The sequence below is a fragment of the Eschrichtius robustus genome, chromosome 9 (assembly GCF_028021215.1).
Source record: "Eschrichtius robustus isolate mEscRob2 chromosome 9, mEscRob2.pri, whole genome shotgun sequence".
Lineage (NCBI taxonomy): Eukaryota > Metazoa > Chordata > Mammalia > Artiodactyla > Eschrichtiidae > Eschrichtius > Eschrichtius robustus.
The window spans coordinates 24,853,420-24,925,508 of NC_090832.1; positions in this window are offsets into that span (position 1 = coordinate 24,853,420).

Genomic DNA, 72,089 nt, shown 5'->3' on the forward strand with positions numbered 1-72,089 from the left:
TACAGAAATGGCTCCTACACCCAAATTCGCCTTATGAATCAGCCTTGTCTACTTAGAATAGAGTCAAGAGCCCAAATAGTTGCCCCTAGACTACAAATTACATAAGCTCAGGGGTTTGGTCTTATTATCTACTGCTGTATTTCTAGAACCCAGAATAGAGTCTGGCATGTGGTAGGAAATTGCTAAATGGTTGTTAAATAAATGAATGTTACATGGCCTATGCACAAAAGGTCATACAGTCTGCTTAGAGGAGAGTGCCCTAGGCTCAAATCTGGAGACTGTGTGTCTTATACAAGATTCTACTGAGCTTAGTTTTCTGGTTTTCCAGGCCACCAAAAATTAAAAAGCAGCAAATTACAAGGGCATGGGGGAGTACCACTAGAAGCATTCTCAACATAATGAAAAATGAAAGCTGGCTTCCAATATTCAGAGAAAGGGATAGAAAAACTATGAAACTTAGCTACAAGTTCTCAAAACAAACAAACAAACAAACAAAAAACCCCCCAAAAAGGTATGCTTATTTAACTTTTGAGCACTTCAATGTTCCAGCATGCATAAGATTTATATGTATATACAAACACAGTGTATGTTTTTGGTATGATTCTGAATATTATATAGATGGAATCATATTACATGAAGTCTTCCAAGACTGGCTTTTTAGTATTCAAAATTATTTTTGAGATTCATCTATGTGTCTAGTTTGTCCATTTTCACTATATATGAGTAGACCACAAATTTTCTATTCTAATACAGATATATACTTAACTATTTCCAGTTCTTTGTTTTTACAACCAGTTTGGATGAGCATTCCTTACAGATGCAAGTACAAGAGGTTCTCTGAAGTTTATACGTAGAAGTGGAAGAGCTGGATTGTAGGGAGTGTACATTTTCAGCTTTCCTAAGTACTACCAAATTGATTTTCTAAATGCTGGTACCACTTTACACTTACACTAGCAGTTGAGAGTTCCCATAACTCCACATTCTTGTCAACATTTTGCATTTATTGTATCTCCCTTTCTCCCACCCCAGTACTGCCCCTTCCCCTCCCCAATGGCCACCCCTAGTTTGTTCTCTGTATCTGTGAGTCTGCTTCTTTTTTGTTATATTCACTAGTTTGTTGTATTTTTCAGATTCTACGTATAAGTGATATCATACAGTGTTTGTCTTTCTCTGATTTATTTCACTTAGCATAATGCCCTCCAAGTCTATCCATGTTGCTGCAAATGGCAAAATTCTGTTCTTTTTAATGGCTGAGTAGTATTCCCTTGTGTATATACATATATATATATATATATATATGTGTATATATATATATATATATATATATATATATATATATACACACACACACTTCTTCCTTATCCGTTCACCTGTTGATGGACCCTTAGATTGCTTCCATATCTTGGCAATTGTAAATAATGCTGTTAGGAACATTGGGGTACATGAATCTTTTCAAATTAGTGTTTTTGTTTTTTTCAGATATATATCCAGGAGTGGAATTGCTGGGTCATGTGGTAGTTCTAGTTTTAGTTTTCTGAGAAACCTCCATACTATTTTCCACAATGGTTGCACCAACTTACATTCCTACCAACAGTGTACAAGGGTTCCCTTTTCTCCACATCCTTGCCAACATTTGTTATTTGTGTTCTCTTTGATGATAGCCATTCTGACAGGTATGAGGTGATAATCTCATTGTGGTTTTGATTTGCACTTCCCTGATGATTAGCGATGTTGAGCATCTTTTCATATGCCTGTTGGCCATCTGCATTTCCTCTTTGGAAAAATGTCTATTCAGTTCTTCTGCTCATTTTTCAATCAAGTTGTTTGTTTTTTTGATGTTGAGTTGTAAGAGCTGTTTATATATGTTAGATATTAATCCCTTATTGGTCATTCCATCTGAAAATTTTCTCCTATTCAGTAGGTTGTCTTCTCGTTTTGTTGATGGTTTCCTTTGCCGTGCAAAGCTTTTAAGTTTAATTAGGTTCCACTTGTTTATTTTTGCTTGTATTTCCTTTGTTTTAGGAGATGGATTAAAAAAATACTGCTACAATTTATGTCAAAGAGTGTTCTGCCTATGTTTTCCTCTAGGAGATTTCTAGTATCCAGTGTTACATTTAGGTCTTTAATTCATTTTGAGTTTATTTTTGTGTATGGTGTTAGAGAATGTTCTAATTTCATTCTTTTACATGTGGCTGTCCAGTTTTCCCAGCACCACTTATTGAAGAGACTGTCTTTTCTCCACTGTATTTCTTGCCTCTTTTGTCTTAGATTAACTTATCATAAGTGCATGAGTTTTTTTCTCAGCTCTCTATTCTGTTCCATTGATCTATGTATCTGTTTTTGTGCCCATATCAGACTGTAGTTTTGTAGTATAGTCTTAAGTCAGGGATCCTGACTCCTCCAGCTCTGTTCTTTTTTCTTTATATATGTTTCTTTATAATATGTTTCAAAATCAGGAAGCATAAGGCCTCCAGCTTTGTTTTTCCTTCTCAATATTGTTTTGGCTATTTGGGGTCCTTTGAAATTCCAAATGAATTTTAGGATGGCTTTTGTATGTCTCTCAAAAAAATGCCATTGGCATTTTGATAGGGATTACACTGAAAATGTGGGTCATGTTAGGTAGTATGAGCATTTTAACAATATTAAGTGTTCCAACCCATGAACATGGGACGTTTTTCCATTTATTTATGTCTTCTTTAATTTCTTTCAGCAATGTTTTGTAATTTTCAATGCATAAGTCTTTCACTTTCTTAGTTAAGTTTATTCCTAAATATTTTATTCTTTTTTAATGCTATTATCAACGGGATTGTTTTAATTTTCTTTTGGGGTTGTTAATTGTTAGTATACAGAAACACAACTGATTTTAATGTGTTGGTTTTTATCCTGCAATTTTGCTGAATTCATTTATTAGTTCTAACACTTTTTTGTGTGGGGGGAGTATTTGGGGTTTTCTACATATACAATTATGTTGTCTGCAAACAGATCATTTTAATTCTTCCGTTCCAATTTGGATGCCTTCTAATTTCTTTCTCCTGCCTTATTGCTCTGGCTCAGACTCCAGTACTATGCTAACTAGAAGTGATAGACTGGGCATCTTTGCCTTGTCCCTGATCTTAAAGGGAGCACTTTCAGTTTTTTACCATTGAGTGTGATGTTAGTTGTGGGCTTTTCACATGTGGCCTTTGTTGTATTGAGGTCATTCTCTTCTATTCTTAGTTTGTTGAGTTTTGGGGGGATTTTTTGTTTTTTAAATCATGAAAGGGTGTTGGATTTTGTCAGATGCCTTTTCTGCATCGAATGAGATGATCATGTGGTTTGCGTCCTTCTTTCTGTTAATGTGGTGTTATTACACTGATTGAGTTTTGTATGTTGAAGCATCTTTGTATTCTCAGAATAAATCCTGCTTGGTCATGGTGTACCATCTGTTGAATTTGATTTGCTAGTATTCTGTTGAGGATTTTTACATCAGTATTCATCAGGGATATTTGTCTGTAGTTTTCTTGTAATATCTTCTCTGATTTTGGTATCAGGATAATACTGGTCTCATAGAATGAATCTGGAAGTGTTTCCTCCTCTTCAATTGTTTGCAAGGTTCAAAAAGGATTGTTGTTAGTTCTTCTTTAAATGTTAAGTAGACTTCTTCAGTGAACCCATCTGGTACTGGGCTTTCCTCTGCTAGGAGATTTTTTTTTTATTACTTATTTAATCTCCTTATAGGTCTGATCAGATATTGTATTTCTTCATGATTCAATCTTGATAGGTTGTATGTCTATAAAAATTTATCCATTTCTTATAGTTATCCTATTTGTTGGCATACCTCCATAGGTTTTAAAATTAATATTCTCCTACGGGCAATATATGAAACTATTTGTATCATGGCCTTCTCATCAGTAGTTTTAAAAATATTTTTTTACAATTAATTAAACTTTAATAAGTGAAAAAATTATAATTTGTGGCACTACTTTGAGTAAATGTGAACATTTTTTTCCTCTGTATTTGCTTCAAACGTCCTAAATGTAATCCATCACTTTGAACAGAAGTGAGAAAAGGTGGTAATGGTGGTGTGACATATCAGGTGATAACTTTTGAACAGTGCTTGGAAAACATTTTCTGTAGATATCATATATTTCCTAAAGTATCATTACCAAGTGTACTTTCCCAAGTCAGAAATGAAGCAGAAAAACAAGTTGCCTTTTGATAGGAAAAAAAAAAAAAAAGAATGATAGCATAAGTATGACAGATAACAAAAACCAAATTGTATTTGCCTTTAAATTATAGACAGATATAAATTAAAATACATTAAACTCAGTGTCTCTAATTGTGCTACACCTTGTTAAGAGTTAAGAACCTTGATTAGGTAATAATACCAGAAAAGGAGTCACTGTGGGCCATGCACAAGGTAGATAATCCACAGATGATCTTTAAAAGTCTAGGTTTATACACATAATAAACATGCATATGCATATATAGAAAGAGAAGAAAAAACATAAAAGGCACACTTTAAAATGCAGATATTTTATAAATTAAAAATATAGCTTCAGACCTAGGGGAAATTTCTAGCTACAATGGCATGAAGAAGTCAGAGAATTCTCTTTTCATAAAGAAAGTGTAAACTGGACAAAACAACCATAATCAACCACATCAGAGGTCTGGAAATTGTCCCAAAGCAGACAACAATCTGAGAAGAATTTATTCTTGAAAAACTGGTAGAACTTTGGGTAAATGCAACTGGAGACTACTTCCTTCTTGTCTGAGGATATTCTCACTTATGTCCCCCTTGCTCATTTGGTGACCAAAGCAAGACTGGGTAGAAAATCAGCAGCACTGCTGCCAGAGGGAGAAAACTTGCTTGGGAATGGGGCAAAACTCATGACTTTGACAAACACCATAAAGAATAAATGAGAAAAACCCACAGCTCTACTATCTTGAGGTTGTGGTCCTGTTTGGGGCAAGAAGTAAACAAACAGAAATTTTATGGGGAGATTCTAGGAAAGAGAGCTCTATTTAGAGGCTAGATAAGCTCTCTACACAACCATGGTTGACTGAGGAACTACTGGCATACACAGGGGAAACCTGAGGGAAGCCAGTTAGAAGCTAAAACCAAGAATGACTTGAGAACCAGCTGAATTTTTAACATACTCCCCAAACCACATGCACATTGATTTTCAGAGGTGAATATCTTATGGGCTGGCAGTGTTTGAGTGCAACCTCTAGCGAAATCATTGGCTGACCCCTAGGTTATACAGAAACAAGAGTGACCTCTATTAAACCAGGCTAAAAAATCAAAATAAGAATAAAAAACTAAGCCAGGGACTGCCTATGGGGGGAAATATTTTGCATTTTAAGCTCAGACAAGGTACAAAAAGAAAAAAAGCAGAAAAATAAATCAGAACCCAGAGTTGCTACCATATATTATCAATTACAATATATAAACTGTCCAGTTTTCAGCCAAAAATTATAAGACAGTCAAAAAAAATGTAACCCATGCACAGAGGGGAAAGATATAGTCAATAGAGCCCAACTCTGAGTGGGCACAGATGTTGAGTTTAATTCATATGCACAAAGTATCACAATAATGACCCAACAAATAGGGAACCTTAGTAGAGAAAAATGCACTAGAAAAGAAAAATGGAAATTTGAGAATTGAAAATATAATAATCAAAACGAAAGAATGCCTAGGATATTAGGGCTCAACAGGAGATTCAAGATGGCAGAAGAAAGAATCAATGAACGTGAAGACAGAGTAAGAGATACTATTCAATCTAAAGAATAGATGGGAAAAAAAACACTGGAGAAAAATGAATAGAGCCTCAGAAACTGGATGATAATGCCAAGCATCACAGTATTCATGTAATGGAATTCTTAGATGCAAAGGAGAGAAAGGAAAAGGCAGAAATCCCTATCAAAACTACAGCTGGTTTATTGAAGCAATTGACAAGCTGATCATAAAAATTATAGGGAAATGCAAAGAAGATAGAATAACCAAATCAATTTTTAAAAAGAACAAATTTGGAGAACTTATACTAAATTATTTTAAAACTTTCAATAAAGCTACAGTAATCAAGACAGTGTAGTATCAGCCTAAGGATAGACATATCAATCAATGCAACTGAATACACAATCCAGAAATAAGCCCTTACATTTTTAGTCAGTTGATTGCAACAAAGATACCAAGACAATTCAGTGGGTAGGGGGCAGTGTTTTCAACAAATGGTGTTGGAACACTTGGATGTCCACACATTCAAAGATGAACTTAGACCCTTTAGTCACCCCATACATAAAACTAACTCAAAACGTAAGAGCTAAAACAATAACTCTCCTAGAATAAAACAAAGAAGATAATCTTTGTGATCTTTTATTAAGCAAAGATATCTTAGATATGATACCAAAGCATGATCCATAAAAGAAAAACGTAATAAATAGTGACATTAACAATAAAAACTTTTTCAAAATGCACTATTAAGAAAATGAAAAAACAAGCCACACAGACTGAGAGAAACTATTTGTAAATCATACATTTTATAAAAGATTTGTACACAGAACACACAGAGAACTCTTCCAACTCAATGATACAAAGAGAAAAAAAAATTCCAAAAAGAAATTTGAAAAAAGATTTGAATAGATATTTTAACAAAGAAGACATTCAAATGGCTAATTAGCTCATGAAAAGATGCTCGATATCATTAGTCATTAGAGAAATGCAAATTAAAACCACAATGGATTACACTACACATTTACTAGAATGGCTATAATCCAGCAGACTGATAATACCAAGCAATGAAGAGATGTGAAAAAAAACCCAGCAGGATCCCACATATATTGCGGATGGAAATGTAAAAAGGCACAGACACTTCAGAAAATAGATATGTAGTTTCTTAAATAGCTGAACACAGTTATCGTATGATCTACCAATTCTACTCCTAGATATCTATCCAAGAGTATTGAAAACATATGTCCATACAAATGCTTGCCTGTGAATGCTCATGGCAGTGCTATTGATAATAGCCCCACACTGGAAACAATCCAAATGTTCATCATCCGGTGAATGGATAAACAAAATGTGGGATATCTAGATGTTGGAATACTATTCAGCAATAAAAACGAATAAACACTGATACAAATGATACATCTACAATATGAATAAACCTAAAAACCATTATGCTAATTGAAAGGAGTCACACAGAAGACCATCTATTATTGTAAGATTCTTTTTACATGAACTTTCTCAAAAAGGCAAAACCATAGACACAGAAAGCAGATAGTGGTTGCCCAGGGCTAAATTTTGGAGTGACGATTAAACTACTACAGCGTCCAAGGGAACTTTTCATTTGTGATGATAGAAGTGTTTTGAAAGTGGATCGTTGTTGCACAATTGTGTGGTTGCACAATCTATAAGGTAGAAGGTATCCAATTATACCTCAGGAACACTACATGTATATATATGTGTGTGTTCATGTATGTATTCATATTTTACTATCGGCTTTTCTGCTATCACATTATCTTAAAGTCACAGAAATTCTCTCTCAGCTCCTCCAGTTTTCAATGTTTCCCACAGTGCTACACTTCAAGTCCCTTGAAAGAATCAAGACAATATCCCTCTATCTCTTTATTTCTTTACTGGCTGATCCACTTCATCCACTTTAAAGTTGACGCATTTCTCTTTGCAGAAGAAAAAGGAGATTCCTCTACTAGCTGAGTGCCAATCTGAGTATTAATATTTTTCATGTATGTCTGATATTAGTAGACAGGTATCATGTTATCTCAGATTTGATACATCTCTTTAGAAGCATCATCTGATAGAATTTACAAACAATAACATCTTAGTACCAGAGATTATATTAAATCCCAAGTATGGCTGACTACATACCTCTTGCGCTTAACTACTATCCTATACATTTCATTCTGCTTCCTTCTTCCTGTACTTTGCTATAGTCCCACTTGTATTCTTCCACCTCACAAGGCAGATGAGAGGAAACTTTTACCCAGAAACCCACAACTACATAGCCTCAGGAACTGCAAGTAGTAGAAAATACCTCTGAGTTCTTATCTTTTTTTTAACACAACTGAATTTAAGTATCAAATATTGCTTTGCTCAAGGGCAAATTTCATCCTGAGTGAAGGAATTAATGATTCAAGGTACTTCCAAAACACGAATTGATCACAACTTCAGTGAGATTTAAGAAAGACTAAGACAGTATTTCCCTAATTTACACATTTATAATATTGTGTTATTTACAAAGCAATTTTATATAATTTAATTTTTCATAAAAGTACTTGAAGTGGGTATCATTAGCCCTATTTTACAGATGGCAGAAATAATAAGTTTAACATATCGTCCAAGATGCAAGGAAGCAGATGCTAGATTTGCCCTCTAACTCCAAATTCACTCTTCTTAAAATTAAACCACTAGACTGACGCAATGTTTCTCACTAAGAAAAAAAAAGTGTAAATCATAATGGTTCTCTTCTCTACTGGAAGTATGAAGAGGGTTGACAGCAGAGAGGCTGTTTATGCTGGAACATTCGGTGAAATCAGTGTTTGTGATCCCACATGCACACCAGCACAATCAACAGAGACCCAGGAGTATCTGGTCACTCCAAGTAGATTGTGTTCACCAAGTGTTATCATCTTGATGGATCTGTGAACATTTCTTTCCTAACATGCAGATATAGCACTGTTTTTAGCCCAAGAATTCTTCTGGGAATGCAATTTATCTGCAAACCAATGAATTTTAAAGGTGAAATTTAGCATGCACTGTACCTTCTTATTAAAAAACAAATACAAGTTAACTTTTCCAACTGAGAAGAGTAATTAGCAAATTTAATCATCACAACCTGCTATGGGGCTAATTGTTTGCACTAATATTCTAGTCTTCTTTGGAGACACTGCCAGTCAGTCAATAAATATGTGAACAATTGATAAGTGTGTTTAATTTTATACCTCTTCTCCAGTTGTTTGACCAATTTGTGCTTCACGAGGACCTGTAAAATCCATTATTTGATTTCATCCTTTCAATAGGAATGGCCAGGCCCGAATGAAATCAGAGAGGTAGATTGTTTTCTTGGATTAGGAAACTCTGGGTCAGAAGTTAGGTATTTGCTTAAATGCTTACATTTCTCATAAGAGGCATGGATTACTAAAGTTTTCATATGACAGTTATAATTAAGGAATGCTGTATTTACTTAAGCTAGCAAACGATTATTCTATAAAATAAAAATCAAAGCAAGACATTGAATAATGAAGCTGAAAACCAGTTTTCTTTGCTCTGGATATTATTTTAATTACTTGTTTCATTCATTTATTTATTTATTTATTTATTTATTTATTTATTTATTTATTATTAGCTCAAGAGATTGATATTTGTCAAATATTTTACTCTGCATTTTACATACATTATTTCACATGAATTAATCCTTCCTATGAAAGATTATAAAGGTAAAGTTATGTTTATTCCCATTTTAAATATGTTACCTAAAATTTAGTGGTGGTGGCTTGTCCAAAATCACATGACTGGTAAAATAGTAAAGTGAAGATTGGAATTCAAGTGTTTCAGATTTGGAAGAATTTACTACTAGCCAATCAGGTACAAGATAGCGAACACCAGAATTTAAAACACCACACATATCTATGTGCACATGTATATATGCATGTCTCATCCACAAACATTTGTGCACATGTATGCACAAATATCTAAACAATTTATAAATGTCAGTCGTTATGTATGTGAAATGCCTTTTCTTCTTGATGTTTTATTCCCCAAACAGGCATAGCTGTTTTAGAATTAAAATGGTTCTGCTCTCTGAGAGCCATGATACAAGAGACTGCAAAGGCTCTGAAGGAGTTATTTCATTCCATAGAGACCATATTACGCATGTTATGAATGTTTAAGATAGTCTGTCATGTCAACTCACATCTACTTCAATGACAGATTATTTTTCTTGCATCACTAGTGGTATGAATATATCAGCCACCAAAAGTGGGGGCATTTTTCTTGGAGTTCAAACACAGACAAAAAATCATGATGGGACCACAAAACAGAATTCAAGGAGCATTAAAACTCTAACTTAAATCCACAAGAGCAAAGAAATGTAGCATTTCGCCAAATGATTCAGGAAGTATCAGAGTCCTTAATTCGCCCTAGATAATGTCAGCTACATACAGCACACACAAACTCACATTTACTGAGTACACCATGTGCCAGATACTATGGTAAATGCTACGCATGAATTATCTAATTTACTCTTCACCATAACCCTATGAAATAGAAATGATTATTATATCCCTTTTCAATATGAGAAAACTGAAGCTAAGAAAGGTCAAGTTAACTTGTTCAAAGACACTCAGCTAGAAAGAGACAGAGATGGGATTCCAACACTGGCTTCAGAAGCTGAGTTCATAACCTCTACATATACGCACACGTATAATATATTTGTACTAGAATGAAAAAAAAAACAACCAAATTTTAGCACCAGGGATATTCAAATTTGCAAAGAGCAAACGTCAGAATGTCCAGAAGTCAATTTGTTTGACAAAATATTCAAAGGATGATATCCATTCATGAGACATATTCGGGCTTCTAAAAAATCTTTTCTAGGCTCTCAATGCACTAGACTATAACTTCAAATAACATTTGCCTATTTCTGCACGAGGCTCTTGCTGAAATCAAAGCAGCAAGGGGAAAATGTTTGAAGGGGGTAAAGGAGGGCATTTTCCAATATACTTTAACCATTTTTTTTAATAGAAAGCCATATCTGACCTACTTTGTCCGAGATTTGTTTTGGCAAATAGGTCTCATCACTTGTGCCAAGTTTAAGCAACCCATGCACCTTGAAATGAATCCTGAGATCGTGCCCAGAGAGCAGTGATTGATCAACATTGTCTGTTATGGCAGGGGTGTGGCAGTGTGCATGACTTGTATTTGACAACCTTCCCTGCCTAAGACAAATAAATCCACCCCTCTTAAAATACACTCCAAAGTAGTCTGTCTAAAACAGGCAAGGTGGAAAGAAGAAAGGAAGGAGGGAGGAAGGGAGGGAGGAAGGAAGAAAATTTTAGTACAATTATTTCGATAATTGATTAAAAGGTAAAGGAGTAGATTTTAACCTGAAATGTCCAGAATGACTAACTATATGGATAAAATTGATTTAATAATTATTGAACTTTCCACACATTTTGTTTTTGTATCTACCTGTCTCCTTCCTGTCCCATATAAGCAGCATATTGGTCCTGGCCACCAGAACTTTGCTCAAGCTATTTTTCCCTGTCAGTATTTCCGTCCTACTTTTCCTCCACTGAGCTGTAGTCTCCCCATTCACATCCTGCCTCCTTGGTGAGTCCTGGTTCAGGTGCCCTTGGGGAATATCTTAGAGGCTCTCTCTCAAGTGGCCTCAGAGGGACTTCATCTCTGATGATATTACCACAATCCCAAATAGGGCCTTATAGCTCTACAGATGAGAACTCCAAAGGTCACCTAGCTGGTTAGAGACAGAACAGGGTATTTACACTCAACTTTTCCACATTCCAATTATACCAGATTATCACTTCCTGATCAGCCATTTATAATCCTTTACTAACAACTAGAATAAACTGGTCCTTAGTCTCTAAACAAATTCCCTTAATTTCTCTTTCTCATTATTCACCAGCTCTTTAACGTGAATAGATTGTCTTCCCAGTGAGACTCTACAGTTCTGTGGGCTGAATTCTTTGAGGAACAGTGTGAAGTTGGGGAAGGAAAACGGGTTTAGCCATCAGAAGATCGAGCTTCTGGTTCCAGCTGTGCCACATTCTTGCCTCTGCCACATATTAGCCATGTAACCTTGATTAAGTCATTTCTCTGAGCCTGAGTTTCCACATCCATATAATGGGTGAATAATTACCTTCTCTGTGGCCCAGGGTTGTTAGAAGGACCAGTAAGGTGTTACACTGGCAAAAGATTTATAATGCATTAAATAGTACGCACACTGAAGCCATCTCATATTTCCTGTATGCCTTCCTCAGCCTTAGTTTCACTGACAGGGCAGATCACAGCATCCTGGACTTTTGTCATTTAGCTTCCTAAAGACTCTTTCCACACGTTAGCCGTGACCAGCCTGGGCGTTCCTTCTGGGCCCAGTCCCAGGGTCTTCAACCAGCAAAACTCTTCACAGTATAAATATAACCTTTGATACCATATCTGTGAGGGATTTGTTTTATTTCCTAGTCTTTGTCAATGTTTACATTCATAAAGAAAAAGGATTGTTTTAATACTTAACTTGATACCATGTGGCATATGATGAAACGGCATCACTGCCATTTACAAGTTTATTCTGAAGAAAATGCAGTTTTCTACCTGCCAACATCTGAAAACTATAAATAGTGAGAAAAATAGAGAAGCCTTAAAAGTCCATTGAAACGTATTGGATTTGGAGAGTTTCTTGGATGGCCAGAGTGGAAAAATATTTTGCTAAAAAATAGGGAGTGTTGCTCCTATTGGCATACAGGCAGACAGTTTAGTTAGTATTTACCCAGCCTGTGGCGAGGGAACACTTGGCTGTTTATTTCAGTGGAGGGGATGCTGGGAGATGCTGTTTGTCTAGTCAGAAATGCCCTTTGAGACTGCAAGGCTACCTGTGACCAATTTTCAACTAAATTTATCTTTGGACTTTGTGTAAGTAATCCAGCTTTAACCAAATCCATTTGGTCTTCTGTATAACCATGTCACAGAATCGTTACCAAAAATTTCCCTGCTTTGGTCCACAATGATGGCTTCTCATTATTCAGTCAAAGCTGAATTTGAGACTTAAATGTGAGTTCTGGGTGAGTAGACTGAATTTTATTTAATGTAGGAAATAACGATCACTTATTAAATAAAACAGACTGATATTTAACTAGTCATTTTCAAACATCTCTGCCCTTGCTTTGTGGTAGAATCAATAACACATACTATTGACTATCAATCGTTGTAGCTAGCTTTTTTTCTTTTTTTCTCCTATCGAATAAAAAGCTTGGTTTTTATTTTAATTTTTTCATCTTGACACAAACCCTTGTTGAAAAGACATTCTATGCACAAAGAAAAACAAAAATTCCAAACAGTACACAAAGGTATACAGTAAAAAGAAAGTCTCCCTTTATGACCCTCCTACGCCATCCAACCCAGATACCCTGTGAAAGGCTGTTGTACAAAAATAAAAATTTCTGTGCATAGAGAATGAATATTTTCCCCACTAGTGTTTTTTAGTGTAAGGTACGTGCTTTTTTTAGAAAAGACTTCAGGTACTAAGAACTGGATTAATTAAAATTCTTAATAACACATTGTTATTATCTGTTTATAGCCCTCTTGTATTTCTTTATCCACTTGTTTTGTGTTTTTATTTGTTTATTCATCTATTTATATATTTACTTATTAATATTACAATAATACTGACAATAATTCACATCTTTTTTTTTGAACCAAATACTCATATATCTATCACCCAGTTTAAGAAACAGAATATTAGCAATACATTATATTCCCCATGTGCCTTTCCCCAATTCAGTTCACCTCCCTCCATCCCCCAAGTAACCATGACAAAACATTGTATTTATTATTCCCTTGACTTTTTATAAAACCAGTTTTTGCAACATTTGTATTTTTCCCTAACTGTTGAATTTTTTCATTTTTGAAACGTATACAAATGGAATAATTTCTCCTGCTACTTACTTTTAACATAGTAAAAGTAACATTGATGACATTCACCCATGTTGATGTATACAGATGTAGTTCATTAATTTTCACTTCCATACAATATCTCATTATATGACTATTCCACAATTTAGTTATCTATTTGTCTCTTGACGGACTTTTGGGTCACTGATAGTTTTTTGGTTAGTATAAACACTGACTTCTTCTTTTTTTTTTTTGAATTTTATTTTATTTATTTTTTATATAGCAGGTTCTTATTAGTTATCCATTTTATACATATTACTGTATACATGTCAATCCCAATCTCCAAATTCATCATACACACCCCCCACCACTTTCCCTTCTTGGTGTCCATACATTTGTTCTCTACATCTGTGTCTCTATTTTTGCCCTGTAAACAGGTTCATCTGTACTATTTTTCTAGGTTCCACATATACGCATTAATATACGATACTTGTTTTTCTCTTTCTGACTTACTTCACTCTGTATGACAGTCCCTAGATCCATCCACATCTCTACAAATGACCCAGTTTCGTTCCTTTTTATGGCTGAGTAATATTCCAGTGTATATATGTACCACATCTTCTTTATCCATTCGTCTGTCGATGGGCATTTAGGTTGCTTCCATGACTTGGCTATTGTAAATAGTGCTGCAATGAACATTAGGGTGCATGTGTCTTTTTGAATTATGGTTTTCTCTGGGTATATGCCCAGTAGTGGGATGGCTGGGTCATATGGTACTTCTATTTTTAGTTTTTTAAGGAACCTCCATACTGTTTGCCATAGTGGCTGTATCAATTTACGTTCCCACCAACAGTGCAAGAGGGTTCCCTTTTCTCCACACCCTCTCCAGCATTTGTTGTTTGTAGATTTTCTGATGATGCCCATTCTAACTGGTGTGAGGTGATACCTCATTGTAGTTTTGATTTGCACTTCTCTAATAATTAGTGATGTTGAGTAGCTTTTCATGTGATTCGTGGCCATCTGTATGTCTTCTTTGGAGAAATGTCTATTTAGGTCTTCTGCCCATTTTTAGATTGGGTTGTTTGTTTTTTTAATATTGAGTTGCATGAGCTGCTTATATATTTTGGAGATTAATCCTTTGTCCATTGATTCGTTTGCAAATATTTTCTCCCATTCTGAAGGTTGTCTTTTCATCTTGTTTGTAGTTTCCTTTGCTTTGTAAAAGCTTTTAAATTTCATTAGGTCCCATTTGTTTATTTTTGCTTTTATTTCCATTACTCTAGGAGGTGGATCAAAAAAGATCTTGCTGTGATTTATGTCAAAGAGTGTTCTTCCTATGTTTTCCTCTAAGAGGTTTAGAGTGTCCAGTCTTACATTTAGGTCTGTAACCCATTTTGAGTTTATTTTTGTGTATTGTGTTAGGGAGTGTTCTAATTTCATTCTTTTACATGTAGCTGTCCAGTTTTCCCAGCATCACTTATTGAAGAGACTGTCTTCTCTCCATTGTATATCCTTGCCTCCATTGTCATAGATTAGTTGACCATAGGTGCGTGGGTTTATCTCTGGGCTTTCTATCTTGTTCCATTGATCTATAATTCTGTTTTCGTGCCAGTACCATATTGTCTTGATTACTGTAGCTTTGTAGTATAGTCTGAAGTCAGGGAGTCTGATTTCTCCAGCTCTGCTTTTTTCCCTCAAGGCTGCTTTGGCTATTTGGGGTCTTTTGTGTCTCCATACAAATTTTAAGATTTTTTGTTCTAGTTCTGTAAAAAATGCCACTGGTAATTTGATAGGGATTGCACTGAATCTGTAGATTGCTTTCAGTAGTATAGTCATTTTCACAATATTGATTCTTCCAATCCAAGAACATGGTATATCTCTCCATCTGTTTGTGTCATCTTTGATTTCTTTCATCAGTGTCTTATAGTTTTCTGAGTACAGGTCTTTTACTTCCTTATGTAGGTTTATTCCTAGGTATTTTATTCTTTTTATTGCAGTGGTGAATGGGATTGTTTCATTAATTTCTCTTTCTGATCTTTCATTGTTAGTGTATAGGAATGCAAGAGATTTCTGTGCATTAATTTTGTATCTTGCAACTTTACCAAATTCATTGATTAGCTCTAGTAGTTTTCTGGTGGCATCTCTAGGATTCGCTATGTATAGTATCATGTCATCTGCAAACAGTGACAGTTTTACTTCTTCTTTTCCAATTTGTATTCCTTTTATTTCTTTTTCTTCTCTGATTGCCGTGCTACGACTTCCAAAACTATGTTGAATAATAGTGGAGGGAGTGGACATCTTTGTCTTGTTCCTGATCTTAGAGGAAATGTTTTCAGTGTTGCACCATTGAGAATGACGTTTGCTGTGGGTTTGTCGTATATGGCCTTTATTATGTTGAGATAGGTTCCCTCTATGCCCACTTTCTGGAGAGTTTTTATCATAAATCGGTGTTTAATTTTGTCAAAAGCTTTTTCTGCATCTATTGGGATGATCATATGGTTTTTATTCTTCAGTTTGTTTGTTTTTTTGTTGTTGTTCTTGTTTTAATAAATTTATTTATTTATTTTTTAGCTGTGTTGGGTCTTCGTTTCTGTGCGAGGGCTTTCTCTAGTTGCGGCGAGCGGGGGCACTCTTCATCGCGGTGCGCGGGCCTCTCACTATCGCGGCCTCTCTTGTTGTGGAGCACAGGCTCCAGATGTGCAGGCTCAGTAGTTGTGGCTCACGGGCCCAGTTGCTCTGCGGCATGTGGGATCTTCCCAGACCAGCGCTCGAACCCGTGTCCCCTGCATTGGCAGGCAGATTCTCAACCACTGCACCACCAGGGAAGCCCTTCAGTTTGTTGTATGGTGTATCACATTGATTGATTTGCGTATATTGAAGAATCCTTGCATCCCTGGGATAAATTCCACTTGATCATGGTGTATGATCCTTTTAATGTGTTGTTGGATTCTGTTTGCTAGTATTTTGTTGAGGCTTTTTGCATCTATATTCATCAGTGATATTGATCTGTAATTTTCTATTTTTGTAGTATCTTTGTCTGGTTTTGGTATCAGGGTGATGGTGGCCTTATAGAATGAGTTTGGGAGTGTTCCTTCCTTGCAATTTTTGGAACAGTTTGAGAAGGATGGGTGTTAGCTCTTCTCTAAATGTTTGATAGAATTCACCTGTGAAGCCATCTGGTCCTGCACTCTTGTTTGTTGCAAGATTTTTAATCACAGTTTCAATTTCATTACTTGTGATTGGTCTGTTCATATTTTCTATTTCTTCCTAGTTCGGTCTTGGAAGGTTATACCTTTCTAAAAATTTGTCCATTTCTTCCAGGTTGTCCATTTTACTGGCACAGAGTTTCTTGTAGTAGTCTCTTAGGATGCTTTGTATTTCTGCAGTGTCGGTTGTAACTTCTCCTTTTTCATTTCTAATTTTATTGATTTGAGTCCCCTCCCTGTTTTTCTTGATGAGTCTGGCCAAAGGTTTATCAATTTTGTTTATCTTCTCAAAGAATCAGGTTTTAGTTTTATTGATCTTAGCTATTGTTTTCTTTGTTTCTATTTCATTTATCGCTGCTCTGATCTTTATGATTTCTTTCCTTCTACTAACTTTGGGTTTTGTTTGTTCTTCTTTCTCTAGTTCCTTTAGGTATAAGGTTAGATTGTTTATTTGAGATTTTTCATGTTTCTCGAGGTAGGCTTGTATTGCTATAAACTTCCCTCTTAGAACTGCTTTTGCTGCATCCCATAGGTTTTGGATAATCATGTTTTCATTGCAATTTGTCTCTAGGTATTTTTTGATTTCCTCTTTGATTTCTTCAGTGATCTCTTGGTTATTTAGTAATGTATTGTTTAGCCTCCATGTGTTTGTGTTTTTTATGTTTTTTTCCCTGTAATTGATTTCTAATCTCATAGCGTTGTGGTCGGAAAAGATGCTTGATATGATTTCAATTGTCTTAAAGTTACCGAGGCTTGATTTGTGACCCAAGATGTGATCTATCCTGGAGAAAGTTCCATGAGCACTTGAGAAGAACGTGTAATCTGCTGTTTTTGGATGGAGTGTCCTATAAATATCAATTAAATCTATCTGGTCTATTGTGTCATTTAAAGCTTGTGTTTCCTTATTAATTTCCTGTCTGGATGATCCATCCACTGGTGTAAGTGAGGTGTTAAAGTCCCCCACTATTATTGTGTTACTGTCGATTTCCTCTTTTATAGCTGTTAGCATTTGCCTTATGTATTGAGGTGTTCCTATGTTGGGTGCATATATATGTATAATTGTTATATCTTCTTCTTGGATTGATCCCTTGATCATTATGCAGTGTCCTTCCTTGTTTCTTGTAGCATATTTTATTTTAAAGTCTATTTTATCTGATATGAGTATTGCTACTCCAGCTTTTTTTTGATTTCCACTTGCATGGAATATCTGTAGCTAGCTTTAGTTCATGAAGCAATTTATGTTTTACTTCATTTCTTATTTGAAAGCCCATTTTAGGTTTTCACTAGCTACTCTTATTGCCAATCTGACACTGACACGGTGAATACTTGAAGAATGTATTATTTTTCAAACAAAAGAATTTCAAGTTTTAGACTTTTGTAAGAGTTTAAAGGATAGAATGTCTACAAGAAATGCAAAAATATGTTTCCCGGATTGTGATTAAGTACCAATTACCATTTGTTTATCAGCTTAATTTCCACTGGCTTTCATTTTCATGTGTAACTTCACAGGGTTTTTTGTTTTGTTTTGTTTTGTTTGTTTGAGGTTTGGTCATTAGGCTGCTCAATTTGATAGTTCTTCTGAGCCTGGCAGGATACTGAGTGTGGACTGTATCTTCATAAGGGTTTATAAGTGTTTGACCAGCATAAAAGTCAAGCATAAAGATTTGTGGAGAACAGTCTCAATTTGGGAATTTTCATCTACTGTTTTTGCTTCTACTTCCCTATTTATTTCCATATTCCTATTTCTGTATCATTAACCCTTCAACCTTCTCAAAAATTCTGTGAATAATTATTATGACCCCATTCTATAGATGATAAAGTTGCAGTCAGGGGAAACAAGATCTTAGCATACTAAGTTGCATGGCCAGGAATCCTAGCATAGTAAGTTGCATGGCCAGGATTTGCCCCTCCCTGAGTTTGACTTCCACACCCAATCTCTTTCTGCAGGTCTCAGAGTCTCACAAGGGCAAGAATTTGCAGCCCAAGCTTCCTGTCAAATTGACAAATGTGTTACATCAAAGATAAAGGCCTCCATGTTAGGTTGTCAAGGGGTCAGTTCACCCAAGCCTTAACACCCTCCTTAGCTCTGTTCCCATACAGCAGCCTTTCTCGAGCTCGTTGCTGCAGCTACATAATTCAAACGTGGGGGGAGCCCTAACTTGGAGGATTTTGACAGTTGGGCTGGAGCCCATGTAGGATAGACTTTGCTTGTGCACGTCCCAGTGAGCTATGTTTAACTTACACCATACCAGAGGATCAAGGCATCCTAATTAAGAGCTACTGCCTGGTGAGTTATATACACAGAAACTACTTCTATCTATGCAGAAGAATTGAGAATTCCACACAAAAGGGGGAAGGTGTACACTGCAAATAAATGAAATCTGGAGAACCTAAAACTAGAACAGCACCAAATCACCTGCTTTTACTTCCAATTTGTGGTTCAATTATCTCCCATTAGTTTCTTACTGAAAGCACCATACTATACGTTTTAGTAATTAAAAGAATGATCTTTAAACACTTAAGATTTCTATAGACATTCATCACTGGAAGTTTTTAAATTATAACCTCTCAACTATGTCCAAAAATAATAATAATAATGTCATAATACTACTCTCCAGGAGTCAGCCATCTATTTCTTTGCTTTTGAATGTCAATATCAGGAATTAAATAAAAGCCAAATATATTACCGGTTGCCATTTTTACTTAAGTCATGGAAAGGAAAGAAGAAAGGAAATACACAGAAGGAAGAGGACAGAAAGTAAGGACATGAGTAAAGAATCACCAAGTTGGAAAGTAGCATGACATAATAGAAAGCTTTGGATTTGGGAGCCAAATAGATCTAAACTCAACAACCAGCTCAGAAACTTACAAGATCTGGGTTATTTGGCAAATTATTTAATTTCTCTGAGCATTAGTTTCTTCATGGATAAGAACTGATGCCCACATCATGGAGATATTGTGAATAATGAACAAGTAAAAGTGACAGGTTTGATAATTATAGCTTCTAGACACTAGACATCGTCTTGTCCAACTCCCTACCCTGTGTAGGAATTCTCTCTCTAGCACCTCCGTCAGAGAAAGGCCACCTGTGAGTGTGGAGCCTACAATCTAACAAAATAGCTATTTTTTACTTGGAGGGCATTATGCCAAGTGAAATAAGTCAGACAGAAAAAGACAAATACTGTATGATATCACTTATATGTGGAATCTAAAAAATACAACACACTAGTAAATACAACCAAAAATAAACAGGCTCACAGATCTAGAGAACAAACTAGTGATTACCAGTGGGGAGGGAGAGGGGCAATATAGGGGTGGGGGAGTGGGAGGTATAAACTATTGGGTAAGACAGGCTACAAGGATATATTGTACAACATGGGGCCTTCAGTCCCCATGAAGGCTAATTTGGGCCTTCAGTCTTCTGACTATAAATCGTCATTGTAATTTGTAACCTTAAGAATGGGTTTGGATCTTAGAAACTATTGGGATGGTTTAGGTTTATCTAATTAAATAGCCATTAATGTCAAAGAGGCATAATACCATATTTATCTACAATATTCACCAAAAACTACCGTAAAAGGCTGTCGTAGTCTCTGTTGAAATCCAGAGATACTAAGTCTCTATGAAACGCCTAGAAATACTTATTTAATAGCTCCATCCATAAAAGGGAATTAGGTTAGTTTTGTAATCTCAGGCATTGTCAGTGCATCTTGGCTGTTTATTCACAATAAGACAAGGTAATGTGGATAATCAGGCCCAAGAACCCGTCCCAACCAGTGGGTGTGACAGGCCCTGGGGAGAGTCTGGCTCTCAGAAGAGGTTCCGCAGGGCAGAGGAGGCGTGGTAGCCAAGACAGGCAACATCTCTAATCGTCATTCAGTCAAAGTGACTGGGCACTTTGGGAAAAAGGACTATGTTAGGAACATCTCTGTGTTCCCATGGCCTTTCTCAGAGACTAGCATATCATAATAACCTCATCTGGGAGTTACTGTGTGCCTTTTTCTGTTCCCCACTCTGCTGGAGACACCTTACCTATGTCATCTCATTCAACTCCCACAGAATCTTGAGGAGATGGGAATTGCTAAACACATTGTCAAAATAAGGGACTAAAGTCCATGTAAGCAGTTAGTCCATGGTCATGTAGCCGGTAAGTATGGAGCAAGGATTTATTTATTCATTCATTCAAAGATTTATTGAGCACCTACCATATACCAGAAACTGTCCAGGTGCTGGGGATAGGGTGCCTGCTCTCATGATGTCTGCATTCCGGGGGTCAAGGAAAAAGAAATAAACAAGGAAAGGAAACAAATACACAAGGGAATTCTAGAGATTATTAAGTGCCAAGAAAGCAAAAAAGCACTATATTGACAGAGACTGCTTGGCAGGTGAAAAGAGGGTTTGTTAAGATGTGTTAGTCAAGAAGACTTCTCCCAAGAAGTAAAATTTAAGCTGAAACATGCATGAAGAGAAAGATCCAGATCTGAAGGATCTGAGGGAAGAGAGCAAGCAAGTACAAAAGCCCTGAGGCAGGAACAAGCTTGGTATGTTCAAGAACAGAGGCGGGCAGTGGCCAGATTATGTTGATCTTTGCAGCCCAGGGGGGAAGAGTTGAGACTTTATTCTAAATATAATTTTAAAAACAAAAAACCCTTAGAAGGTTTGAAGCAAGAGGAGATATGATCTGATGTATAGTTTTTAGAGATGAAAATCTCAATCTTACTCTTAACCTTAGGGCAATAATGTGTTTCAAAGAGTTGGTGTCCAATTAGTATATAATAAAGGAATGACAGTGACATAATTCAAGAGGCAGGAATGATCCCGATAGGGGAGAGAGCATGAGACTCCAAAACAAGTGCAGTCCCTAAAGACAGTCTGCATCTGAGGGTGGACTGCTCAGTGGTTTCCTGGTCCTACCCACCAATCAAGGGTACAGACTCTAAGAGAAGTCACCCACAAAAGCAAGCCAGGAGCCAATTCTTGGATGGGCAAATGTACTAGGAAGACTCTCAGAACAGGAACAAAAGGAAGCGGCTCACTCAGAAGCCCAGGATTTATGGGCACTGAAAGGAGAGAAAGCAATGGCAGGAGGCGTTAGGATGAGGAACTTGGAGAGCTCAGGGACTGACAGGGAGCATCACAACCAACACTGCCGGTTCGCTAAGATTCACTTCCGGGGAGCAGTTCGCTAAGATTCACTTCCGGGGAGCAGCGTGTAGGACTTGGAAACCATCACATTCTGTTTGGTGTGGATGGTGCTGTGTCTTCGGGTAAAACGAGAGTGGATTCCACTCTGAGGAAATGAGAAAAGACAAGTCCAAGGAAACTGGGAAGGAAGGAAGCTCCAAGTTTAGCACGATATTTTCTTAATTAACTTTCTCTGGTTCTTATTCGTATCCTCCTTTATTTTGTCAAGACATACATCACGTTTACTGAATAGCTTGTTCTGAAATTTTGCAGGATTATTGGGGTCACAACTATAGGCAAATTGAGCTGTGTGTCCTCTGTAAACTTAAGGTAATTTTTATAAATCTAATAAACTCCTTATTCTCCCTTCTCTGCCCTTCCTGCTCTATTCTCTCTCCTTCTTTCTCTGTCTCTCAAACTCTCTCCTTCCTTCATTTTCTTTCTGCCCCTTCCTCCCTCCTTTTCACTTTACATGTTTGTATGTTCATAAGTCAAATAAAATAACAAAAAATGTTTGCAGGGAATCAATATGAACTTGTATCTTCTGTGAGTTTTTCTTTTATATTTTTTTCAATGTGAGAAAACATTCGCCCTTCTCCAGGCCTCAGGCACATTTTATATTAACCAGAATTTCTAAACAAACAAAACCTGAAAAGAATTTCTCCTCAGTGCTTCATTGGTTATTTCTGCGAGTTCTTTTTTTTTTTTTGAGCATTATTCCCTTGGATCTGAAGACCTGGAATCATTTAAATCAACCAGGGGTTCCCTGACTATCTCTTCCATTGACCTGTGCTTCAGTTTCTGCTTAATCATGTTTATTTGATGCTCTTTGGTTCGAAGAGCCTTGCTGGAGAAAGCAAGTGGAAGACAGGAGCTGAGGAGTTCTGCTTTCTGTGTGTCAGCTATTCACATTGCACCATCTGCCCCGGGCAACTGGTCTATTCCTTCCCTGTTCTCTTCTGGGCAGTAAACAGATTTACTCAGAGGGAAAAAAAAGGAGAGAACAAAGAGTATGCTACAAAGGGAAGGGGGATGGGAAGGGAATGACACCCATTGGTGCAAGATCACGGGCTGTTTACCCCTGCTACTGTCGGGACCCAAAGCCACCTGCTTGCTTCCACGTCTGCTCTGGCCTCTCTGCACAGCTCCCGCCAAAAATCATTAAGAGGAAATAGGGGTAATATTGCAAGGTAGTTGACTTTGTGTGTGACTGCTGTAACTGCCATAGACAGACATCCGTCTTCATCACCTCCAGCTTTCAAAACCCAGCTCAAGCAACTCCTCCATGACACAACCTTCCCTTGACCAGCACCTCCACCTGCCCACACCTCCCCAGAACTCCCAGCCGACCCTCCCTTCTCTGGGCTGCATCTGTATCTTGCACAGATCTCCACTACTAGTCTCATCACGTTTTCCCATGCTGTTTTTATGTCTGTCTCTTAGTTGATTGGGATTAGTGTATTAGTTTGCTAGGACTGTCATAACAAATTACTACAAATTGAGTGGCTTAAACCACAGAAACTTATTGTCTCACAGTTCTTGAAGCTACAAGTCTGAGATCAAGATGTCAGGGTCAATTCCTTCTGAAGGCTGTGAGAAAAAAATCTGTCCCGTGGCTCTCTCCTAGCTTCTGGTGGCTGGCTGGCAATCTTTGGTGTTCCTTGGCTTGTAAATGCTTCACCCCATCTCTGCCTTCGTGTCCACGTGGCACTCTCCCCTTGTGCACGTCTGTTTCTTCATATGGCATTCTTTTTATAAGGACTCCAGCCATATTGGATTAGGGGCTCACCCTACTCCAGTATGACCTCATCTTAACTTATTATATCTGCAATGAGTTTATTTCCAAATAAGGTCAAATTCTGAAGCAACTGAGGGTTAGGCTTCAACATATGAATATTGGAGGGAACACAATTCAACCCATAACAATCGGGTTTCATGTTTTATTCATCTTTGCATACCTGACACCTAGCTTAATGCCAGGTCTTTGCCTGAAGTCCAAGGTCTTCAATAATATATGTTTAATTGGCTTAACTATCTCTGCCATTTTCAGTGCAGATGCAAGCCAAACTGAACATGGGAGATATACTTTTTTTTTTCCTGAAAGGTAGAAACATCAGGAAGCCAGAAGATCTCTGAAAATAGAGCAGATCCCTTTGATGCTAAGAAACCTCAACATGATCATTGGTGGCTTCGATAATAACATGCACCTCAGTCCTACTGCAAGAGGACTCCACGGACCATGCATGTCAAGTTCATTACCTGGCACATGGAGGTGACCCACCCTTTGCCCAGCTCCCATGACCTAACACATAAAGAATGGGGCCCTTGAAACCCAGAGACCACATTCACCCTGCAGATGCCTGCAAAGACAGATGCTCATTCCTCCTCCATTTCACCTTATCTTCTAACAGAATGTGAGCATGATGAAAGGCAGCGATGAACAGAGCACAGGGTTTTCTGAAAGAGGCTCACAGTCTGGTGGGAAAAGAGAATGTGGCAAATATGACAACCAGGGAGCAGTGGGAAGCCAGAGGCCAGGAAGATTGGGGTAGATGTTCAAAGGCGAGTAACAGTGAGCCAGGCGAGGATGTGGGTGAATGTCTTTCCAGGCAGTGGGTATAGCTTTATACAATCTCAGAGGTCAGAGAGCAGGAAGTCACTTCACCAGACTGTTTGGTGCTGCCCTAGGAGTTTGGGGTCGGGGTCAGATCAAGAGCATCAGACAAACATGCTGAGGAGCTTAGACTTCACACGATAACTAAAGGGTTATAAGCACTGGACTAGCACCACCACATATGCAATTTAGAAAGATCACCGATCACAGCAAGATTTTACTGGAGGAGGCCTGCATGGGTCAGAGAATGTAGGTTAGGAACGCATTATATAATCCAGAAGAGAAATAATCATAGGGGCATGAATTAAAGATGGACAGTGGGGGGTAAAGAGAATGAGGAAGAGGCTGTGGACACTCCCTGGGCCCCTGCCAGACCTCCTGGCATCCTTGCCAACATTTTCTTTGCCCGTCCTCCCACTAGGCTTGGGCTTGAAAGTCCACATTTCCCCACACCTATGCTTCTTTTTTGGAGACACCTCTTGGCCACTGGAGGGCCCTGCCCGCAGGCATAAACAGCTCAAAGTGACTAGAAGTTCACTCTCCACACACCACCCTCACCACCACTAACCCCTCAAATCCCACAGTCCTTAACCAGTGATTATAACATATAAAATATAAAAGTCTGGTGGCTTTGATTCTGCTTGGACAAATTCCAAGGCATAAGTTATACTTCAAAATTTCTCCATGGGATCAGGTTGAAACCATACTCTTCCCTGTCTTACCTCCCTTCCTCCTTTACCTGCTTCTCTGGAAGCACTTCCTGAATAAATCACTTATACATGACTCCTCCCCCTGAGATGTCCTTCTGGTGAACTTGTCCAAAGAAGATTTGAGAGCTACTGAAAACATTTTTAGTGTACAGACCTTGGTAAATATTGGATGTGGGAAGATCTGATATTAACTAGAAGAAAAATATTCAGTGAAACTCAAACTATGTTTACAAAAAAGTATTTCAGAACCAAAAGAACAAATGCTATCCAAGTAAAATGTTAACTTTATGTCCAATTTTTATTCTTCCTTTGACTCCATGGGGGGAAAAAGTCTTTTGATCATTCAGTTGCTCAAGATTTGTTACTCCAAATTTAGGGCCAATAGGATGCCATGGTAATCTGACCCTCTTTACTAGGATTTTAATGTAATTACCTTTGTATGAAGAAGGTAAGAATGATTGGAGGTACCTGCCAGGCCTCGTGGTCCTCTCCCTCATTGCCCCCTTCTTCCTTCTCCTCTTCCACTTCCATGTTGTCACTGGGTTTCTCCAATGGTTTCAAATTCTGCACTTCCCAATAATGGGTACTGCACAGCATTCTGAACTGACTGTTCTAGTTCTGGCCACACTTGCCCTACCTTTAGTTCTGAGCAATATGTTTCCTTGTCTTCCTTTTTGTCTTTATAAATTGGTGAATGAACAACGGTGGGATATGTGTTACATTCTATGAAGTCTAAGCTCACCAGGTATGACTATAAAGCACTGAGAATGGTTTCCGTTGTCACTTGTGGATGAAGCCTCATATTCTATAAACGCAGCTTAAGCATACTTAGAGTTTGCTACTGCAATCAAATAAAATTTACAACCCAGAGAATCTGATACAGATGTAATGACAAGTATAATGAGTATCGTATTGTAGGTGTTAACAAACCATAAGCAGCTCACAGAAAGGTCACTTAATACCTAATTCTCACATAGGCAAAGTAAATATGTAGTTTTTAAGTTCCTTTTAGAGAATCTGTAATCAGTATTCGGGCAAATCAATAGTTCCCAAATCACACACAATCTAAACAAAAAAGTTCCTAGATTTTACCCCCTGCCCCCAGTAATTATGATTCAACCACCTCTGAGGGCCTACTTTATGTCAACCACCGTGCCAGGTGCTGTAGAAACAGGGAAAATGGCAGCATGGTTTTCGTCATCACGCAATTCTCACTCGCAGCCCCAGCATCTAAGGCTGACATTTCTTGGGTTGCAATCCTACTCGCTGTCTCCCCAGTTCTCTCATTGCCAGACTCTGCCCTTCATCAGAAGAGTCCCTGCCCAGTGCCTCCTGGGCTCCAGCCTAAGGCCTCCAGTCTGTGGAAACCCTGGTGCGTAACAGTATGAGTGGCAGAATATTAAGACCAAATAACTTTCCCTGGCAAACCAAGATTTCAATACTGGCAGAATATACCTATAATGTATCACTCATTTATTTACTCATTCTTTCATTCCATCAGCTTTTATTGAGAACCTGCCATTGGCTTGGCATATTCTAGACACAGGGAAACAGTAATGAACCTGATCCACAAGGTCATCACTTCCGTAGAACTTCAATTCAAGAGAGAGGCTGGCAGACAGACTGCCAACGAAACACAAAATAAAAGAGAAAAGGGCAGGCAGTGATAAAAATAAAACATGTCTTACAGGGTGACTGGGTAGGGTGGTCAGAAAAGTCCTCTCTGAGGTGATGACCTATAAACTAAGGCCTACATAATAAGAAGGAAATAGCCATATGTCAATCTTGGAGAATGGCATTCCACATAAAGGGTGTATCCAGTACAAGTCATACATCTATCTTTTATACTAAATATCTCTCACTTATGAGAATGTGCCAAAGATTTCTGTAGATGGCAATTGTGTTGTAGACGCTCTCTAGAACATTGAGGAGCTAGAAGCTAAATTTTAGATGCTCGTTGGTTCCAGGATACCATCCTTGGAATTTGTAACTGTCGAGACAGAATGATTTTCTCACTTTATTCACCCAACCATTATATTGGGTTGGCCAAAAAGTTCGTTCAGGTTTTTCTGTAAGATGTTACGGAAAAACCCGAATGAACTTTCTGGCCAATCCAATATACGTGGTAGATGATTAAGACACTAGAAGAGAACTGTGTAAGGTTTGGCTGTTTTCCTGCTGCTCAACTCCTCCCTCCCCCACCAATAACCTTAAAAGCTTGGCATCTTGCCAGCACAATCTCAATGCTTCTACTAATGTGGTGATATTGACCACTGATGCTTTCATATATGCATTCAATTTTCTGAGCAAGGAGAGATTTGCTTGGTCAGATTTGCATTCTTTCATTAACTCTTGCTCCTCATGACAGCTCCAAAAAGAGAGCAAAAGCTACCAGGTTTTGGTGCCATCCTCTAGTAGGTAATCTTTAGTAAGTAATCTTTTTCTGATTCTAGCCTCTGATTTTCAATAACTGGAGGCACGTTGAGTTCTCACTTCTCACACAGAATTGCAGTAGACGAGGAAGAGAAACAAAAACTAGGAAGACAGACTAGATATATTTTTAGCGCCCTGAATTTTTTGTGTCAATAATACTGAGTATTGAGCTGAAAGCAGCCCTTGTGAGGGGAAGGGGAGTGAGCATTTTGTCTTGGTCAGTCCACACAGTAACAATGTCTTTCTTAGCTTGTGGTTTGTGGGTTTCCTTTGGCGCTCTCTGTCCCGCTAGATACTTTGCTGTTGTTTCCTAATTTAAAACTCACCATTTTAAAGTGCTCTCTGTTTTCCTACTTAATGTAGGAAAATACCCAAAATGTTCTAGTTTAATAAAAATTTGTTATAAAAACATGCAAACTCATAGTTTAGGAGCTTACAAACATCCAATATCCATGTCATTTATAGTCAGTTTTTAGGACATTGTTGCCACACTACATTCCTGTTGTGTTAGTGCGATGGAATTCACCTGACCCAAACATCATCAAGTCTCTACAAAAAGGATACTCCTGTGGGAATTAGCCACCACCATTAGAATGAGAAAAAAGTTGTAAAACTCTGTGTTACCAGCCACAGGCCATAGACTTCCAAGTCCTTCCCTTTACTCATCCTTCACTCTTATGTAACAAGATGTAACTTTGTTTACTCTGCGTTCAAATTCCAACCATAGTGCACTGAAATTGTACTTGGACTACACTTGCATTTCCTGCAGTTATACAGTCATCGTTCTCTACTTACATGCTTCTCTTACTTCTCCTTTAACAGAGTGTGGTAAGCAGTGGTCAAGGGTGTCTAAACCTACTCTCTAGTGTTTAGGACTGGACTTTCTATAAGAAGTAACAATGTCTTGAATATTCTTTCCCAAGAACTTCAGAGGAAGTTCTTAATACTTCTTGTATAACACTGAAATAATCAGACGGTCACGTCAAATAATTCAGTTGTGCATTTAGCAATTAAATAAAAATGTTTAAACCTGAAAATCTCCTAATGTCCACCCTCGGTTAGTCAGGCTTTATCTGAACTTCAACCGCTAAATTGCTTTATAAAATATCTGGAGTTTCTGCACAGGGTGTGCAGGCACAGATATCAGTAGTAGGGGATTTTGAAAGCAATGACAGAAGTTCTAATGAAATGTATAAAATAAATATCCAACTTAGAAATGCAGGCATCAATTTAGAGTATCGACATAGCTTCATTATCTCCACTCCAGAAATGTAAAAACTATTTGGGGATATCGCATTAACTTTCCCGTGCTTCGAGTGATTTACTAAGACTTTGGACAAGTCAATTTCCTTCAGAATACCTCAGCTTATTTCCATTTGTTGAACAGGAATGGGAACAGCTCAAAACAGATCAGTCCATAAAGCTCTGACATTGCTTGAGTGGGAGTTATGTAACAAAGAAGGGCCTCTGTAGTTGTTTTTATTGAATGATTCCAGAGGAGCACTTTCAATGACCACAACTCAATCTCCTATTAGACACTGGAAGATACTGCCAACACAACTGGGTGTCGAACTTTAGTCTGGATCAGTCTGTCTCATTAGCTGCAAGGTTATTAGCACATTACTTAGGGAAACTCATTAACTCTTTCAAAGGGAGTGATATATTGAATGGAAATGTAGCAACCCATGTGAGTAAGCGGACTCTTTCAAGCACTTCAGTGAATAAGAAAAACATTGGACGGCTTGTGCCTGCATCTATGTTTTTGCCTTTGATCCCAGCTATCTGCTGTAGTTCCTGACTGGGTTTCCCCTTATAACTCTGGTTTCCTGTCTCCTCCCCCTAGAATGGCTCAAAATGCCTAGATGGGTGAAGCCTCTTGACCCACCCCAACCCTCCCTTATGTGGCCTTCTGGAGTTCAAACCAAACACAAATTGTGGATCAAAAGTGTTTTCTTCTTTGACTAATGAAATTTATTCTGATTAATACCATTCAATACACTACTGTGCCCTCGGGATAGATGCATTAATATTTCCTACATATTAATGCATACTGATTGAGCATCTATTGTATGCTAAACACATACTCTAAGTTTCTCTCCCTACTATGCATCCATGTAACATTTTGTATCTTTTAGGTGGAATTTATCTTATTCTGCCTTACCCATTGAGTGTTGAGGTAGGCAGAATGCTAAGATGACCCACAATGACCCACACTTTTGTATAATTCCTTCCCCTTGTGTGTGGGAAGGACCTGTGAATACGGTGGGATAGCACTTCCATGCTCAAGTTATATTATAGGTCACAGTTGACCTAATCTAATCTCATCCATGAGACTATAAAAGGGACAGGGCTCTTCTTGGTGAAAGAGATTTGAAATGTGAGAGGGATTTGACACAAGGGGAACTCTTCTGATGCTGGCTTGGAAGATGAAGGGGAACACATGGCAAGGAACTGAGAGTAGTGGTTTCTAGGAGCTGAGAACAGCCCTGGGCATCCAGAAAGAAAGCACGTACTTCAGTCCTACAACTGCCTGGAACTGTGTGAGGTTGGAAGAGGACTCCAAGCCTCCAGATAAGAACTCAGCTCAGCCAATACCTGAGTGTGAGACCATGAGCAGTGGACAGGTGAGCCACACTCAGATTACTGAGTCACAGAAGAGTGAGCTGATAAACGGGTATTGTTTTAAGCCACTAGACTTGTGGGTAATTTGTTATACAGCAATAGAAAAGTAATACAAGTACCATACCTTACTGCTAGACTGTAAACTATCTTAAATCCAAGGTTTTGTAGACATCTGTATATCTCCTAGGTATCTTTGGAAATAAACGTCCTAGGTTGACCTTTCCAGTGAGAATCACTTGCTATGTTTCCTTAACTAGCTTATATATGGAGCATTTAAAAGTCCTACTAGTATAGGGCTAGTATAGACTCATTACTTTTAGGCCTAGATTCTTGTTCTGGTTTCAGAGAGACATGGGTCAACGTTTTCAAAATAAAAGAACATTAGGACTTCCAAGTACTACATTAAAAAAGAGAGGTAAGAAGCAAGGAAATGGAAGATTTTCTGAAACTTTTATTTCTTTCCCATGATCGTTTTATTTGTTTCTCTTGCCAGTTGTGACATTATATAGGAGGAATAACTAACAGAGTTTTCAAAGACTCAGGAGTTAATTGGACGTAAGAGTTAGCCAAGTGGAAGTTCGCCAGAGGCAAAGAGGGGAAAGAGCATTCCAAAGAAAAGGGATATTTTGTGAAATATCTGGGGAAAGAACAAAGCAGACCTGTTCAAGAAGTCCCAATATTTCCTTATGACTCAAGTCTAGTGTAGAAGGGGAGAGGGCAACTTCTGGAGCATGACAAATAAACAGGAACCAGAAGACCTTGACTTTTTCTCTGGTTGTAAGACCCCCTTTTAATGTGGGGGACCCAGAGGGCCAGCTGCCATTCAAAGTTTAGTGGGTGTCTACTCTGGTATGATATAAGAGCTAATGCGCCTGAGTTCATGGTGGGTTGGTGACAAGTGTAGGAACTTGCTTGGCCTTTTGATGGCCTCAGGAAAATATATGACTTGGGTGCAAACAGCCCTGATCAAAACCTCAGAGAACTCCCAAGTGAAGCCCTACCATGAATGCCTTCTAATCTTGGCAGCTGACAGGAAATAAATGGATTTGGATTCCCAAGATCTGTCAGAAATGAAAGAGCAGAATAAGTTCCAAGGTTCCCCAACCCTAGAAGAGTAGGAAAATGGTAGGAGCATGGAGACCCTTCTTTGTGTCCAACAGAATTGCCCACTAGATCTACTGGATGAGTATATCAGGAGACAATCGGTAGATGCAAGACAAGTGACACCATACTCACTCTCCCCTTACACAGTCTTCTAACTTAGCCTGTCATGGATTTACCTAGCTGGACCCAGTAGTCTTAGCATTTCCATTTTTTCCTAAGGAAAACCTACAAGTTCACTGTAGAACGGTTCTTCTTTCTATATTTACTGTAAGAGCTAGTGATCTTTCTTACAACAAGTTGATATTTTCAAGGGCAATTAAACTGCTCTTATCCTTCACAGAGAGAAGCTGGGTTTTTTTTTTTTCTCCTGTGGTTTTGATTTCTAAATAAGGTTCTGCTCCTCACTATTGCTAATGGGGAACAGGGCTGGAAAGGATAGAGTTAAGGTGAGTCACGCCCAGACAAGGCAGGGAGTCGAAGAAAAAGAGGCTTTCTCTCCAGAGAGGTCTTTGACATGGAAATGTGCCCCCTAAAGATAATGGGGAGGGGAGGAACCCTGCTGATGCGGGAGTTGAGGAAGAGGAGACCAAAAAAACAATGCCATCGACCTCCCTAAAACAAACAGGGAGAATGAAAGGATGCACTGTGTGCTCCTCCCAGCCTCCTCTAAGGAGGGAGAAGGTGGCGGGGCGCTTGCTCTGCACCAAGTCCTTCAGAAAAGAGATTCGAGGCTACACTCTCAAATGACAGCAGCTCGCACACAATTAGCACAGTGTAAAGCTTAGGTAAGTTGGGTTTCTTACTTTTCACATTCAGATTGTGAATAAAAGAGGCCCTGAGAGGGGAAAAATAGACTTCTGTTATTTTATCAATGGTTAATCAGTGAAATTCTAGAAAGAGTTTCCCACACTTCATTCAACCCCACTTAGGATTTTCAGGCTTTGACCAGCTCCTTGTCACTGTGATTTAGACTCTACTGTGGCCTGTTTCTTTCCTTCTTCAGAAGGCACCCAAATAATGTCAGTTGATGAACAAACACAGGAACCAGCCTGAAGTTTCCTCACCTTCTCTTGTGTAAGCGTAACTGTTACTTTGGTTGCCAGTTTAAAAGTCAGCTTTGTGAAGAAAAAAGTTAACACAGCAAATCCACAGGCCACTGGTCAGAGAAAGCCAAGGAAGGGAAAAGCCTGGAAGCTGACCTAACCTTGTGACTGTATTGACTGAACGTGGTTAGGAAAGACTTGACACATACTGAGAACAGGTTCTTCCAGCATGTAACCCCCGCCCCCCCCCACGGCTCTCACTCAGTACGTCCACTGAGATCACGGGCAGCTTGGTAGGGAATGGGATATTTCTCCAAGTGGTGGGAATCCAGCCCATTTTTCTCTTCCAGCTAAAGGGATGTTGCCAGGAAGCTGGGGGAGGGGTGATCTGTGCAGGAAGCTGATTGGCACGTGGAAGTGTGGGGAAAGATCTCCTCAACCTCTCCTTCCTGGGACCATTCAGTCACCCACATTTGAGGATGCCTGCTAGGGAAGGAGGCAATTGCTACTCCATGCTTTCTGTGCAAAGAACGAAGAGCCCACAACGGAAAGCAAGAGGGAAAGGAGGACTGCGTGATCTCCCAGATATCTTCACATTTATGTAAACCAGCCTCTAAGGGGTATCTGTGGAGATGCCACCACTTAGCTGCTGTGGAACTTGGGGTTCGTGTCTTTCTTATTTTGAAAACTAAAAATGACTTTCATTCTTAGGCAGAAAAAGATACACACACACACACGCATATTTATATATAGCAAACCCTGTATTTCCTCCCCACCAGAGGCAGCCATGGTTAAACCTCTCGTTGCATATGTGTGATATGTATGGTTAATTTGGTTTGGCTCACAAGTAGAGATCATACCTTACACAATGTTTATTATATGCTTTTGCACTTAGCATCTCGTGAACAAATTTTCCTGCCAGTAAATATTCCTCTGTTTATTTTGAAAGGCTGCATGTGAGTTCACCTCTTTCTGAGCTGCATAAGCCCTCCAGGCAGAGTTGAGGAGATGGCATCAGAGGCACATCTGAAATCCCATAATTGCTTTGCCTCTGCCATGGACTCATCTGAGTCAAGAGTGTTTCCAGGGTGGGAACTAAGGCAGGTCTCTTCTTCAACTTTGCCCTCAGTCAGAGGTGGGAAAGGAGACAGGCAGGTGTCTAGTGCTGAGTGCGGGCCTTGAAACAGGAAGGTCAAAGGGCACCCAGAGAAAGAGCTGAGGAGCCACGAGCCACAAGAGCACCCCACTTTCCTGTTCTTCCCTTAGAGGAGCTTTGGCTATTTTTCCATGCCACTGACACCTTCCTATGGTTCCTTTCTTAGGTCCCAGATTATTATTAAAACCCAAAGTAGATCAAGATAAACATTTTACAGTTAGATGTTGACTGCAGATGTCTCTCTTATCATGATCTTCACATTTCCAGTGTGGTCTAGACCATAGATAAGTCTACTTCAGACAGACTGCACAGGAGACAGTAAAGGAGAATTGCTTATCTTCCCCTATTTTCCTCTTTTCCTGGTCTCGAACAAAGAGAGCTGCCCCTTGGTTTTCTCGTGTCAGTCTCGTTTTGCCTTGTGCCTTTTCCCAAGGTCCCAGAGGAGGGGACCCAAAGCAGCACACAGGGCAACTGGAGACGGCCTTCTCCGGCCCCTCTCACTGCTTCCATATGACATCCCTAGGAGAGGAGCTCCCTCTTCTCGGCGGCAATGATTTCAACAGTGGAGGTAGAGCAGAAGGGAGGGAAAAAGCAGTGCAGGGATTGCTGGCATTATCATTCTAGACTTTAATCAATGTAGTTTTCTCTGCCTTGAAGGGGTTAAGAAGTTACATGGCTATATCTGCAAAGGCTCTTAGGGTCTTTAACTTCTCATAGGTTAGGTACAATGTAAAAAAGTATAAATAAATAAATATACTTATGTCTTATAGGTAGATAGATGATAGGTAGATAGAGAGATAGATAGACAGACAGATATAGATGATAAAACATCAGTTACAGCTAACTCTGACCACATAGTTCAAGTTGCCCTACTACATGTTCAAGCTCCTTTTTAAAACTAACATATATCAAGTGTGACCTCATGTATTATCTCAAAGTCTGAGACATATTCTAGAAGAAAGCAGTCACAAAAAATAAATAAAATATAATGAGTGCTAGGGCAACAATTTGATTTCTTGCTTTGCTTACTAAATGACAGAATTATGTATAATAGGCAAATAATGGAAAATAACACCAATATGAACAAGGCCATAATAATAGAGTACAATAACTTTCAAACCCACTCCTTCTTGTCTCTTCTTACCACTGTCTTACTCATAGTTTATCACATTGTTGAGTGTTTACTATTGGCTAGACATGGATCTAAGGGCTTTACACATACTAATTCATTTAGTCTTTACAACCCTATAAAATAACTATTATTCTGATCCTTGATTTACAGCGGAGGAAACCGAAGCATAGAGAACATAGGAAACTTCCTCCCAGGTCATGGCTTGTAAGTCCAGGATTCTATGTCAGACCACCTAGCTTCCTGTGTGCTCTACTGGACCTCACTAAGAATTGGATCTTATTCCTTCTCTCTTTCCGTGACTGGTCTCCCTGCCTCCACTCTCTCTAGTCTATCCTAATGCAGCTACCGATGGAGTTATCCATGTGCAAATTACCTCATGTCATCATGCCTATTTAAAGTCCATCGATGACTGCCTTTTGCCTACAGAACAAAGTCCAGCCTGCCTAGTGGACACCAGCATGCTTCACATGCGCACCTGAAATGTCCTTTCAATTCCATGTCTTCCCATCACTCACTTTACAAATGTGAAAGTATTTTTGCATTTTCTTTTCTCTGTGATTCGTCACTATTTAGAATCCAGATGAAATTCCAGCTCCTCCATGAAGCCTCCCTCTATCTTATAGCAAGAAATAACTTCTCACTCCTCTTGCCTCCCACTTTATTCCTCTCTTATGATCCTTATTTTTGTATTTTATCTTTGCCAACTTCAGTATGGTTTTTATGTGCTTATCAGCATTAAGTTTCCTTAAAAGTAAAGACTTGGGCTTCCCTGGTGGCGCAGTGGTTGAGAGTCTGCCTGCCAATGCAGGAGACACGGGTTCGAGCCCTGGTCTGGGAGGATCCCACGTGCCGTGGAGCGACTAGGCCCGTGCGCCATAATTGCTGAGCCTGCGCGCCTGGAGCCTGTGCTCCGCAACCGGAGAGGCCGCGATAGTGAGAGGCCCGCGCACCGCAATGAAGAGTGGGCCCCGCTTGCCGCAACTAGAGAAAGCCCTCGCACAGAAACGAAGACCCAACACAGCCATAAATAAATTAATAAATAAATAAATAAACAAACTCCAATCTCTTTTAAAAAAAAAAAAAAAAAAAAACCCATTCCTTCACATTTAAAAAAAAAAAAAAGTAAAGACCATAGCTTGCGCAACTTTACACTCAACCATTCCTTACAGCATAGTAGGTGTTCAATAAATGTCTGTCGAATTGAAGTTCTATTAGATTCTGTATTGGGTGAGAATACTATATGTTTGCCACTTACTTAGCTCACAGAGAAGGGTGGGAGAAGTTTGCTGTGAGTATGTGGGAAGGAAAATTCCCAAAGATGGGGGGAAACCATGACTCAAAATATAAGGTCACTGAGTTATCAACTGTGGTCTCATATTTCTGCTGCATGAGTAAGAAGGGGAAACTACTCTGTAGCAGGCATAGCTTTTTTCTCCCACCTCCTGTTTACTATTCTCTTCAATGGCCCCATCATGATTAGGCCTAACCGACCACTACAGAAACGTCTCCCCATTCCATGCAACGCGTATTGTTTGCTTCAGAAAAAGCAGATTGTTCATGGCCTAGTCCCTCTTCTTCTGCCTGTCCAAAATCCTCTCTGCTCCCATGGAAGCATCGTCTATAAGGGTAAAAAATAGAATGTTATTTGAAGGAAGTGGATAGCACAGGTGATAAAACATTGTTAAAAAACATTTTTAAAGAAAAAGAGAAATAAAGAAGAGCTATAAAGCACTAAAAATATTGGGCACAGAAATGAAGAAACAAAAATTATAAGAAGTGATTAAAAAGCAAAAATGAAGAGGAATGGGACAACATTCAAGGGAAAGAAAAAAACTTTTTTGTTGTTTGTTTGTTAAAAGAGTGCTCTGGCCTCTACTGAAATCTAGAGCACTGCATCCACCTTACTGCCTAAACCTGGCTCACTCAGAGGTCGCTATAATAAAAACTGATATGCCTCTCCCAAAGAGGTAAAATGCTTGCCTTCAAATCACCAAACATCCTCAATAAAGACCTACATCTGCCGCTTAGATAAGTCCCTACTTTATATTGTTTGTTCACAGGTCAAGTCTGCATTTATGTTATGAAGATTAATGAAAAGAATAGCACTACTTACATTAAGACAATCTACCTGGATTTTATCATTTCTCTACTCCCTTTTTACCAGTATAACATATTCCTTTAATTTTGTCTCCTGCCAACCACCGTAAACAGTAGCTTCAAAAATACAAATAAATGTTAGTTCAGTTGAATAACACTGAGATAGTTATCATACATAAAATGTAGAAAATCTCAACTACAATCTTTGCATTTATGCAATCCTCCTGGCACAGGTTCAAACCATCAGTGAGTCTTCCTAGCAATTCTTTTTCATCACTTCGCTTTTAGAATCGGGACTCTAGGTCTTTGTTTCAGATCCTGCAGGATTGCTCTTTCCTAAGGTATATTCCTAAAAATCTGATTTTCTCTCTACTCCTTCCTCCAGCCCTTGATTCTAGGTACCTCCTAAAATCTGTTCTTCTACTGTGAATTAGCAAGTCTTGGTTGAAATCAAATCAAGTGAAGTTAAATTTTAAAAGAAATTAAAATCCAGCAACTAGAAATATAAGATATAACAATTGCACAAACACAAGTTAAGAAGCATAGCTTATAACTACACAAGTAAGGTATATTTGGGTATTTTACTTCTGTGCATGCGCATTGACAAGCCACAGCATAATGAGACTGATGAAAAGCAATGTGTTCTTATGCTGCACTCATGGGAGGAAATTACTTGATGCTGGGGGAGAAAACCATCTGAAAGGATTAGAGCAAACAGTTCCCAGTGCTCACAGTGGGCTGAGAATAGTGCCTTGTCCCACAAACCAGACTAGAAAATCTTACAGTTCATGGGATATAGGTAAATTCAGAAAGTCTTTCCTCAGCAATAGGGAATGATTAGCCTCCGAGTAAATGCTAGTAGCATTTACTAGCTAACAGATCTTAAAAGGAAGATCAAAAAGATGCAAACTGTTTTCACATTACTTAGTTGCATCCCAGAAGAAAACTCAAGAATATTTCTAGGAATAGAAAAGTGTCCAGCACCCAAGAAGGTAAAATTAACAATGTCTGGCGTTCAATCAAAGACTACCAGATATGCAAAGAAGGAAAATATGACAAAACAGGAGGAAAGTTCATTGAAACAGACTCAGAACTGATGCAGAGTTAGAATTAGCAGACAAGGATATCAAAGGTCATTATAAATACATTCAATATGTTAAAAAAGTATGTATGGGCATAATCAAATTTTAAGAGATGAGAATAATAATGTCTCAGATAAAAGTATAATGGATAAGATTGGTGTTGAAATAGCAATAGAAACTTCCCAAAATGAAGCACAGAGAGAAAAAAAATTTTTAATAAAAAGAATATCAGTTAACTGTGGAATAATTACAAGTGGCCCAGTTTACATGTAATTGAAGTCCCCAAAGGAGGAGGCAGATAAAGATATTTGAAGATATAAAGGCAAAAATATTTAAAACTTGATAAAAACAATAAATTCACAGATCCAAGAAGCTCAAGAAATCCCAAGCAAAAGAAACACAAAGAAAATTACACCAAGGCACATAACAATCAAATTATTCAAAACAAATGATAAAGGGAAACTCTTAAAAGCAGCTAAGAAAAAAGGGCATGCTATGTATGTCTAGAATAAAGGTTACATTGAGAGAGTTATCATTAGAAATAATGTAAGCAAGAAAATAGTTGAGCAATATCTTTAAATTACTGAAAGAAAAAACTGTTAACCTTGAATACTACATCTAGCAAAAAAAAAAAAAAAGCTTTAAAAAGCAATAGTGATAGACAGACTTTTTTCAGACATACAAAAACTGAAAGCACTCATTACCAGCAGACCCACATTACAAAAAACAAACAAACAAACAAACAAAAACGCTAAAGGAAGTCCTTTAGGCAGAAGGAAAAGTATACTAGATGGAAGTATGAATCTACACAAAAGAATGAAGAACACCAGGAATGGCAACTACATAGATAAATATACCTGATTATTTTTTCTTAGTATTTAAATTTCTTTAAAAGAAAATTTACAGTTTAAACAAAATAATAACAATGTACTATAAAGTTAAAACACTTGTAAGAGTAAAAAGTGTAACAACAATAGCACAAAGGTCAGGGGGAGAGAAATGGAAGTATACTATTTGAGGTACTTATATTATTAATAAAATGGTATAAAATCCCTTAAAGATAGACTTCAATAAGTTAAATTGTATAATATAAACCATTAAGAAACAACTAACAAAACAACACTCATAATTAATAAGCCAATGGAGATAATTGAATATTTTTAATGATTAATTTTAATACAAAAGAAAGCAAAAAAGAGAAAGAATAGATGATAATATAAAAAACAACAAGCTAGCCTTAAACCCAATCATTTCAATAATTATATTAAAAGTAAATGGCCTTAACACCCTAGTTAAAAGGTACAGATTGTCAGCTTGTGCCCCCCAAAAAGCTAATCATATGCTACCTACAAGAAACATCCTTTAAGTATAAAGGCATAAATAAGTTATAAATAAAAGAATGAAAAAGGGTATACTATGGGAACACTAATCAAAAAGAAAGCTGAAGTGGCTATATTACTATCAGATAAAATAGATATCAAATCAAAGAATATATCTAGGGATAAAAATAATCATTTCATAATGGTATAGGGGTCAATTCATCCAGAGGGTATAACAATGCTAAACATTCAGGCATCTAATAAGAGAGCTTCAAAATACATGAAGCAAAATCAAATAGAACTGCAAGGAGAAATAGATAAATTCACAATTACAGTTGGAAGTTTAAATTCACCTCTCTAAATATTTGATAGAACAAGTAGACAGAAAATTATTTAGGACATAGAATATTTGAACAGCACTATCAACCAAATTGACACTGTAACACTCCTCCAAACAACAGTAGAATACACATTCTAAGGGCACATCCTAGGAATAATGGAATCTTTATCAAAAATAGACCATATTCTGGGCCATAAAACAAATCTTAATAAATTTAAAAGTATTTAGGTCTTACAAAGTGTGTTTGCTGAGGAATTAAATTAGAAATCAATAACAAAGATCTCTGGAAACTAACAAACTTCTACAAAGCCCATAGGTCAAAGAAGAGTTCAAAGACAACTTAGAAAGTATTTTAAACTAAGTGAAAAGAAAAATTAAGCATCTCTTATCAAAAGAACCCTACAATTGTCATTGCATCTGTGAAACATTTGCTACAGTTTGAAAATTAAAAGCAGACCACAGTTACAGAAGAAAAAAAAAATTTCAACATACCAAAATTTGTAAAATTCTATTAAAACAGTTTTTATGAGGAAATTTTATAGCACTAAATGCCTATATTAGAAAATAAGGTTTCAAAGCAATCAACTCAGTTTCAACCATAAGAAAACAAAACAGGGCTTAGCAGACTATGGCCCTTGGGCCAAATCAAGACCATTTTTGTAGAATAAAGTTTTATTGGAGCACAGCCATGTTCATTTCTTTACATTCTATGGCAGCATACATGCTACAATGTCAGAGTTAAGTAGCTGGACAGAAACTGGATAGCTCACAAAGCCTAATGTATTGCCATCTGGTCTTTTGCATAAAAAGTTTGCTTATCCCTGAACTAGAAAAAGAAGAGGAAATTAAACCCAAAGTAGACAGAAGAAAATAAATAATAAGGTTCACAAAAGAATTCAGTGAAATTTAGAAAACATAAAATGAATAGATAAAGAAATTGTTCTTAAAGAAAATCTATAAAAGTGATTAACCATTAGCCTGATCAGAAAAATGAGAGGAGACACAAACTACCAATATGAGAAATGCTAGAAGTTACATCACTGCAGATTCTATGAATAATAAAAGGAAAATAAGAAAATATTATGAAATTTGCACTAATAAAGTCAACAAAAGATGAAACTGACTAATTTCTTGAAAGACGTAAATGACTAAAGCTCACTGAGGAGTAGGTAATCTGAATAATACTACATTTATTTATTAAAGAAAATGAATTTGTAATTAAAAACCTTCTAACAAAGAAAATCCCATGCCCACATGGCTTCACTGGAGAATGCTTCCAAAATTTAAGGAAGAAATAATAACAATTTTACACAAACTTTTCCACAAAATTAATGGGGAGGGATTCTTCTAATTTCAATCTGTGAGGCTATCATTAGCCTGAAACCAAAAGCAGACAAACACATTAAGACCAGAAAGCTCTCTACCAATATATCCCATGAACAAAAATGCAAAAATTATTTTTAAAAATTTAGCAAATCAAATCTAACAATATATAAAAAGGATAATACATCATGGAAGAGTAGGGTTTATTCCAAGAAAGCAATGTTGTTAAATAACTTTGGTTTAACGTTTGAAAATCAATCAATTTATCATTTTAACATACTGGAAAAGAAAAACCATATGATCATCTCAATAGAAGCAGAAAAAATATTTGACGAAATCCAGTGTACATTTCTGATAAAAACTTTCGGCAAACTAAGAACAGAAGGGAACTTTTCAACTTGATAAAAGGCATCTATGAAAACCTATAGCTAACATCATACTTAATGACGAAAGACTGAATATGATGAGCCAAAAAAATACAATAATGTCTGAACTGATCACATCTATTTAACACTGTACTGAAGTTTCTAGCTAGTGCAAGTAGGACCGAAAAAGAAATAAAAGGTAGCATGTTGGAAAGGAAGAAATAAATTGCCTCTTTATTTCAATGTGATTGTGTAAAAAAATCCCTTGGAACCTACAAAAAAGCTGCTAGTAGTGAGTTTATCAAGGTTGCATAAAAAATCAATTGTGATTCTACATACTGGCAAAGAACAATTGGAAATTGAAAATTTTAAAGTACCACTTAAAATAACTTAAAAATACAAATTTCTTAGGAATAAATCTGACAATAAATGTGCAAGACTGATACGTGAATATCTACAAAACATTGCTAAAAGAAACTGAAGAAGACTTAAGTAGATGGAAAATAGCAATTGTCCATTAACGTGTCAGTTTTCCTCAAATTGATCTACAGCCTCAATGCAATCCCAATCAAAATCCCAGCAGGCTGTTTTGTCAATATCAACAAGCTAATTCCAAAATTCATATGAAAATGCAAAGAACCTAGAATAGTCAAGACAATTTGGAAAATGTAAAATAAAGTTGGAAAACTAATTCTACCTGATTTAAAGACATTATAAAACCACAGTAATCAAGATGATATGATGGCCATGAAAAGACAGATCAAAAAAAAAAAAAAGGCAGACCAAGAAATCAGTGAAATAGAATAAAGAAACAGAGGTGTATATATATATATATATATAATTGATTTTTAATCAAGTTGCAAAGGCGATTCAGTAATAAAAGGATGTTCTTTCAACAAATTGTGCTGGAATAGTTAAATAACCATATGCAAAATGTATGAACTTGCATCTTATCTAAAGGCATATATAAAAATTAATTCAAACTTAATTATAGATCTAAATGTAAACTATAAAAGTATAAAACTTTTAGAAGAAATCATAGCAGAATTTCTTTGTGAACTTGAGTTAGGCAAAGATTTCATATATACAATACAAAAAAACATGATCCATAAAATAAATAATTGATAAATTGGACTACATTAAAATTAAAAATTGCTTTCAAAAGACACTGTAAAAAGAATGAAAAGACAAGCCACAGACTGAGAGAAAATATTTTCAAATGATGTGCTTGACAAAGAAATTGTATCCAGAAAAGAAAAAGGATGCACAAAATAAACAACCCAATTTCAAAAGATGGGCAAAAGATTGGAACTGATATTCAGCAAAGAAGATAATACAAAATGGTTAATAAGCACATGAAAAAATTCTCAATGTTATTAGTTATTAGGGAAATGCCAATTAAAACTATAATAAAATACCACTAAACATCTTTATAATGACCAAAGACTAATCGAAACAAGGGTCGTAAGGATGTAGAGGAAGTAGAACTCTCATAAACTGCCAGTTAGATTTTTTAATGGTGCAATCAATAACTTTGGAAAATAGTTTGGCAGGTTTTTTTTTTTAAGTTAAATGTATATCTATCATATGATCCAATTATCTCAATCCTAGTTATTTACCCAAGAAAACTTAAATCTTACATCTACACAAAGAGACATGCACACAAATGTTCATAACAGCTTTATTTGTAATATCCAAAAACTGGTAAAAGCCCAAATTATCTACCAACAGGTGAATGAATAAACATATTGAGGAATATCCACACAATGGAATATTATTCAGCAATACAAAAGAATAAACTACTGGTATACCCAACAACATGGATCGATCCTGTATGATTCTGCTTATACGAAACTCTGGAAAATACAAACTAATCTATAGTGATAAAAAGCAAATCATTTTCCCCTGGAGATTGGGAAAGGGTAGAAGGAAGTGGGAAGGTAAGGGTCACAAACTGAGGGTGATGGATATCTCCACTATCTTGACTGTGGTGATAGTTTGTGGGTATACACATATGAGAAAACTAATCCAACTGTACACTTTAAATATGTTTAGTTTGTTATGTGTCAATTATACATCAATAAGCTGGTTTCTTTTTTAAGAAAAAAAGAAATAACTGATTTCTTAGAGTTAGAAATGTTTAACTAAGAAAAAAAGAAAAGTTAAGGGAAATGGGATAAGCATCCTTAAGTACTTGAAAGGCCACCTCTGAAACAGATGGCTCTAGAACTTAACGAGAAGAAAGATTTGGATTATAGAGAAGTATATGTAATCCTGTTAAATCCACACTCTATATAGCCCAGTGTTAGAATGGTGTAGTAATCAAGAGACATAGTCCAGCTAATGAAAAAGTAACATAAGAATAATTGTTTCCTCCCTTGCATTTCTTGTATGCCATGAAATGTATAATCTCTAGTGATATTTCTTGAAATTTCCGTTTTCCCTCCAACACTTTTATCATATTATGTTGTTTTTTTTACCACATTTCCCAGAAATGTCTTCCCCTAGCCCATTTGCTTTTCATTCTTTTCCTTACTCTTCCTAATTCGGCATCACAAAAGTCTAAACAAATAGTCCGGCAATAGCAAATCTGTCCATGTAGGTCAAAGAAGGGGAACAAACTGAGTGGGCAACACTTGAATCTTCTTGACCGACCAAGGGGTGAGGAAAACCTTAGAACATTCGTGCAGTGAAAGGAAGAACACTGATATGATTAAAAGCCTGGGCTCCAGAGCTAGAATTTAGGGGTCCTATGTCCTGCACTACTACTTACTAATTGTGTGACATTGAAAAATTTATCTAGCCTCTCTGTAAAATGAAGATAATGATAACAACTTCCTAAGATGACTCTGAGCATTAAATGATTTTAATACACATAAGACATTTAGAACTATACCTGACACATAAGAAGCCCTCTATAAGTACTAGCTATTCATATTGTATATTAATAATTTTGACCCCTTCACAACTTGGGGGGATCAGAGTTTACTCAAAATGGAATGAACAGCTTCTAAAGGAAACAGCTTCCTCTCTCTAGAAGTGATCAAACCAATGCTAGATAAGTACTCCAAAGGGAAATTGCACATCAGATTCATTCATTTGATATTGACTAGACCAGGAACAACTGCAGTCCCTTTCATATATGAGAGTCTATATTTCCATGCATCTTTTTCTGTCTTGGTTATTTTTTCCTGCTTTCCCATTTCATCCACCCTAGATCAGAGCATCTTGAATTCTCTTGATCCTAGACTTTTTATTTTTTAGCTTGAAGGTGTTTCATTAAAAACCTTCTTTCAGATGACAAAACTGACAATTCATAAAAGAGGGAAATAAAAATACGAAAAATGTTAACCTCACAGGAAATCAAATATTTCATAATATGAAGAATGCCCCTGCCTTGTGTATACAGCTTTTACACCACCTAGAATTTTATAAAAAATGTAAAATGTTTTCTGCCCACTGACACACAAATCCTTCTGCAGGATGGATGAAACAGGAAAACTAATTTGAAGTTAATATCGTCCAAATAGAGAATTAACCAGTATTTAACTATAAAATTCATTTCCCTGTTTTCTTTTTTCACTACTTCTTTTGCATTCAGGAAAATTCTAAGTAAACAAATACTTGTTTACCCTTGTGTTCAAAGAAAAATCCATTTTCTAAACAGTGAAATGATACTATTTATCAGAGTTTGTCCCCACATCTGACCTTTCCTCTAGCCCCAGAGTGTGGGGTGTTCTTCCTTCAGTTAATGTCCCCATGATACAAATGACTATATACAAAATAGACAAAGAACAGGGACCTACTGTAGATCACAGGGAACTATAGTCAATATCTTGTAGTAAACTATAGTAGGAAAGAATATGAAAAATAATATAAATATACATATATATATATATATATATTTGAATCACTTTGCTGTATACCAGAAACTAACACATTATAAATCAACTATACTTCAATTAAAAAAATTTTTTTAAATAAAAAAATAAAGGCCACCATCACCTCCCCTGAGAACTTGCCCCCCTTTTCTTCTACCTGTAATTTTCTCTCTATTCTGACTTTCTCCAACCTGCATATATTCCTCCATTCTTCACATTCACTAAAAAACCCTCCTTTGACCTTAGATTCATCCCCAGCTACCAACCAATCAATCACCTCTGCATCTTTGCTCATCTTGTCCTCTCCACTGCCTCTCTCCTCTCCCCTTTTTCTTTCTATTGACCCTTACTCCTCTTTTTAGAATTATCTCATATGTCATTTCCTAGCTGTGATACCAGCCACCACCACCACCCCACCGAGAGTGGTAGATGTCCCTCAAGGGCCCCCATAATACCCCAAAGTACTCTATTAGAATTATCAGTTGACCTCAATGGCCTTGAGAGTTGGGCTACTAGGCTTGGCTCATAGCAAATAAAGAGATATACATTGACTCTCTATGGAGTGAATGAATGTCCCAATCTAGACAAAATTCACATGATACGGAACTGATATGGATATAGTCTATAACATTGATATGTACACTTGGTCATTGGAGTTTTACACTTTTGCAGATCAATAAGTAGTTAGTAATCTCTTTGGTCATGAATTCTATCTCTTATCTCTATATGCGGCAATGTGTAAGCTCCAGTGTGGAAATACTAGTCATTTTCTAGGTGCCATCCAATCAGTAATACAATAGTGAATATGTATTTTTCCCTAGGCCATTCAGTATAATCTCTCTACGATCTACATAACTTCTCTTGACCTTTTCTTTCACATTCTTAGACCAGCATACTGCCATGCTGCCATGGGCATCCCCACATCTTCAGTTACTTCCTGGCTGTCAGAATAGATTGAGGTAATACACACTTTCATATTCCACATCATAGAATTTGAGACATAGGATGATCTGCAGAAATAACTTAAGCTTTATTTATCCAACATCACATAGTTTGGCAATTTTTTTTTTCTTTCTCTTTTTTTTTTTTGACTTTGGGGACTTTGGCAAAGTTTAAAGTTTTTCTTTTGTATCTTATTTTTTAAACTCTCCCTCATTGAGGCTTGTTGTGGGATAAAACTATATTAAGGGCTTCACTTATTTTTACTCTTTCAATTTTACAACAACCCTATCAAGTTCACATTATAATTGTAAATTTTACCCCCATTTTACAGTTGAGAAAACTGAGGTATAGAGAGACTAGGAAAATTGATCTAAGCCTTATGGCTAGTAAGGTCTTGAGTCAGGATGGGCTGTTCCCGGGGCCCACGCTCTTAACCAGCACTCTACTCTGTCTCACGGCAAATCCAGGAATAGATACTCAGAGGAGAAACTGACTACAGAAACTCAAGTATGTAGTTAAAAAGAAAATAAAGACTGGAAATACATTTCTTCATTATTAATAGAGTAAGTTTTTGTTTCTTTGTTTGTTTGTTTAATGTAGAATGACATGGGGAAGGAAGAAAAAACACTAAAAATTTCATAATAATACTTTGGTCTAAAAGGCTCCTCTAAGCAAGTAGTAAACTCCCAGGCGATTAGTCACGGATTTAGATTTTCTTTTAAGCTATTGATAGCAAGTAAAATGGCACTTTACAGATTTAGTTAATCATTGTTCTCTTGGTGAGCAAATTTTTCAATCTGTTTTAAAAACAGTCAAGTAGTAGAACTAAAGGATATTAAGCCAACTTGGATGGGAGAGGAGAGTAGGAAAACATTTGCACTGACATCATTGCTTACCTAGTAGAGACCCTCCTAATATTCTGGGAAAAATAACTCCATGAGGAAGAATTCCTGTTCTTAGAAAACATTCCACAACCCTTTATAATTAAGAAGAAAATGCAAGGCCTAAGAGAATTTTCCCTACCAAGAAAATCATCCTAAATGCACATGACTTTATTATGTAAAATAACAGATAAAAATAAGACAGTTTAAATATAAATAAATGGAGGGGAATTTGCGGTTGTTTGTTTTCCCATTCCATGAACCCATCTCCATCTTCTCTTTGAGTTAATCATCATCAAATTGCACTAAATCAGAGGTGGCAGGGGCTGTGGCTGGCTGGATACCAGTGTTTCTCATTGTTTGGTTATACTGGAAATGTCTTTGGAATGAGCTTAATCTGAAAGACCTTTAACCAGCAATTCTCTTAGACTTCTAAACAGCAGAGGTTTCGGTTTTTCATTTGTTTGGAGGTTTTTTTTTTTTTTTTTTTTTTTTTTTTTGGTGGAGGGGAGATGAAGGGAGGAGTGTATATGCGTGTGATATATTTTTTTTTCTTCAGTTAAAAATAGGACAATATCAAGACTCTCCCTCCCACAGCCCACCCCTTGACCTTCACACATGCACATACACCATCCTCCCCTCACCGAACTTCTGCTGCTTGGAAGTTTAAGTCAACTGGGAAAAGGGGTGGGGAATGTGGAGAGGGAGTCTTTTAATTTTTATTTTATTCATTTCTGTACTGTTTGCTTTTTTAACCATGTTTGTGGGATATTTTCAGTTAAAATAATAACTTTTTTGAACCCTGAGCAAAATGAAAATGCAAAACAACACAACACACACACACAGCTGTGTAATAAAGAAGGAGAAAGGGCAGTACAAGCAAAATATTCCAAGATGGTAGTGTCGTTTGTTTTATCCTTTGGCTGAAAGGTTTGGCTGAAAAGCTTCTCCCGAGGGTTTAGGTTGTTTTCCCTAGCTGAGGGGAGGGGTGAGGGATAAGGAAGGCAGATTTGTGTCTGTAGCTGATTGGCAGTTTCTGTGAGGAATTATTCACTCCAATAAGTTTCGTTATTTTGGCAATTTCTTTCTCAGAATTGATGGTGCCCTTTACTTTCAGGCGGGGGTTGGTGTGGGGAATGGGATGTTGTTTATAGTGACTGCTGGGAGAAGGGAGTGGGGGGCCGCTGTCTGACTGCGAGACTGAAAAATGTTCTGGGAGAATGGAATGTTGTTGTTTCTCGTTTTTGAAGCCACTCTTCTTTTTGATCATGTTTATATTTTAAAATTCCACACCGCGATCAAACTAGGCAAGGTATAATTTCACATGTCCCCGTAAACAATGAACAACTACGCTTGTCCTGTGTGCACACAGGCACACAATTTTTATGGACATTTAAGATGGGTACCTGTGGGTGGAGGGGAATCACACTTTAATAACCTAAGCCGTCAGCATCAAATATTTAAAATGTAGCCTCCTTGGGGCTTTTCCTATAGAGTTTTCCTATCTTTTTAACAGAAGTAACATGTAAATCCAAGTGTTGTTTTTCTCAACTATAATTTAGAGTTACATTGAAGAAGAAAGTTATAAATAAGATAAAGTTAAAATATATATTTTAGATGAAGCATTCTACAGTGACATAAAAGAGCAAGCTTTAAGTTTACCGACGAGGAATATTACAGCAATTACCAAAAGATTCCACAGCTGCTAAACCAGAGAAATTATTTTTCTTTCTTTGAGTCTAACTCATCATCTCTCACAATTACCTCATAACTAATCAAAGCTTTTATGACAACATTAGTAGCCAAAGAGCCACTTTGACTGCTGTCACTCCATTGGCTCACTATTTACAGGCCTGTTTATTGCCATTAATAACTTCTTTTTTTATTTTAAAATTTGTTCTCTTGAAATCTTCTTTAACAACAACAATAAACTATAGTCTAAAATATTAACACAGTATGTACATAGAGTCCATTTTCTTAAGCATTTTCTCAAGCATTTCTTTACAACATGTCATAAAAATGTACTCAGGGAAAAGGAAAGGATGCAATTGTTGATTGGATTGGTGGACCCTCTTGTTATCTGAGGAACCACTCCTTGGAAGAGTTATTATAAGATCTTATGTGCGTGACATAGACATTTGTGACAGATAAACAGCCATTCTTAAATTAGATTGTGATCCATGCATGCAGTCACCAGATATTTGACCATGACTTTATGCTAGGTTTTGCTAATATAATCATGTATCAGACATAAATACTGCTCTTAAAACACATGTGGTCCAATAAGGACTTTAAAGAATAGTGTTCTTTACTATTAGATCCTAGGCCCTTGTATCAGTCAGCTATTACCAAAACAATGCTGTGTAACAACAACTAAAAATCTTGACATTTTAGTGACTTATAAAAATAAGTACTTTTTTTCTTGTTCATGTATCTGTAAATCAGGCTCATTTGATATAGACCAGGCTCAACTGGGCTTGGCCTCAAACTTTGGATTGGGTGCAGGTCTGCTAATCCCTCCATGAACCAGTTTCTATCTAAAGCATGTTCTTTTCAAAGCCAAAGGAAAGAGCACAAAAGGAAAGCCACACCACACATTTCAAGCACCTGCTACTGTCACACCTGCTGACACCTCATTGGCCAATGTGAATCACATGGCCTAGCCTAGCATCAATGGAACAGGGGATTATACTCCTCCCATAAGAATCTGTAATACCCACTCTCCTTCAACTGCCAAGTCCCACTGATCTCTTAAGACTCATTTTACCTTCTAAATGTATCTTGACCCTTTCATTTCTCTTCATCTTCACCAGTACCCTACTCCACCATACCAGCAATTCACACCTGGATCCCTCTAATATCTGTTAACTAACACTGGCCCTATTTAAGGTGTTTTCCATTCAGAATAACATTTTTGAAAAGCAAAACTGATTATGTTACCATTCCTGCTTAACACCCTTCGGAGGTTTGATGGTTTTAAAATATGCCCCAAATTCTTTGATGCTATTTCTTTCCAAAGGTTGAGACTACTTCCCCTCCCTTTGAATATTCATAGGAATTAGTGACTTACTTCTAACAAAAAAATGTGACAGAAGTGCTGTGTGACTTCTGAGGCTAGGTCTTACAAAGGATAGCTTGCTCTCTCTCTCTTTCTCTCCTCACTTGCTCTGGGGAAAGACAGCTGCCATGGCACATGAACACTTCAGCAGTCCTGTGTAGATGTAGACATGAACAGGAACTGAGATATATCACCAACAACCAGGACCACTTTGCCAGCTATGTAGGGGAGCCACTTTGGAAACTGACCCTCGGCTCCAGCCAAGACTCCAGATAACAGCAAAGCTTTGTCTGACATCTTGACTGCACCTTCATGAGAGAACTCCAGCCAGAACTGCCCAGCTAAGCTCTCCTGGATTCCTGATGCACTGACACTGTGAAATACGAAGAGGTTATTATTATAATTTTTTTAATTTTTTGGCTATGTTGGGTCTTCGTTGCTGTGCGCGGGCTTTCTCTAGTTGTGGCGAGTGGGGGTTACTCTTTTGTTGCAGTGTGCGGGCTTCTCATTGCGGTGGCTTCTCTTGTTGCGGAGCACAGGCTCTAGGCACATGGGTTTCAGTAGCTGTGGCACACGGCTCAGTAGTTGTGGTTCATGGGCTCTAGAGGGCAGGCTCAGTAGTTGTGGCGCACAGGCTTAGTTGCTCCGCGGCACTTGGGATCTTCCTGGACCAGGGCTCAAACCCATGTCCCCGGCATTGGCAGGCGGATTCTTAACCACTGCACCACCAAGGAAGCACCAAGGTTATTTTTTTTTAAATTTTATTTATTTATTTTATTTATGACTGTGTTGGGTCTTCGTTTCTGTGCGAGGGCTTTCTCTAATTGTGGCAAGCGGGGGCCACTCTTCATCGCGGTGCGCGGGCCTCTCACTATCGCGGCCTCTCTTGTTGCGGAGCACAGGCTCCAGACGCGCAGGCTCAGCAATTGTGGCTCACGGGCCTAGTTGCTCCGCGGCATGTGGGATCTTCCCAGACCAGGGCTCGAACCCGTGTCCCCTGCACTGGCAGGCAGATTCTCAACCACTGCGCCACCAGGGAAGCCCAAGGCTATTATTTTTTAAGCCACTAATTTTGTAGCAAATTGTTACCCAATTTGATAATTTTCCATTGCTCTTAGAACAAAGAACAAAATGCTTAACATACTTATAAGGGCCGCTTCCCAGCTCTCCAGCCCCATCTGTAACATACCACACCACTGTTTGCATCCTGGACATTCAGGCCTTCTTTCAGTTCTTTGAACACACCATGCTCCTTTCCACCACAGGGCTTTTGTTCATAATCTTTTTTCCAGTGAAAGTATTTCTTTCTATATTCACTGAGTTATGTCCTATAATTCCACTAAATCTCAGCAACCTTGTTACTTCCCCAGGTGTACTTTTCCTGACCTGGTCAAATTCCCCAATTATAACCTCTCTGGGTATCATATATCTCCCTCAACTCATGTACATATTTATCATGTGATAATTTGATTCATGTCTCTCTTCCACCAGACTTTATGAGAGTTCAGTTTGCTCACCACTATAGCCCTAGTACCTATATTATATGACTGGCCCAGAGTTGATGATCAAGGAGAATTGGTTGAATGAATAGGTGAACGAACACTGATGTGCATAGGAACGACAATAGTACAAGGCAAAAATCGGCAGGTTCAGAGTGACCATCACTGGAAAGCTGCACGAATCAGTTAAAGACAGATTGTCAAATTTACCTTTTATCTCCACAAGTTCTGCTGCCTCTGCCTTTCCACCTCTCCTTCAGAAGTTACCTTCCCCTTTCTCCCTTCTTCACCTTGAAAGTTTCCCAAACCCTTATCTCAGTTTTCCCTGTCTGTCTGTATTAGCAGTCAACAAAGGGTCAAATAAAATAATTCACACCGAGGTGCTTATTGTCAGCAGTAAATCCCATTGTGTGGGAAGGCAAGGGAAGTAAAGGTAGAGGAAATGAACTGGCAAGCGGGACAAACCCCGACACAGAAGAAAGGCCAGGTAAGAGCCTGGAGTAAATCTAGGGCTGGAGGAGGGGTGAGGACAGAGCAGAGGGCAATGTGGCTAATTCAGATCGATGCTTGGCAGCGCTCCTAACCCAAAGGGATCTGAGCTAAGAAACAAGAAAGGGACACAGCTTTCAAGCTGCAGAGTCAAATCAGAAGTGCCCATGGCAGAGCTGGATTCCATGTGGGGATGCCCATCTGAGGTGAACGAGCTAAGGAATAGGGGGACAGGGTATAGCATCTTGTGTCCAAATGTCTTCACTGGGCTCCACTGGGGCAATAATGGTTGGTAAGCATTCACTGTCCGTTGGTGGACGAACACTCATAGGTATATGAACTTAAATAGCCAAGAAGATTCAGTTTGTTAGTTGTTTTCTTCACTTGAAATATTTAAGTTAAATGAATAGACACTGATTATGGACTTCTCCATATAAAGTAGCCAAGAAAAGTATTGCAGCATGCATTAGGGACACACATGGGCTCCAAAATACTTGGGGCTACTTTCTCAGCTCTGAGTGTGGTCATGGGCGGAGCCGCTACGCGCTCCCTGATGACTTAGTGTCAAGAGGACTAGAGCCAACCTCCAACAACATTCAGTGAAAAGTCTGAGATAGACGGCAAGTAGATTTAAAGAATCACATTTGAAGACATTCACAATAAATTCATTCCCTGCCTTTAATTTAGTAAACTGTTAAGCCTCTTGACAGCTTTAGTACAGTTTATCTGTTTAGCAGAAATATCAGTGGAATTGCAGTGACTAAAAGGAGTGGACGAAGGTATCACTGATCTAGGATTTGTAATTTGCAGTCTTAGTGACTGAAAAAGATTAGCAAACTGTCCCCTCGGTTGATTGTCATCGAGTGGGTTGTGCAAAGATAAAAATGAAAAATTCTAAATCATTAGTTGGCTTTGCAACAGTTTGTTCTGTCCTGGGTACAGACACAACATTTTAACCTATGACATAAAGGGAATATTACCTTGTCCCATATATCTTCTAGTTTTTATGTCACCTAGGCTTACAGGTTCCAGAATAAGCAATATCCCACCTCAACCACCACTGCCCCTAGCCTAATGGATAAATTACTCAGCTACACCCTGTTGACATGTTCTGTTGGAACTCAAAGGCATTCCAAAGAATTGCCCTAGGACCATCAGGTTTGCCTTCTGAATTTCCCTTTGGGGCTTTACTAAAGTGCTGTGTGGCAGAGAAGGCACTTTCCCAGCCATAAATAAATGCTGAGCCCAACCATACTTTCTCATTCTTAACGTTGGGAAAGTAGGAGGGCAGTTCTGGTTGTCACCGTTTATGTGGCTGATGACACACAGAGTCATCAAAAATGAAATTATAAAATCAAATTTATTTTCTATGATTGGTTTCTGAAGTGATGCATTAAAAAACTATCTAACCTTTGAAGAATGTAAACTCTTTGAGAATGTCTTCAGCAAGCGTTCGGAACAAGTCATTGTCAACTGCAATGAAACTACCCAAGAGTCACAATCTATTTGAAATCGGTCACGCATAAGTTGTAACTAAGTATAAGAGTTTTCAAAATATTTGCTTTTAAGTAAATTAGATCCTATTTAGATTATCCATACAATAAGGTCATTCTCACTTGTTTGCATCCTCTTATGTTTCCTTGAAAGGGGAGAAAAATATGTGGATACAGCTAGTGGAGACAACCCTGCAATCAACAATTGCCAAATTTCCTCCTTCGTTACCTTCACCCTCTCCAGGAAAGCTCCCTCTTCTTAGAAATCTGGGTTGGAACACCATATGTGTATACCTACGGTGGCGTGTCCCCTGCGATCGTGTCATCAGTGGTGTATCTTGTGAGAAAAAATAAGGTGATTTCAGATGCTAGGTCTTCCACGGATAGTAATGGGTGTCTGAAAAGAATCGTCTGTCTTCGGCTTAGCTCCCAGAGTTTCCTGAATTCATAGAACATTACAGCCCTTGCTTCCCGTCTGCTCTGCCTTTCTATTACGGTGGTTACTTTATTTGACTATAACAAAGTTATTTATTCATGTCTGTCTCCTCACTAGGACTAACTTGCCTTGAGGATATGGATGTGTCTTTTCATCCTCATGTCCAGGGTCCAGCACAGTGCCTGGCATGTAATAAGTATTCAGTAATGCTTGTTGCATGAATGGGTGGACAGACAGATGGGCGGCTTGATGGATGCTATGTAGAATAAATACAGAGGACAATGTCCACTGAAACCATAAATGCTGCCTTCTTTTATTGAACTCTGAAAGTTCTGACAATGTTTTGAGAACCAAGGTTACGTTTTGACAAAACTAATTTAGTATTTTGCAAAGCATAATTTTGGAGGCCAAATGACTATGTTTGACAGTGTCTCTTTAAGCAAAACTGCATTTCGTTTAGGCCAAGGCATCATGACTGACAAGTTATATTTTTTCTTTGTTGGAAAGTCTTTGCAGAAATGTATGACTGCACCAGCTATAGATTCTTTCTGGTTTCTGCTGCTTTATAACCTCTGACAGGAAGGTCTTGCTTCCAGGAGTACCATGTTTTAGTGGGTTTCTCAGAATTCTTAAATGTTATAAGAAGGTAAGAGCATTCTAAAGGCACCTGAATTCTGCTAAAATGATTTTGAAAAATCTGAGTCTTTAAAAAAATGTATTTCTTTAAGGGACAAGACTGGCAGCAATGCTCTGTGGACCTGGATGTGCTCCACTGACAGGGCAGGGGAAGTGCCTCATAAAGGAAGGACTTAGTTCATAAGGTATTTCACTAAACTCAATGCAAGCAAACCTATGACTTTGCAAATTTGTCTATGAATTGAATCATTTGTTCCAACTTAGTGTTTCAGACTTTCTGAGAAGACTATTTCAAAGAATACCCAGGAGAATTCAAAGTGTGAATAATCCCAGATCGCTCTCTCTCCTTTTAAACTAAAAGATTTAGATCCTAAATGACAAATTAAAACAGTTGCATTTTATGGTTTCACGTAAGCTTACACAAATTGATTAGTTTGTGGCAAGTTCTGACACGAGGCATTTAAAAAAAAAAAAAATCAACTCTGACTTTGAAGAAGATGGTGTAAGTGAACGGAAGGCAGAATTTAGCTCATTGTTTGGCTTTGGTTTCTTTTTCCTGTACTATCTTTATAAAGGCTGTAAGTAGCAGCTTAGAAATGCTGAAGAGACTTCTTTCTTTTTTATCTTTCTTTCTTTCTTTCTTTCTTTCTTTCTTTCTTTCTTCTTTTTCTTTCTCTCTCTCTCTCTCTCTCTCTCTCTCTCTCTCTCTCTCTCTCCTCTCTCTCTCTCTCTCTCTTTCTTTCTTTTTTTCTTTCGAAAGAGGATTTGGCCAGAGACTTTGTTATTTGCATAGAGTAGGATCTTGACATATCCTGTGCTTCATCTTGTCCACATTGTAAAACATGACTATGGGCTTCAAAATTTAAAACAAATCAGCAGTTACCGAACACTGCATTGAAAATGTATTCATTCTAAAATGAATTATCATCACTGGTGACATCCTCCTCTCTAAACCTTAAAAAGCTGAAAAATGGTAATACAAACCATATGGTTGCTTCATTTCACCACCACTCTTGGCAGAGCCAGTGCTGCCTGGCAACCTTGCTGTCAGCTGGGCTTGTGGTAATCAGAGCAGTAGTGCCCTGTAGTTAAATCGAATGCTTTCTTTCTGAGAACCCATCAGTGGATGCTATTTCTTCTTATCAGTCTTCTCAGTAATGTTTGAAAAGGGCTTCTGTGGTTGAGGAGAACCTGTCCTCATAGAGAGAGCGGCTGAAATAGTAAAAAAACAATCAAGTACTCTAGTGACTCTGCAAAAAAAAAAAAATAGCCCACAAGGACAGCCGCCGTGTTGCTTTGGATTTCGGTGGATACATGGACCCAGCCTAACTGCTTGCTGGGCTCCTATTTCTTCCCTAGGCCCTGAGCCTCCCTCCCTATGGAAACTCAAACAGCAAGGATCCAATGTATGGAATTAAGAAATTGGGATCTGAAGACTTAAAACACAAATGTGGCCGACTTGGATTTGGTTCTGGAAACAATGACACTATCTTAATTCCAACATATTTAGGGAGAAAATATGTATTTGGAACAAAACTGACAACATCCCTTCAAGTAAGCCTGACTATGACTGAGATGACACAAATTTGCTGTGAAAATTGAGAATGCGAAAAGTGAAGCTTCCAGGAGAGATCACTGGAGCAGCCGCCACAAAAGGCATGGTCTGACGCAACGGGAAAGCCAATGGGAAATTGGATTCACTGGCAATTTATAGCCAAACTGAATAAACAAAGACATTATTCAACTCTTCCTAATCCCTGTTAATTAGACAAAATGATAACATATAAAGGGACTGGTAGAGTTCCTGCACATCGTTGGCACTTAATAAATGTGAGTTTGTTCCTCTCCATTCAGGCAAATTCCCTTTCAGATCCCTGGGTCCAGAGCCCCTTAAATGCATATGATGCTCACTGGGGTTCTACAGGACTTCTTCTTTTAAGTGACTTCCATGGTTTTGCCTTCTTCCCTGAAACCTACAATGACTAAGAGGAAGAGGAATAATCTGAAACGGAGTTGATGAATCCAGCCCAGTTCCAATTCCAGTTTGAGTAAACCCTCTTAACGTAAGCTCTTTCTATGCCTTTAATCTCAAGATCCTCAAATCCAAGACCTCAGATAGACACTATTCTAAAGCTGAGAATACTGTTCCCTAGAAAGGTAAATAAATGATTCAAAGGCTTATAGCCAGAGGCCAGCCTGGCTCTCATCTTATGACTCAGAGAGCAGGGATAATTTTTGTTAGCTAACTTTCTAGGTGGTTAGAGGTACTTGGTGAACAGACAAGAAATGATACATGTGTCTGGAACTAACAAGATGCACACATAGAAGGTTGCACTATAATTAAAAACACATACATATTTTAGATTTCTATTATAATGGGAAAGAAAAAAATGGGGCTTTATTTAATGTTCCTATTCCAGCCTTTCCTATTATAGGCCCAGGGCCTGAAATACTTAGAAATCCAGCTACTGAGCAAACTTGCACCCCTGAGGACACACATGCTCTGGTTTCCTCCTTTGCCCACTTCCCGTCACCTCGCCAGCAGGGACAGTAAATCACATCTCAACGTTTGTTGTAATTGCTCTCTCTGTTTAAGCATACAGATTTAACTTTCAAGGCAACCATTTGCCATTCAAATAATAAATGAAATTGCTTATTATTTGCATATGTTCTAGAGTTTCCCAAGTCTTTTGCACTTGCTATCTTGTTGAATTGTCACTTCTGTGAAGCGGGCAGATATAGATGTTATTGCCCTTATTCTAGCGATAAGAAGACTGATTGAGCAGTGAAAAAAAATGTCTCAGGGAAATATATTTGAAGTAGACTGTCACCAGGTGGTGGAAGGCAAGAAGATGATGTGTTTCTTAACATTTTCTGTTTTTTTTTAAATTTTTTTTATTTATTTACTTTTTTGGGCTGCATTGGGTCTTTGCTGCTGTGTGTGGCTTTCTCTAGTTGTGGCGGGTGGGGGCTACTCTTCGTTGTGGCGCGTGGGCTTCTCATTGTGGTGGCTTCTCCTGTTGTGGAGCTCAGGCTCTAGGCGCGTGAGCTTCAGCAGTTGTGGCAAGTGAGCTCAGTATTTGTGGCTTGGGGGCTCTAGAGCACAGGCTCAGTAGTTGTGGTGCATGGGCTTAGTTGCTCTGTGGCATGTGGGATCTTCCCGGACCAGGGCTCGAACCCGTGTCCCCTGCACTGGCAGGAGGATTCTTTTTTTTTTTTTTTTCACACACACACACACTGTATTTTATTTTTATAAGAGATAAATAGACTGACACCAAGCATTGTAAATGGATGACCACAACAAGAGCAACAATGATTGCAATTACCCAAACACGAAACACACTCATACTATGTCATAATACTGACATTCAGTCCAGTAATCCTCCACTGGGCAGGCAGATTCTTAACAACTGCACCACCAGGGAAGCCCCGATGATGTGTTTCTTTAACTGAGATTTCTACGATGGACACAAATGGGCCAAAGTCAGTGAAACTTAAAATATATATCTCATTATTTCAGGGAAAGTGCATTTTGAACAACATTTAAATAGCATACAGTTAAATTTTTCGTAAGTACTTTTCTCAGAAATCTGTATCTATTCATCACCATTTATTCTAACCTTAGTCTTCCCCCAGACTTGATTAGGCTGCTTTTTTTTTTTTTTTTTTTTTTTTTTTAGGCTGCTTTTTTAATCCATGCTGTATCCACTGACTTAAAGCCAGACTCCACCTAGGCCTAACCCCAGGTGCAACCTCTCTCTCTATCTGTATGTGGTCTCTTTTCCCTTATTAGCTTTCTACAAACAACTAAATACACAGCTTTCATTTCCTTTCCGGCGGCCCCCGTGCCCTAGCTGCAGGGCTCTGCTCTGTCTGGAGCTGTCTCTCCCTACATGAAGGAAGCAGAGCTGACTGCTGACATTTGCAGCGTCCCTCTACTTCTGCAGGCTAACACCACACAACCGCCACACCCACAACCATTTCCAATCCACGAAAGCTTTCTCCTGGCCTTGTTCTTTTCAGAGTATGGGGGAGAGTTTTCCCTCCTTTTCCTAATTCCTTCTTTGATTAGCAGCTGCAAGCCAGGTATTTCAACTGCAGAACATCTCTGAAGCCTGTTGCTACCAGTTACACAACATACAACTTTTAAACAACTCTGTCTGATACAAACTGTTCTGGCCAAAGAGTTTCTCTGAACTGATTTCTAAAATGGGTGATAGTCTTCCAGAACATAACATTTTATGCTGGGTTTTTTTTCCAACGGTGATTTAAATCATTGCATGACCCATTTATCCTTAAAAGCTCAACTTCTTTCCTGTTATGCAGCTCGGTTAAGTAATAGTTTCTAGCACAGTGATAGTGTAAGGGTCTCCTATGACTTCCAAAAAGCTCGGAGTGCTTGTGCATTTGGTATTAGAAATCCTCATGGGATCTCTTTTAAGGGGAAGGCAGTAGGTAGGTGCACAGAAGAGCCAGTGAGTGGTCAAATATCTTTTTTAGTGGATTTTAGCTTTATTAAGACTTTTTGACTTATTTCCCTGGAAGATTGTGTGAATGTCATCCAACCCACATTTCTCCTATTTAAAATGGCAATTATCTGGAACTCAGTTACTTCTTTTTTTAGTTCTACAATGGTAAGTCGTTCATTATTTTCCCAGGCTCCACCTATTTGCCTTCTTGATATCTTACTAGGCCCATCTCTCTGCACCCCTAGACCTGTACTATCCAATACAGTTGCTACATGTGACTATTTTGATTTCAAGTTCAATTAATTAAAATGAAATCAAACTGACAATTGATATCTTCAGTTACACTGGCCACATTTTTAAGTGCTCACTAGCCGCACCTGGCTAGTTGCTGCTATATTAGACAGTGTAGACATAAAACTTTTCCACCATCATAGGAAGTTCTACTGGACAGCACTGCTGTAGACTGTATGACCCATAAGAACAGGGACTGTATCTGTCTTCCCTATGGTAGCACAGGGCCTTGAGTGTTTAGCATATAACACAACAATACTTATTGAATAAATAATCCACCCAGGAATATCCCTGTCTATTCCCAATGTGGGAAGGTGGAGAATGGAGCTTTAAAAAGAATCCTTCATTGGATAAAAAAAAAGTGAGAGCCTAGCTAAAATGACAAGTGATAAATGTGAAATATGGACAGCAAGAATAGCCATAAGACAAACATAAGCATTTGCCTATTCGGTAACTGCAAAAAAATTAATTGCCCACAAAGATTAAATATCCATTCAGCACTTGGATTTAAAATTTTTTTCAAATCTGGCTACTTTATCAAAATGAGCATTTAAATCATTGATCTATCCAGCTCCTCGCCAGAGTTGTAACAAAGCAGCCTGTCACTGGGGCTAAAGAATTCTCTAGCCAGTTGTTCATTAATTCAATACTTGACTGAGTTCAATATGCAAAGATAAAAAACAAGAAAGTGGGGGCAGATATCACCAAGGTACCTACTACACAAAAACTTCTTTATATTCAGGCACTCCCTAAGGAGAAAATGCATTCAACTTCAGGAGTTTACTTGTAAGTTGTTAGTTAAAATAGTCTTTCCCGTGGAAACAGCGCCCCATGATGTGAGGCTCTGAGAGCAGCCTTCCAAAACCAATGTCATCCATCCCGTGGGTGACATAAACTCTTAGGACTGTGTGTGCCACTGCTTCTGTGGGGAAGTACATTCAAAGTTCTAATCTGGAGTGTCCCTGCCTGCCTTAACTCCCTGGGGGTTTTGTGGCCTTAGGCCAAGAAGGCAAAAGGCCCAATCTGTTAACAACCAAGATGGGGAGAAGGAGAGACCCAGAGTGAAGAGGTGGCAGGAGCTCTGAAGTAAGGAGTGGGGTGAGAGGGTGGGTGAGAAGCAGAAATAGGGCATCTGGAAGATGCTAAGGAAAAGGTACAGCGGTAGGAAAAAAGGAATGAGAGGGGACATGCTTCCCCCCTTTAGTACCGCCTATCAAACGGCTATGACCTCCCTCTTCCTCACCGCCACCCAGCACCATGATAAAACCCGGTTCTTTTAAGATAAAGAATCCTACTGTGACCTCAAGACTCCTTTGACTCCTCTCCTGTCTCAGCTGTCACCAGGCTGCCCCAGCCACATCAGCCCTCTATCAATCCCACCTCAGATTTTCAAACATGCTGGAAGTTTCTTCATTTCCTTCTGGGGTGAATTAATGCTTATTCAACTTTCACATTTCAGCTTTTATCGTTTCCTCGAGAAAATCCTCCTTGAACCCCTGGATGAGGTTCAACTTCTCCTGTTTCCTGTACTCGTAGCCTCATGTACTTTTCCCTCACTGCATTTATCAGAGCTGTGATTTTACATCTATTCATGTAACTGTTTGATTAAAGGGTATTTTTTCCTCCCGAGTCTAGACTGTGAGCTCCAGGAGGCCTATTTCCAGGATCTATTTCTTTCACCACCATGCTCTTAATGCCTTGTCTAGTGCATGGCACATAGTAGATATTCACTAAATATGTATTGAGTGAATGCATGAATAAATGAATGCAATGCAATGAGGAGGGCTGGTTCTCAGGCTTTATATGAGGGACATTAGGGGTTAGCCCTCCCTGATGATGGAGGAACGAACAAAGAGGGGCAATGTTTATCTGGACACCCAGCTGTTCATAAATAAGGGGTGACCACAAGTGAGAAATGGCCTGTCTTTATTTGAAAGTTAAAATGTTTATGCAATTCAGTATGTTTTTCCATTCTTTCTCTCAAGCCATCCTCCTTTCCTTTCATATGTGATTTATTCTAAGAGGCTTGGACTGAATTTGAGTGTAACTGAGAAGACAGGAGGTTCTGTCCTCCAAAAGAACACACACTTCCTCTCCTTAAAAGAGAAAGATACTTTAGAAAGCTCAACTGTGTACAGAACACTCGATTTAGAATTGTCAGGGAAAAAAGGAATCAAATCAGAAAGTAGCTTCTTTGCCTTACTTTCACAGTTACAATTGAATCACAGCAGATCAAGAAAATAAAGGTGCCTAATTGTAAAGCTGGTAGGACCTCGAGGGTTTTCATGACAGGGAGCACTTGTCTTCCTAAATGGGATTCACTCTAACGGGGTTAACTGCTAAGAACACACTAGTGTTGACACTTGGTGCTTCTGACCCTAAGGGGTTAAAATGGAATATGGCAACTTTTAAAATTTTGTTGTGTCCTGCTAAAGTCAAAAAGAATTGCTTGTAAAGTCAGAAAATGTCATCATTTTGTACTTTCCCTGACCCCAGCATCTAAAAATACAAAATGCTGGAATTTCTAGAGCAGGTGACTTGGGGAAAAAAACAGAACAGAACAAAACAAAACTTAAAGAGGTCTAATTGTTTAAGGTCTAAATGGAGTCCATAGAAGAAGACATAAATAGTTGTCTCTCCAAGTGACCCAGCATGCATAAAAGTGGACACACAATTCATTTGAAAGACTGTCTCTGCATTTTTCCTCTAAGTTTAAAGAGAAACATCTCATGTTCAGCATAATGGTTAATGGTCTCTTGGCTACCTTCTGTCTACAAGTTGGGTTAATTTTACTCTGATCCTCATTCTGAGCAAAAGGAGGGTTTTATATTACGCATCAACCTTTGCTAGAACCCTAAGATAGTCTTTAAGTCTTGGAGAAAGTACTATCTCCTGTTTGAAGAGATTTTTCCCACCACTTGTCGAAGCCAGAGAAGGTGGCTGTGGATTTAGAAGAGGCTGCACCTGTTCGTGTATAAACCATTGCTGCTACCTTGGACTTAACCTTTCACAGTTTAACTTTTCCCCTTTGAGATGTACTCTACTTCTTCATTTAAATGCACATTTCAAAACACTTCCTTTGGGTTCTAGCGTGAAGGAAATTGATCACTCTTCAACTGTATGTTTTTAATTGGCTTCCTTCTTCCTGGCTAGGAAATTAACTTTCAGTCCCCTTTTATTTGATGTGTTAAGCAGGGTATATGACACCTTTCCAGACAACAAGATTTCATGAGACCCTAAATGCCATAGATTTTACCTGATAGAGGCTCCATATTCCCACACAACTTTTAAAGACAATTGAGCTTTAAAATTTACAATTGAGCTCTAGCTGCAAATCATATTGACTGACGTGGGTGTCAGTAATATACTGAAATGGCCAGCTACTGTCTCAGTTCCCCCTGCCAGTTGCAAGGCATTCTTTAAAAATCCATCGCCTTCTCCCGGTGCAGAGTTGCCCGAAGTGGGTATCTGTTGCCTGAACTCTGAAAGTATTTATTTATTTTCAGCCTCATATCAGTTGTGTTTATTCCCATTAAAATGGAAATCTACTGTTTGAACTAAGAAGGATCAATGATGTCTGAGAAAAACTCTGCCTGAACACTTCACAGTCTACTGCAAGGGGTGGTTGTTATTCATGCAGGTCGTTTGCCAAACTGCCACCTGAGCAACTATCTTGGTGACCAAACAGGTGATAATGTTCTCACAGTCCCACAGAAAACACACCCGGCACTCAGATTGCCACACTGCAATTCCTTGACTTCAAGTGCTCTATGGATTTTCCTGTTGTTCATGTGGTTATATAGTCCACTGTGAGGTAAACAAGCTCTAGAATCCCAGCTTGCAGACTGCAAAGGTAGGGTTTACTTCTCAGAAGAAACCTCTCCTTTAAATCCCGGAACGTAGTGGAGTTATGACCTCCAGGGAGTTATGCTACCTAAAATAGCCTATTCTCCTAAAAAAGGAAACTTCCTAGATTTTCTTCGGATATATTCTTCACCAGGGGAAAATTCTGTGACTGTCCTCTTGGATTCCTCCATAATGTTGTCTCAACCAGTCACAGAAGTACATTTGGAGACACCACACACACACACACACACACACACACACACACATGCACCCCTTGCTTGCACATCTACTCTGACTTCTCCCAAAGGTAGAATTTTTCACAGAAACAAAATTTTTCTTAGTAATCAATTTCCTGGAATGAATTAAATTAATTAGCATCCTCTTCCTCAAATGCTGTTTCCTTTTTCTTGCCAACATTCTGTCCTATAATCTATTTTTAAGACACAAAGACTTTTTTTTTTTGCTCTCCTACTTTCTTTTGCTATAATTTCATTCTTGTTTCCGTCTTCCACATCATGTATTCAGTTTGGTTTTTAAATAGTATTTGGGGAATAAAGGGTCAGCTGGGGAACAGGAACAGGGTATCCACTTGCCATGTTTGTAAGAAGAAAACATGAAGCCAAATGAAAATTGTAATATCTGTTACTGTAGTCCATCAGTGATTTTCCCCTGACCAAGTGTAATACTTCAAAATTCCTCCCTCCCTGACACATTGCAGGTGCCACAGTTTAGATTTAACAATGAAAATCCATTTCTTTTCTAGTTCCACAGCAAAGACATCACAAAGGATAGAGTTATCATGAGCTAATTACAGTCCTTGAAAATTACCTTTGTGCTTTGCAAATATGCATTTTTTTTTTCTTTGCTGGTGATGAAGAAGTTGGCAGTTTAAATAAAAAACACTATTTAAAGTAACAGAGTACAGTTATGTAACCTTTTCACATAAATCACACAATAACTCTTTGTACTTTGTTTAAAAAAAAAAGAACTGCAGTGCTTGTTAAAAAGATTTATTTATATAATAATCTATGCAAAGGACTTTTTTTCCCCTTTTTTGAAAGTGGGATGTTCTTTTTTTTAACCTCTGGAAGTTGCAGACTAGAGGGCAGGAATATCCTCCAATAACCATTTTTAGTTGCACACACTCCAGCTACTAAAGACTCCAATTCAAGGAGGGTTTTGGCATTACCACACATGTCTTTATTTCCAAGCACACAGAAGACTTAAGGAATAGTCTGTGCCTGCTAAATAAATAGAAATGTAGAGTCAAAATCCAATCCAGGATAAGGGTTCCTTTGCATCCAGAAATCACACCAAGACCTAAGATCATTTTTCTCAGTTTTTCAGGAATACTATTTCTTCCAGTATGCTTGATGACTGAGGGTAGTGAAATCCATGGGGCCATTGAAGTCCTAGAGTTTCTCCACTGAATCTCCATAGAATTCTTCCATCGGGTCTTTGTTCCCCCACTCAGCTTCCTTCCCATGCTCATTTGCTCCCCTTAACCTTATTCCCTGATTTAAACCTAGAAACAGTAGTCTTTCATTATTAAAATATTGCCCTTACCATTTAAAAATATCGTCCATATAAAATGTCTTCACTTCAAATTGATCTTATCACTGATCAGTCCACTCTGAAGAGCCAGGGCCATACGTAAGTGGCTAAATGCTAAGCTTGGCTCAAACTGACCCACTTAATCCTCAGTCCAGAGGATCACTTCAGGAAGAGTGATCTTTTCATGGAGATAAACCCAGCAGAGGCATTTTATTGGTCAAATATATCTATTCTAACTCTTGCTGAACAGTGGGGATTCTGAAGACAGGGAAACCCACAAGGGCTTTCTTGTGTGTCCTTATCTTTCATTGAGATGCTGACCTAACTTTTAAAAGCTATCTCCATGGAAAATTCTGGGCTCCACTCCAAAACCAACCAGTAGGAGGTGGCTCTCTTAATCAGCGGCTGTGTTCCGTCTTTATATAAACAGGTTAAGCCAGCTGCCAGAGCCTCTGCAACCAATTCCAGCTCACATTACCCTCGGCTGGAAAGATGGGCCTGAACCAAAGCTACTTTAGGAAAGCAGAGAACTCTCACCTCTCCCAGGTTATAGCAAAAGACCTGGTGGCCATATATGGTACCAGAGTCATCAGCAATCTTATCAATACTTCTGTTCAAGATTGTTGGGGTGGGATTTGATTAACTGGAGAGATATCCTGTCACCAGCTAATCCACGAAGGGCTCTCATTGCCCAGGATGGAACTCAGAATGTCAGTTTGTAGAATCAGCAGGCATGACTAATACTGAAAAGACACCGCTGACAAAATCTGTTACTTTTCCTCAGACATCCACTTCTCTGCTTTGACCCTGAGGATGTTCCTCAAAATGATGTTACACCAAAGTTGCCACAAGCCACATGGAATAAAACCTAAATAACCGGAAATAATAAAACAGGCTTCTGAGCTATACTTACAGACGTTGGCCAAAAATAATCATGTCATGTGCCTATAAAATTTGAAACTTGATCATGGTTTAGTCATTATACCAGAAGCATTAAAAGAACTAAAGCAAACAAACAAAGAGAAACCTTCCCATACAGTGTGTTCTTGTATTCGTGAAGAATTCTGCTTACGTTAATCATCATAATGGTAATAATTAGGAATTCTGGACCTCGCTCCTGAAAGAAATGCTTTCCCAGAGAAAGGATTTTAACATGCTATCACACTGATTTAAAATCACTGAATTAAGGCCACTGGCTTATAGGTCAAGCCATATTTGAATGGCTTAGAAAAACTTTCTCTTTCACTACCAGAGTTGAAAGCAAAATGTGTTAGGCCCTTATGCTCATCTGATTTTCAAGCACATACAATAGCTACTGCCATTCCAGGAGGATCCCTCTGTTTTTTATTTTGACAGCATAACACTATACTCATGGGAGCTGAGCTTTTCAGGTGTTAAGGAGGATTTGTTATAAGAAAATGATTATAATAGGATTGAATGTAATTGAAAGTCAAGGTACAGTAGCCATACAGTGTATCAAAGAGAGTGTCAAAACTTGCAGTGAGGGTGGAGTGCCTTTTGCTAAGCAAACAACAAAAGTGGAGAGAGAAGAAAATATTCTATGCAGGACAGGATCTACAAGGTTGGCCACCTTGATCAGCCTGCCCTACCACAGCAGGATCAAAGCCACAAGAGCTACAGAGTTTCCCTGGCAAAAGGGGCCGTGACGAGCTGCAACCTCCCCACCCCCACTAGAATGTTTTGAAAACAAGTTATATAATAATCTGAATTCTTATCTCAAACTTGACAGGCGATAATCATAGGCTCTCCGAGGCTCCAGAAGGGAAAGGCCCATCCCTGAGTCATTGCTCTGGCCCTTCTAGTCCCAGGAACTAGTGTCACTCTGAGTCTGTCCACGCCTTTGCTAAGGTTTGCCGATATGGGTGGCCATGAGTACATAACAGACGAGAACTGGCCGGCTCCCGGAGTGCTTCACCCCTTTTCTTGACAATGCCATTCTCCCTCTAAGAATGACAGGTTTATCAAGCATGAGAACACTTTTCCATGGAGATAGGCCCATGAAGGATGCAGGTAACATAACTATTTCAGGCGTCATTAAATCATTATAAGCTCTTAAGATCAGAACTTGCTGGCAGCCAGCAGAAGTGGGAGAATAACAATAAATGTTTGTCCTCCTCTCTATCCTCATAGGTCCTTTTTTCCCCCCTAAATTTGCTTTCCTGCCATTTCAGTAGGTCATGAGGCCATCTTGATCATAACTTTAATTAGTAGCTATGTTTTGGTTGCTACCTATGACACTATAGATGGGCAGAAGCAGAGCCTGAAGTGTAAGGCCATATTCATCTTAGAGAAAGAGCTGGAGAACATTCTTTCCAATCATTGCTGCTAGTTCTTTACTGCTGTGGCCTCCCATAAGAGCCTTTGGAGAAGAGAGACATCAGTGCAGGCAGGACCAGGAACTTACTATGGTTGCTATTAGTATTAATATTATGTATGCATATATTGTACTTCTGAAGCTCTAAAGTGATTTACAAACAACAGGACGGCAAATGACATGCATGAACTTGTGAGTCAGGTTTTTGAGGTGCTTTTTCTCCACACCAAGTGCATTGCTACCTGCATTCCCAATACCTATTAGAAATTTAAGCATCACTACATTTTTTTTAATAAGAAGGGTTTTTGTTCTTCTAATTTTTGCTGCCTCCAAATCATGAATGGTCATTTCAGAAGAGTCATATCACACAAGGAATTTGCTCTCCTACTTTCTGCCTAGGTCCTTCGTATTTTTAAATTTGGGGGTGCCAACATGTACCGTCCTTTCCCCTTTGTGGGGTTTCGCTTTTATTTCTATGCTTGCAAATGCTCTCGACACACCAATATAAAGGACAATAGCGAAAAATAAATGCGAATAAATACAAACATCACTAGTCAGCCAGCCCTGGACAGCTTATCTATTTTTTTAAGTTAGAGTTGGCATTTTGAACACATTTTTATACTTATATCTGCGTATATGTTTTCAGTGATTTGGGAATTAATAATATTTTGTCCTAAATCGTGATGTCATTCTAAGAAGACTGTGTTCAAGGGAACCATAAAGCCACGCTATTTAGAGCTCCTTACCCCCCAGACCAATGACAGAAAACCATATTACAGCAGAGTTGTTGTCTCTACAAAGCAGGTAATCAACTAATTACATGTTTTGATTAAAATATCAAAACATGTAATTTTTGATATTTTAGAATTTTCATTTATTCTGCTGGGTTACAGTGAGCTGTGCAGTGACAATCTCACTACAGTACTAAATGTGAAGGTACACTACTGACAAAACTAATTTGTATGACCCAACATAGAAATTCAAACATTCACTGTAACTTTCTCTGTAGACTTTCCTGTTGTTTATTACAGCTCTTCCAATTTGAGCACATTTCTTTCATTACAAACCTGCTTCCTCATGCCCCATATAGGATTATTCTATATTAAACACAAACGTGACTTCCATTTCAGAATCCTTAATAAAAAAGTTCTGCCATAAACCACTTGTTTCTTTGATCACAGTTCAACCTGCTTTCTTTCATGCTCCATGAACTTTAACCTCAGTTAATTTTGCTTTGTTCCTTGTGCACATTCTCGCTGCTAAGAATTCTTACCTGCCAGTTCTTCTGTTGGTGGGCAACCCACCACTCAACAGCTGCCAAATATCCTCCTTCACTTCCTTCACCCTCTCCAGGAAAGCACTCTCTTCTGAGAAATACGTATGGTCAAATCCAAAATCAACTTGAGTTTGTTCACTGTTTTGCGTTTTAGAATGATCACCACCTGAAATTATAATATGGATTTTGGTCTCCAAATTTTAAAATGAACATGATGATGATGTTGCATTTGTGAATATTTAGTATCATAATAATTTCACAAATATTCAAGATGTTCTTCTGTTGGTCCAAGTAAAAATGCTATCCTGCACCCCCTGTGAACTTAGGCAAAACCATGTGACCTGCACTAGCCAATGAAATGATTAAAACACACTGTGCAGTTTCTGATTTTGATGAGCAGATCCTCAACCCACCCCCACAACTCGCACTGACTTATAGCACAAGTAAATCTTTAGGGTTGTTTGTTGTCACAGCATAACCTCTATTATCCTGACTAACTTACAGATGGTAATTTGTCCTTTCACTTAGCATCACTTCAGGGCTCATTTTCATAATAACATTGCTGCTATATTCCAAAGCTTTCAAGTTTTTTACCACTTATTTTCAAGTTTTTCTTTTTTTTTAGTTTACCACTTTCAAATCTCAAATGGAAAACCTAAAACATGAAGCAGGAAAGTGATTCCATCAGCATTTTCCTAACAATCATTACCAAAGGCAGAATTAGAACAGATCTGATGTCTGGCTAGTGCCCTCTCCTCTGAACCAGAAATTACAAAGAAATTCAGGTTACAACCCAGCTAGAGGGATAGTCATAGAGGCATAGACTATTAAAGCTGGAAGAGCTTCAGAGTTCACCTGATCCAGGAACCTTATTTTAAGAGAAAGATTCTAAGGTCAATGTGTTTAAATGAGGGTCTTAACTAAGACCACACACCACCTAGTTAGAGACTAGAGAGTACAAAATCTCAGGTCCCTTATGTCAGTGTTTCTCTTTGATAAAATATATACTCCCAATAAAAGGAAACTTCTTGAGGATTCTGAGAACATGTAGACATATTCTTATATCTATTCCTAGATATCAGATTAAGAAACTTAATCCATAATCTTTGAATATATCATCTTTCAGATCTGAGTTATTGTTATAAAAATGTTTTGCCTGGAAAACTGGATAACCACAGGCAGAAAAATGAAATTGTACCGCTATCTTACACCACTCACAAAAATTAACTCAAAATGGATTAAAGACTTAAATGTAAGTCTTTAAAATTCCCAGAAGAAAGCATAGGGGAAAATCTCTTTGACGTAGGTCTTGGCAATTATTTTTTTTGGATATAACACTAAAAGCACAAGCAACAAAGGCAAAAATAAATAAGTGAGACTCCATAAAACCAAAAAGCTTCTGCACAGCAAAAGAAACACCCAACAAAATGAAAAGACAACCTATGGAATGGGAGAAAATATTTGCAAGCCATATATCTGATAAGGGGTTAACATCCAAAATATATAAAGAACTCATACAACTCAAAAGCAAAAACACACAATCTGATTTTAAAATGGGCAGAGGACCTGAATAGCCATTTTTCAAAAGAAGACATACAGATGGCCAACCGATACATGAAAAGATGCTCAAGGTCACTAATCATCAGGGAAATGCAAATCAAAACCACAATGAATTATCACCTCACACCTGTTAGAATGGCTATTATTAAAACGACCATAGTTAACAAGTGTCGGCAAGATGGGGATAAAAGGGAACCCTTGTGCACTGTTGGTGGGAATGTAAACTGGTGCAGCCACTATGGAAAACAGTATGGAGGTTCCTCAAAAAATTGCAAATGGAAGTACCATATGATCCAGCAATTCCACTTCTGGGTATTTATGCAAAGAAAACAAAAACACAACTTCAAAAAGATATATGCATCTCCATGTTCACTGCAGTATAATTTACAATAATCAAGATATGGAAAAAACCTAAGTGTCCATCAGTGGATGAATGGATAAAGAAGATATGCTACATATGTAAAATGGAATATTTTCACCCATGAGAAAAAAAGAAATCTTGCCATTTGCAACAACATGGATGGACCTTGAACATGTTATGATAAGTGGAATAAGCCAGACAGAGAAAGACAAATACTGTATAACACTGATATGTGGAATCTAAAAATATCCAAACTTGAATAAACAGAGAGTAGAATGGTGGTTACCAGGGCCTGGGAGGTAGAGAAAATGAGGAGATGGTCAAGGAATATAAACTTCCAGTTAGAAGATAAATAAGTTCTAGGGATCTAATGTACAACCTTGTGATTATAGATAACAGTACTGTACTATATACTCAAAAGTTGCTAAAAAAGTAGATCTTAAATGTTCTCACCACAAGAAGAAATGGTAATTATGTGACGTGATGAAGGTGTTAGCTAAAATTACAGTGGTAATCATATTGCAACACATCAGTGTATTAAATCAACATGGGATACACATTAAAGTTACACAATGTTATATGGCAATTATATCTCAATAAAGTTTAAAATTTTGCCTTTATAACAAATAAAATGACTATTAAAATTAATTATTGAAACAAAATCAAAAAAAAAAAAAAAAAGAGTTCTTCTGGGACTTCCAATCCCTGAAAATCCTTGGATTCCAGTTGAGAAATACTGCACTAAGAATCTCTCAGCAATGTGATGTTGGATTCCCTCATCTTTGTATCTTTAGCACCTAGCCCAGCACCTGGGACAGAGTAGGTGTTAATATGCATAACTTGAATAAATGTTTCTCCTTGTACTGCCCAGTTCAATTCCCTTTTCAGCATATCATGCCAAGTTAGTAACAAATGGATGCGGTCTCTGTTAACAAATCACCTGTTGAGCTGGCCCTGTACCAATCTAATTGATTTCTTTGTTGACACTCTTACGAGACACTGAGTAAAAAAGAGTGAAGAAAGGCTCTAGTGTATGTTTATAACAAGTTAGAGGAAAAGCTCATTATCTTCAATGAGTAGAAACACCCCTTCCCAATATACACACACTCCAATTCCGAACCTGCCATCTCCGCTAACTCTGGAGATTAAGTCATTATCCAAAAGGCATGTTCTCATCCTCCAGGACAGTTAGTCACTGTCCAAGATGAAACTCCCTGTCCCAAGATGAGGACATATATGCTATGTGCCAGACACTGTACATGGACCGGTTCCACCAATGGCTCTATGTCTCCAGAGAAAGAAACAAAAGTTTACAAATCTAGAAGCAAGTAAGTTGCCCAGGCTTTTTAGCTAGAAGATAGTAAAGGAGGGCTTTGAACCCAAATCTAAGAGCAAAGAGAGTGACAGCATTACCCCTAAAACACTTCATGCAAAGCTGCTTCATTTTATGCCCCCTCAGATGCAGCTCTTGGGGGAACTGTGACATGACCACCATCCCTACAAGGAGGAAGACTTGGTTCCTAAGATCATCACTGGCACTTCACTCTCATTCCTACCAGGTCAATAGTGAAAGGACAACATAGAAGAGAATGACTATGTCTAATCATAAAGCATCAGAAAGTCAGAAACTTGCTCTTCTGGCTCTTGTCTTATAATTGTTGTGTGGGGGAAGGTAAACTCAGTTGTTAGCCTAATGAGAATGTAGACTTTTGCTGTTCTGGAACTATT